Source organism: Apteryx mantelli, unplaced genomic scaffold (genome assembly GCF_036417845.1).
Source record: "Apteryx mantelli isolate bAptMan1 unplaced genomic scaffold, bAptMan1.hap1 HAP1_SCAFFOLD_105, whole genome shotgun sequence".
Classification (NCBI taxonomy): domain Eukaryota; kingdom Metazoa; phylum Chordata; class Aves; order Apterygiformes; family Apterygidae; genus Apteryx; species Apteryx mantelli.
Genome location: NW_027118463.1, coordinates 154,350 through 226,043, shown reverse-complemented (window position 1 = coordinate 226,043; position 71,694 = coordinate 154,350). Strand labels below are relative to the sequence as shown.

The window sequence follows — 71,694 nt, the reverse complement described above, 5'->3', positions numbered from 1 at the left end:
AGACGCAGCGGTCTGCTTGTTCGCCAGGCAGCGAAGAGACGAAGCTGTTTGCTTGTTCGCCAGGCTGTGGACAGATTAGGCAGTCTCCTTGTTTGTGAGACAGTGAACATCCACAGTGGTCACTCATTCTGCGAGGCAGCAAAGAGACGCAGTGGTTTGCTTGTTGGCAAGGCAGTGAACAGATGCTGCGGTTTGTATGCTCGCAAGGCGGTGAGCAGATATAGCGGTTTGCTTGTTTGCCAGGGAGGGAACAGCCGCCGTGGTTTGCTTTCTGCAAGTCAGTGAATAGACACAGTGGTCTGCTTTTTTGCGAGGCAGCAGAGAGAAACAGCGGGTTGCTTGTTGGCGAGGAGAGGAAGAAACGCAGCGGTTCCTTAGTTTGCGAGGCAGCGAACAGACACAGTCGTTGATTAGTTTGCAAGGCAGCGAAGAGACGCATTGGTTGGCTTGTTCGCGATGCAGTGAAGAGGCGCATTGTTTTGCTTGTTCGCCATGCACTGAACAGACGCAGCGGTTTTCTTGTTCACCAGGCAGCGAACAGATGCAGCGGTTTGTATGCTTGCGAGGCAGTCAACAGATATAGCGGTGTGATTGTTTGCGAGGCAGCGAACAGATGCAGCCGTTGTTTAGTTTGCAAGGCAGCGAACAGGCGCTTTGGTAGGCTTTTTCGCGATGCAGTGAACAGACGAAGCGGTTTGCTTGTTCGTGAGGCAGTGAACAGACGCAGCGTATTATTTGTTTGGCAGGCAGCGAACAGATTCAGCAGTCTCCTTGTTTGTGACTCAGCCAGCATCCACAGTGGTTGCTCATTCTGCGAGGCAGCGAACAGATGCAGCACTTTGCTTGTGCACCAGGTGGCGCAGTGGCATCACGGATTGCTTTTTCACATGGAAGCGAAGCGAGGCAGCACTTTGCTAGCTGGCGAGGCAGCAGAGAGACGCAGCGGTGTGCTTGTTTGCCAGGCGGCCAAGAGATGCTGCAGTTTGCTTGTTGGCGAAGCGGTGAACAGAGTGTGCCGACTGCTTGTTCTCAACACCTCGAATAGATGCAGTGGACTGCTTGTTCACAAGGCGAGAAGAGATGCAGCAGTTACTTACTTTGCCAGGCATGGAACAGATGCAGCAGTTTACTTCTTTGCGAGGCAGCGAGCAGACGCAGCGGTGTGCTTGTTTGCGAGTAGGCAAAGAATCACAGCGGTTATGTAGTTTGTGAGGTAGCAAACAGATGCTGTGGTTAGTTAGTTTGTGAGGCAGTAAATGGACGCAGCACTTTGCTTGTCCATGAGGTGGTGTAGCGGCATCACAGTTTGCTTTTTGGCGCAGAAGCAAACATACGCAGCACTTTGCTAGTTTGCAAAGCGGCGAACAGATGCAGCAGTTACTTAGTTTGCGAGGCTGTGAACAGACGTAGCGGTTAGCTTTTTTGTGAGGCAACGAACAGACACAGCAGTTAGTTAGTTTGTGAGCAGCAAGCAGACGCAGCCATTTGCTTGTTTACGAGGTGGAATAGCGGCGCCTCGGTTTGCTTTACCATGCCAAAGCAAAGAGATGCAGCGGTTTGCTTGTTCGTGAGGAAGCGAACGGAGGCAGAGTTTACTTAGTTTGTGAGGCAGCGAAGAGATGCAGCAGTGTGCTTCTTTGTGAGGCGGCGAACAGATGCAGCAGTTAGTTTGCGAGGCAGCGAAGAGATGCAGCGATTAGTTTGCAAGCAGAGAACAGATGCAGCGGTCTGCTTGTTTGCGAGGCAACGAAGAGGCACCGCACTTGACTTGTTCATGAGGTAGCGAACAGACACAGCGGTGTGCTTGTTCGCGATGCAGTGAAGAGGCACCGCGGTTGGCTTGCTCACGAGGCAGCGAACATGCAGCGGATTGCTTGTTTGTGAGGCAGCGAACAGACGCAGCGGTTAGTTAGATTGCGAGCAGCGAACAGATGCAGCTGTCTTCTTGTTCGCGAGTAGGCGAAGAATTGCAATGGTTACTTAGTTTGTGAGGCAGCGAACAGACTCAGTGGTTCGTTAGCTTGTGTGGCAGTGAACAGACGCAGTGGTTTGCCTGTTTGCGAGCAGTGAACAGAAGCACGGTTTGCTTGTTCGTGAGGCTTCAAAGAGTGCCGTGGTTTGCTTGATCGTGAAGCAGCGAACAGATGCAGCAGTTTTGCTTGTTCGTGAGGCAGCGAAGAGGCGACGTGGTTGGCTTGTTCGTGAGGCAGGGAACACACACAGCGGTCTGCTTGTTTGTGAGGTAACAAACAGATGCAGCGGTTAGTTAGTTTGCAAGTCAGCAAAGAGATGCAGCGGTCAGTTCGCTTGCGAGGCAGTGAACAGACGCAGCGGTCAGTTAGTTTGTGAGGCACCAAACAGACGCCTGGTTAGTTACTTTGTGAGGGAGCCACCAGACGCAGCGCTTAGTTAGTTTGTGAGGCAGCAAATAGATGCAGTGGTTATTTTGCAAGGCAGCAAAGAGACGCAACGGTTTGCTTGTTTGCAAGGCAGTGAAAAGATGCAGTGTTTTGCTTCTTTGCAATGGAACGAAGAGTTGCAGTGGTTAGGTAGTGTCCAAGCCAGCGAACAGAGGCAGCGCTTAGTTAGTTTGCGAGGCAGCAAACAGACACAGCGGTTAGTTAGTTTGCGAGGCAGCGAAGAGATGCAGCCGTTTTCCAATTTTCGAAATAGCGACCAGACGCAGCCGTTAGTTCGTTTGCGAGGCAGCGAAGAGACTTAGCGGTTTGTTAGTTTGCGAGGCAGCAACCAAACGTAGCGGTTACTTAGCTTGCGAGGCAGCGAACAGTGGCAGTGGTTTGCTTGTTTGCGAGGCAGTGAAGAGCTGCAGCGGTTAATTAGTTTGCGAGGCAGCAAACAGACAGAGTGGTTAGTTAGTTTGCAAAGCAGTGAACAGAAGCAGCGATGTGCTTGTTTGCTAGGCAGTGAATAGACGCTGCAGTTAGTTTAGTTTGCGAGTTAGCGAAGAGACGCAATGGTGTTATTGTTTTCCAGGCAGCGAACAGATGCAGCGGTTAGTTAATTTGTGAGGCAGTGAACATATGCAGTGGTTTGTTTGTTTGTGAGGCAGCAAAGAGACTCAGCGGTTATTTATTTTGTGAGGCAGCGGAATTACAGAGCAGTTTGCTAGTTTGCGAGGCAGCTAACAGAGGCAGAGGCTTGCTTATTTGCAAGACAGTGAACAGAGACAACGGTTAGTTAGTTTGCAAGGCAGTGAAGAGATGCAGCGGATTGCTTGTTTGCGAGTCAGGGAACAGAGGCAGCGGTTGGCTTCTTTGCAAGGCAGCGAACATGCACAGGGGTTTGTTTGTGAGGCAGCGACCAGATGCGACAGTTAGTTTGTGAGTCAGCAAACAGATGCAGCGATGTGCTTTTTCACGAGGCAGCAATGAGATGCAGTAGTTAAGTTTGTGAGGTAGCGACCAGACCCAGCAGTTATTTAGTTTCTGGGGGAGCGAACAGACGCAGCGGTTTGCTTGTTTGTGAGGCAGTGAACATACACAACGGTGTGATTATTTGTGAGGCAGTGAAGAGATGCAGCAGTGTGCTTTTTTGCAAGGCATCACAGAGACGCAGCGGTTAGTTCGTTTGCAAGGTCGGGAAGAGTCAGAGCGGTTAGGTAGTTTGGCAGGCAGCGAACCACATGTGGATGCCCATCCCTCAGGGACAACCACCCCACAGCCCACCTGGGACAGGGGCACACACGCTTCCTCTGCAACATCTCCCAGCCCCACCAAAGCCCGGGAAAATCTCACACTGGCCATTGCACAATCCACAGAGTTGCCACTCAAGAGCACAGCTCAGCAGAAACGGCTCAGACATCACAAGTCACAACAACAAGAGCAGCTTGCTGCCAGCCGCAAAACTGGAACTGCTCAGGCATCCACACACACACGGCAATTGCCAGTTCCACAAGAAAGGCAAATTTGGACAGGCCATTAGCAACCTCTGGGCCAGAGTCACAGGACACAAGGGCAAGCATACATACACTCTTGCGTCTTGCGTGCTCTGACAAGCACCCATCCCTGCTAGTTCTAATATTTCCCCCTGCCTCACTCAAGAGAGCAGCGCCATTTCACGCACTTCAGGGGACAAGCTCAGCATGTTCTCTACAGCTTCAGCAAGAGAATCCAACTTTGCAGTTGCTGCTGCCAGTTCAACTCTACCTTTTAGGAAGAGACAGCTGCTCCTCATCGGGAAAGGGCAAAGGAGGGAAATGCCAGCACACTTCACACCTTCTTCCAAGGGAGACTCATCTCTCGCTTACAAACTCACATCTCTCGGAGGGTCTTTTTTGCTACAGCTCCCAGCCACAGGCTTGGTCTAGCAGTCAAAGAGCCGCCTGCTAGCAGAAACCTTTTTCGAGATCTTTCCTTCAACTCTCACCCTCCTCTGGGATACACAAACACAGCTAACAGGTGTCAGCTCCCACAGAGCTAACCAGGTCCTTTTCAAGGAATACTCTTACAAACACAGTAAAAGCTTCATTTGAGCACAGCTGAAAGAGGATTCATTATATTGGTACACTAATATAAGGTACCACTGAAGAACCTTCTTTGATATGTTACCAGTCTCCACCGTCACAAGGTCAGGCGTCTCCTGCCACAGGAAGGGAATATGGGCATTCAGGCCACCTCAGATCCCTCACACCCCTTCCAACCTTTGGGCCATCCTGCATCTTTAAAGACCACCAATACACCACCTCCCAGGGGGGTCTCTCACTTGCCCAGGCCTTGCAAAACTCCTACCCTGCCACACACAAAAGCAACTTGTTATGAATAAAACACTTTCAAGGTTGCTGATGCATCAACATGATTAGTCCCTCTGACTCCACCAGGAGGGCTCTCTGGTTCTCCCGTGTTACTGGAATAAACCAGCCTGGTGGCCCTGCACACACACATTCTCAGGAGAACAGCACAGCTCCCTCCTTCACAGGGGCTCAGCGTGGGAAAGGCTAGGGAGCCATCACACCTGCGGCAGCAGAAGAGTCACTGGGGGGGGGGGGCCTGCTTCAGCAGTCAGGCTCCCTGCAGCCCTTACACTTCAAAGTTACAGTCACAAAAATCACCCTGCAGGTAGCTCTGTGGAGTTCAGACCACCACACTGAGCTCAGCACCAACACAGCAAACAGCCATTTGCCCTCAGACACATGGACGGGGCAGTGATGCTGCTGCCCAACCAGACCATGCTCAGCCCCGGACACATGTGCCAGGGCAATGAGCAGAGCTCTATTAATGCAGCAGAGCCAGGTTCAACACTGCACAGCAGGGACCTTCATCTCCCACTTTGTTGTTGTTATTCTTTTTGCTGTTGATAACTGCATTGTTTAGCAAGAAAAACACACATTTCCTTGTGATCATGGACAGGATCATGACATTCCCGGAGGCATGCCAGGCGGGCACGAAGGCAGCAAACGCATTTGGCAACCAACCCTCAGTCATCACAGTGTCAGTGTCCTCTCTCCTGTCTTCCTCACATGGGTAAGAACTCAGAAGAGAACTGGGGAAACTTCCAGGGAAAAATGTAACGTGAAGCATAGCAATTTATGAATTGTCCCAAACACTTTTTGCTAATATTCTGGAGAAACATATTATTATATTTTTTGCCAATTTCATTACCAATGAAACAAGGAGATTTGCTTGCCAAAAACAGACAGACAACACATGCCAATCAGCAGACAAGATTCAACATCCTCATATCATGAAGTACCATAATTTGGACCTTTACAGTCACCAAAGACAAACTTGAAAGACAGCACAGAGACAAACTGAGAGAGAGCAAAGCATCAATCAGGCTGCCAGAGGCATTAATAGTACACTATGAGAGCAAAACAAATATTTTTTTCAAAAAAATGCAGCAGCCCCGCTCCCCCCCGAGCCGTGCTCCCTCCCCGCCTGGCTGAGGGGCGGAGGTGCCGAGCAGTGGCTGAGCTGGGGCCAATACAGCGCCATGGGGCTGAAGGGAGCCTCCCGCCTCCTGCCCCGCCATGGGGCCACCAGCGCCTCAGCCCGATCCCGGGTCCAGCACACAAGCCTTGTCCTGGCACCTCTGCTCCTCCGTGTCAGGGCCAGCAGAGCCCTCCTGGCAGAGTGGCCCCTGGTGGGGTGCTCCCCAGTACAAGAGAGACATGGCATTACTGGAGCGAGTCCAGCGGAGGGCTACAGAGATGATTAGGGGATTGGAGCATCTCTCTTATTGTTAAGAAATTTAATAGTAGTGTTAACACTACTGATTAGAGAATGGTCAAGCATGTTTGTACTGGAAAATTCTAGAAACCATTAGGCTATCATCACATGGCTTGTTTATCTGTAACCGCAAGGTGAGAAGAAAGCTAACCCTGCCCAGAGACAGTGAAGATACCAATGGAGAGTGAGAAGACCTCAGACCTGATATTTCTATTGGATGGGACGATCGCAGGAGGGATGGGTAACTGAGACTGTAGGGGTATAAATACCCAGGGAATTTCCCGTTCGGGATCCCTCTTCTGATGAGGCACCCAGCTCGAGCTGTTCACTTTACTGAAATAAAGAGTTAAACAGAGAATTCTCAACTCAGCCTGTTAAGACTCTCAGAGACCCAGTGAGCATACGATATTTTCGTAACACTTATGAGGAAAGGCTGAGAGAGCTGGGCCTGCTTAGCCTGGAGAAGAGAAGACTGAGAGGGGATCTTATCATTGTATACAAATATCTAAACGGGGAGATGGAGCCAGACTCTTTTCAGTGGTGCCCAGCAACAGCACAAGAGTTGATGGGCACAAACTGAAACACAGGAAGTTCCATCTGAATATGAGGAAAAACTTCTTTATTGTGAGGGTGACAGAGCACTGGAACAGGTTGCCCAGAGAGGTTGTGGAGTCTCCTTCTCTGGAGATATTCCAAACCCACCTGGACACGATCCTGTGCAACATGCTCCAGGTGACCCTGCTTGAGCAGGGGGGTTGGACTTAGATGATCTCCCGAGGTTCCCTCCAACCTCAACCATTCTGTGAATCTGTGATTCTGTGAGACATGCCACGCGCTAGTGTGCCTGGGTACACAGTGTGTAAGTAACAGGCAGAGGCCAGGGGAGCGGCCAGGGCGCATGTGCCACATGTGTGGCAGGGGGAAGGTCCCAGTGTGTGCCTGCCACCCACAGGATGGAGTGTGGAGGGGAGCTCCTGTGTTGGCAGAGTTGGCTTCTGTGCGTCTGCGTCCTCCAGGAATGGCAGTGCCCTGCCTGATGCAGACCTCCACGTGGGCTTAGAGCCCAGAGCCTGGACACTGCTCATTGCGTCCTGGGCTTCAGAGGTGGCTGCCCCAAAAGCTCCCACTGCAGACAATACATGTGGGAAAATGTGGAGTCATTTCCAGGTGCTGAAGGGGGTCCCGTGCCCCTAGAGGAGAGGGCTTAGGAAAGAAGAGTTGGAAAGTGTGTGTCAGGGTGGTCTCAGCCCTCCAGTCAAGGCCCCTGGTGGCCCTTAGGCCTGGATGATGGCGTCAGAGCCAGAGATCCAGTCATGCTGAAGACAGTCCCAGTTGCCAGGGCCACGGCCATGGCCTCTCTGGCAGCCCCCAGTTCTATGCCAGCACCAGCTGAGGGAGTGCTGGGGAGACCAAGGGGAGCTGTCTCCAAAGCCTCCTGCCTAGGGACTGACTGAGGAGAGCTGCAGCAGTGGCTGCAGCAGTCAGCTGTCTGTGCCTCTGGGGCCAGCTCCTGCCATGCAAGAGCCTGGCCGGGTGCAGCAGAGAGATGGTGGGGCTGCCATTTGTATGTGCTGCATATGCCCCCTGAGAAAGTGCCCAGCCCTCAGCAGCAGAGGTCTGAAGGGGGCAACCATGTGCAGGTGGGAGAAGAAGGAGATCATCACTGGGTCAGCTGTGTGCTGGAAAGCTTCCTGCTCAGAGGCAGGAAACAGTTGGACAGGAAAGGCCCACGTGTCACATGGTGTTTTGAAGAACACTGATTGTGATTTAGCTAGCCCTCTCTGAGCCTTACATGTCTCCCAGCAGCTATTAGGAAAAGGGGGGCCAGGCAGAGCCCTGTGGAAAGAGCTCTTCTCAACTCCTTTTCTCGTGTGTTTTCAGCCTTCTCCTCTCTCCCTGTTGTGATTCTGCTCTCCTGTTGAAGTGGCACTGTGATGGCCAGACAGGGAAGTGAGTCTGTGGTAGAGGGAAACCTCTGCATTTCATTCTCCAGCAACAGCAGCAGCAGCAACAGCAGCAGCACTTGAAGCATTGAAAACACAAGGAGGGAAATGGTGGGAATCTGAGTACACCTGGAGGTGCCTGGTAGACATTGCTCTGAGGGCAATGGAGGATAACAGTGGGTGTTTATATGCCTATAGAAATAAAAGGTAGATAAATATATGCTTTTATATATGTGCTCTCCCATATATATATATATATATATATATATATATATACACACACACCTCTATAATGTACATCTATAAGGAAGATAATAAATGAGGTATCTCTCCCTTATTTATACATGTACAAATGCGTACATGCATACGGAGAGATTTATACTTATAGTTGTTTATGTGGAGCCTTGACATAGTTCCAAGAGAAACCTTTCTCTTTAGCGTGGAAGCATGCTAATGGCCCCTAAGGCCAGGATGTCCTCCCTTAGCCCAGGTTCTGTCCTAGAGGTCCCAGGTACCCCGGTGACCTCAGAACTCCTTGTTGCCACTGGCTGGGCATTCCAGGGAGCATCAGGTAACACCAACGCCCTTCAGCTGGAAAGCTGTCTAACTCATCTCTCGCAAGCAGGAAACACTTGAATGAGAAAGGACAAAGGATAACATGCTCTTTCTTTGAATGCTGCTTCCATTTTATATTGCTTTCCGCCTCTTTTGCCATCTCGTTCTTTCTTCCTTTTCTTTCCTTCATATATCTGCAGCCACAGAAGCCCAGAATTTTCTTTGCTCCTCCTGCAGGCAGTGGAAGCACATTTCCTGGAGGGTCACAAAAAGGCAATAGCACGCAGTATTAGTCTCAGCGTTTTTTCTTTCTGTTTTTTCTTTTTTTTTTCTTTTTAGAGGGGTAGCTAGTGCTCGTTCTCTCTCCTACCCCTTCTCTGTACGCCTTTCTGTCAGCAGTGTTTTGCTCTCAAGGCACAACTGAGAGGCCCCTCTACTTTGACCAGAGATCTAAATGATCAGTGATCTACAAGGAAACTGCACATTTTCTGTCCCATAAAAGCCTCACAATTAACATGTCTAGGATAAACAATGCCCAAAGAAAGTGTTCTAAAGTGTTGTCTGAGACTATAGGCATGAAGAATACTCTGTGAAAACGTGGAGCAACTGGCATCTTTGAAAGTAAGAGCCAAAAGAAGTGACCGCATATTACAATGAACATGTAGGAAGGGCTCACTCCTCAATACCCATTCAAGTGTGTTCATAGAGCTGTGTCCAGTCTGACACAAGAATCATACCAAACCTTACAATGTACCTGTCCTGCTGTCGGACATCCTTCACAGACAGGGTGTGCTGCCTGGTGCTGGGCTTCAGGGGTTTCCTGCCCTTGGGAGCCACTGGGATACGGCGGCAATCTGAAAGCACACAAGCAGAGGAGTTCATGAGAGTATGGGATGAGTTTGTTCTTCCCCTTGTGCTCACAAGCTGCGCACCTGCTTCTGCAGCAGGAGGTGCTTCTGCAGGAGTGTTTTACTGAGCATGATCAACCAAAAGAGGAAGGAAAAAACCTGAGCTGTAACACTCAGATGTGCCCCAACACTCCCCAAGTATAGTGCAGGTAGCTCAGGCCTGGGCCCTCTCTTTAAGAGAGAACAAGAATAGGAGCAGGGTCATTGCTCAGGCAACTGCCCTGTTGAGAAGCTATCTAGAGAGCATTTTGACTTCTTGCCTTGTCATGAGGTGCTTATAGATCCTGAAGACAGCGCTCGTGAATCAAAAGGATCAAGTTCCTTTAAATGCAGAAGGAATGAGGAAAAGATCCTAAGCCTCTAGAATGGTTACTTGCACTTACTTCCCAAAGAGATCCGTTCACTGGAAGCACAGTCAGCAGAAAAACGAGCTCAACATGGGAGTCTCATGACAACCTGTGACACACTTCCCACCCAACAAGAAAATGCAGCTATGCCCACCACTTGTGACAGGTGCTAAAGGCCTTCCAGAGTTAATACGGACTCTGTGTGCTGGGGAAACATCTCCCTCACACAATACAAAAACACAGGGCCACCCCACACCACTTCTCCAAGAGTCTCACCTGACAGAAGACACTGCTCTGTTGGCTACCTCCCTTGCTTCTTCCTTGAGGGTGGGCAGTACGTGAACTTGGGACTGCTTGTGAAGACGAAGCCTCTTTAGGGTAAGGAGGCACTTTGCGGGACTCCCTGAAAGGATGAAGCAGGAGAAACTGCCCGCTGGGTAGCTGAAGACAGCAGTACAGTGCTCCCTGCACCGCCAAGGCCCTCTCTTCTCAAGCTTGAACAAACCCACATCTCCCAGCATCTCCTTGAACATCATGTGTGCCTGTCCCCTAGGGACCTTAGTGGCCATGGTCCCTTCTTCCTGCAGCTTACTACCTTGGGCGGGTGTAGTGTGGAGGATGGTAGATGTGGAGCCTGCTCTTTTAGGTGCCATCTCAAGCTCAGACCTGGAAAGTAGAAGCAGATCAACATGGACCAGACAGGAGAGTCTCACGGAAACCTGCTCTGCACTTTCTTGCCATGCAGCAGGAAAACACAGGTCGTTGTGACAAGTGGTAATAACCTTCCAGAGTTCAGGGAGACTTTGTGTCCAAGGGAAACATCTCTGCCCATGTACAAGTACAGTATTGTCCAAGGCCCTCACCTCACAGGAGACTCTTCTCTATAGGCATTCTTCCTCATTTCTTCCTTAACATTGTTAGCGCTATCTGCCAATTTCTGAGGCGTTATCCTCTTTCGAGCAAGGAGTCACTTGCAGGCAGGGGTTAGAGGAAGGCTCCCTGACAGGGTGAAACAAGAAAACTCTTCAGAAAGCAGGGCCAACTTGGATCAGGGTCCTCAGATTCATGTCCAGCCAAGTGTGGAGTATCACCAAGGATGGCCATTCCACTGCCTCTCCTGGCAACCTCTTCTAATGTTTGGATGACCTCTCCATGAATTTCTTTCCTTTGTGCATTTCTCCTCCTGCAACTTCTCTCTGTTGCCTCTTGACCCGTTCCTGAGTACCCCTGAGAAATCTCTGACTCTGTCTTCTCTATAACAAACCAGTGGGTGTGAGTAAGTGGGTGTCAGTGGGTGTCAAAGAAAGCAATAAAGCCAGCTTCCCTTAGCCTTCCCTTCCCAACATGGAACAAACCTAGTTCCTTTAGTGTCTCCCAGTAAGTCAGGCACTTCCTCCTGCTAATCCTTGTGGCCACACTCCGCCTTTCTGCCGTGCTCTTCACATGGGAGGACTTGGTGAGAAGAGTGGAACTTTTCAAAGCTGATCTTCTAGGTGCCATCCAAAGGCCTGACCTGGAAACAAGGAGACAAGGGTGAGCACGGCATGAGAGTCTCACAAGATGCTGCTAAACACTTGCCACGCAGCAAGAGAGCACAGGGATGGTGGCAGGAGGTAACAACCTTGCGACACATGCCCCTCCCACAAGTAGCAGAGCACAGCATCAGCCCAATTGCCTTCTACAAGGCTCTCACCTCACAGGGGACTTGCTCTTCTCCTGCCCTTCTGCTGGCACCATGAGCCCAGTTATGGTCCAGGAAGAATGGCTCTGATGGTGAAATGGGCACTTCCCAGGAAGATTCCCTGAAAGGAGGATAGGAGAGAGCTCATCAGCTGGACTAGTCTCTGCATTGCATTTGTGTCTTGGCCATCGTTCCATAGCAAGAAGAACACAGCAAAGGCCTACAAATCTTTATGAAAGCTCCTATCGGTCCTTACATTACCTTTCTATCTACTGTCATCGTCAAGCTCTTCTTCCCTGTTCCTTTTTGGGCTGGGGCTAACAGGTGCACAGGCCACTCTAGTTGGTGGAGGTCTTGATAAGAGCTTGCATTCGGACCTGGAAACAAGAAGAAGAGAAAAATGAGCCTGGCGGGAGAGTCTCACAAAAACCTGCTACCTGCTTGCCGTGCAGCCCAGAAAGCACAGGGCATGGTGGGAGGAGGTAACAACCTTTCCGCGTTCAGAAGGACTTTGTGTCGCAGTGACACATCCCCCTCCCCCAAGTAGCAGAGCACAGCATCAGCCCAGTTGCCTTCTCCAAGGCTCTCACCTCCCAGGAGACTTGCTCTTCTCCCTCCCTTCTGTCGGCATCATGAGCCCACTTATGGTTTGGGAAGAATGGCTCTGTTGGGGAGAGGGGCACTTCCCAGGAAGACTCCCTGAAAGGGGGACAGGAGAGAGCTCATCAGAACAGGAGCTCAGGGTTAATTTGAACAAAAAACACCATTCTGCTCCAGCCTCTTAGAAAATTGAGGCAGCAGACTCCATTCCCTCCCAGCCATGCTTCTGAAGAGGTCCCTGGGCTCTTTTACATGTTGTGGCTAGTGCACCTGCCTCATTTCCTCTTCACGTCCACAGTGTAGCATTATTCCCTGGGGCAGTACCCTTGGCCTGCTTTTTCTAGTGCCTGTTCTGCAACGGGTGGATAGCATGGAGCTTTTCAGGAGCTGACATATTCTCTTTTAGGGGAACAACTGCACACTAGGGGAGCACATTTTGGCATGTCTGTATCACGCTCATATACACAATCTTGCTAGCAGCATATTCAGTCCTAGCCCCCTCTTCTCATGAAAGGAATACCACCAGTTTTCATGTCATGGGGTCCACCCTTTCCATAGCTTTCCACTCAAGTTAGAATTTGTCCCCCAGAAGGCTGATGGGACCTGTCTACAGGTTTACTCTTCTCTACTGCAAACCAAAGGGCAGTTTGCAATGTCTGTGACTGTGAGGGAAGAAAGCCCAGCAGAAAGTGTCCTTCAGCCTTGGCAACTGCAGTTTGGAGTGCTGGGCTGTCCTCAGAGCTTGATTTGTATTGCGTTTCTTGAGATTTGTCGTGATGGCTAGGCAGTCTCACCACAGGTGCATTGTCCAAGCACATGCACTGCATTCACAAGGTGTCTTGAATCCCATAGCAAGAAGGCCAAGATGAAAATGTACAAAGCCTGATCATGTGTCTGCTCTTGCGTTACCTGGTTTGCTGTTGTGACCATCAATCTCTTCTTCTGCAGCCTTTTCTGCTCTGGGCTTTATGGACACCGTGGCCAATTTTGTGCCTCTTCTCTTTGGGGGTAGCTCGAGCTCGAACCTGGAACCAAGCGGACAACATCAGTGTGAACACAGGGCTCCAGTTCCCTTTGTACCTTGCGCTAGCAATCCGGTTACATAGGTATTTCAGGGCTGTTGGGAAGTCCATAGTTTTCCAAAGCAAAATATGCAATGTCTTGGGGGGCTATATTCAGAAACTGAGTTGCACAATAAAGATCTCCAGTGCCTGGAGAGGCAGAAGCATCTTTGTGAGTAAACTCGGGGGCTTTGGGGGCCTTACTGTGAGAAAGCATATTCTAACACCAGTGCACTTTCTTGAACTTTTAGCCCAACTCTCGCCTGCTGTTCATGAAGTTTGTAGAGAACAGGCTCTTTTTCTCCCATTTGCCATGTTGGAATTGAATTCTGATCTTGCACTTGAGTTCACCTCCAGACCCTGCCAGAGTAATGCCATGGCATTGCGTTTGGGTAGAGTAATGTCAGTCACCGAGGTCAGTAATGGAACTTCTTAGTGGCACTGATTCAGTTTGCACGCATCTCTGCAGAGACCCCCCTGGAGGTTTTGCCAAGAAATCTCTCCTCCTGTACACTTGTGGCCCAAGATGAAGGCATTATGGTAACTTTTATTTACTAGAGTCTCACAAAAGATGTGGACACATTACAAACAGCTGACTTGTATGGAGCTGCTCTTTGAGCCACCTTCTAAGAGAGCAATGGAGTGAAACTGTGTGGGAAAGATTGCCTTAGCTCCTTAGAAAGAGTTAGCTTTAAATTACTTCACTAGTAGACAAGCCTTGGAAATGCACCGCTACCATTCAGGAGTCATGAAGCTGCTAGCTTGGTCAGCCACAGGCTACGGAAGGCAACCCACTTGCTTTGGAAACATGAAGACACCAACGGAACGCATCTGAAATACAGTGGCTTCGCTGCTTCGTATGACTGAATCCATGGCCCACGGAGTCTGCAACAGTGACAGAGATGGATCACCATGTTTTATTACCACAAAGGGTCTCTAAGCCATGGCTTTCTGGAAGGTGTGCATGGGGAAGAGAAAGGAATTGAGCGCTACTCTGATCTTCGGTCTGACCCAAGACACCTCTTCTATGTTGCAAAGACCGCCAAATGCTGGAGAGTGAATCTACAGAGAGCTTGCAATATTGCAGAACATGCCGAGCCCAGGTGGCTTGTTGGGTCCTGGCAGGCCAATGGCAATCAGATCAATGGAGCTTTGACAGGATTTGACAGGATTGACAGGCAAGGAGCACTGCGGAAACGACCAACTTACACGGAGAAGAGATTCCAGCAGGTATCCAGTCTTATCCATGGTCTGAAGAAAGTCCTTGTAAAACCTCATTTTTGCTTTCTTTTCTCTGATAACCAGAATGCCAATATTTTTGAAAACAAAGTCAGCATCCTTCCCGTTTGCTAAGACCTGAGAGAAAAAACGCAGGGTCTCTCAGATACAGGCTTCCACTATGTGCTGAGGGTAGCGGGTGGCCAAGGTTATCAGAGCAGAGTTGAGAGGAACTGTTTGCATAAAACTTAGAAAAGAGCAGAAGAGGGTTGCAGGACAAGTCAGGGAGAATGGGTCCAGTTCCCTGAGCAAGGTGGATGGCCGTGGAGAGCACCAGTTTCCTCTAAATTCACAGCCACTTGTTAAAGCTGCTCCAAGACAGAGAGTCTAACTTTGTGCTACTTGGTGGCTATCTGTTTTTCAAAAGCTGAGGCTGTTTTCAGGACCTTCTGAAGGACCTCTGTACATCAATCAGCCACGGCTAGAGCACAGGCAGTGCACGCTCCACATATGCTACAAGGCAAAGCAAAGGGTTTAATCTGTCTGCCTGCCAGAAATATCCTTGAAGACAGGTCTAAGCCCTAATGACTGTGCATAAGATGCAGACAGAGCAAACACTGGCCTCCGAACAGTCAAATGGGCGTGGTTTTTCATGTAGACGTCTTGATCAAGAAGACAGAATGTCCTTATTTCCATTCTGACAGCCTGAGAACAGAAGAGAAGGGCGGGAAGAAAACATATTTGTTTAGGCAGGCAAACTGACTGGTGGCTTGTCAGAGCATGGCCATGGTGCATGGTGCCTTGCCCACTCCAGAGGTACAAAGGGGCTCTCTCACTTGGGAGAGCTTTGGAGAAGATGTGGAGTCTTGTCCTCTCTTGCCTCTCCCCCCGATTAGAACAGGCAGATGGTGAAGCAGAAGCAGAGCAACTTCTCTATGCTAGCTCAGATCCACGGGGTGTCCAACAACTGGGACAGACACTGGAAAGTGTCCAAGGCTGTCTGGACTTGGTCCTTCCACTCTGGCAGTGGGGCCTCAAGAAGTCCCAGAAAGTGTCCAGCACTTTCTTCTGCTAGAGCTGGGCTTTCTTCTTTCTCTCAGCTGACAGAGAAGCTGCTCTGGGCCACACTGGTCAAGAGCAGGGCACTGCTGGGCTGTCTTTTCTGCCTTAAAAGGAGGGGAAGCATTATGGCACTTGATGGCACAGGGATGTCAGGGCTACACACATCATCAGAACTTGAGGGGAGAAAGAGGATACCTTGTTGAGAATAAGTTCTTGGAAAATGTAGTCTGACACACCACCTCAGATAGCAACGATATCTGGAAAGCAAGCAAGAGATGTACGTGCTCTAAGTCAGCACAATCATCCTGCTTGCTCCTAACCAGGGAGGCAACGGATGCAAGTGGAATCAGACAGCCTCGACCCTCCCATGCCCTCCCAAATAAAAAGCACCTGAGATGGGGGCTGCAGAGCCAAGATTTTGACTGATGTTACACTATCAGCCTCCCTCTGACCCCAGGAGAGGTTGCAAGTGGAAACAGAGAGCTCAAAGTGCTCTTGAGATCAGCCTGTCAAAAGTGCAATGTTTCACTTCACAGACATGCCCTTCAGGCAGCCACTCTAGAGTCCGGCCAGAGCTGCAAAAGAGTTCAGCCTTCTGGAAAGGAGACTCCTTTCCCTCTGGTGCAGCTCTCCAAGTGTGAGCCATTCCCTAGGGAAACTCACCAACGGACTTCCGCCCCAGCAGGAGGATGCTGCTGTGCCCACAGTAGTCTCAGAGGCTTTTGTTCGTGGCAGGGGCCAGTTTCACCCATATTTGAGCCCTGCACACACAGACTTGGCACTTCCAGCAGGGCAGCTCCAATTCTTTCTTCCAGCAGGGAGCTCAGGGTGGCCAGTGCCTTCTCCGAGGCAACAGAACCCAGGAATCCTGGCTGCCAAATTGTCACCCAAGTGAGGGGCAGAATCTCTTGGGGCTCTCTTTGCAGCTCCCAGTCCTGGCCAGACCACCCCCACAGGCTCCAGGATCTTCATAGCAGTTCTTACACTTGCTGCTCTCTTCACATAGACACATGAAATCGCTCCTGAAGGCCTTACCATCGGTGGTGAGATTGCAGAGTGTTGGAAACATGTTAGGCTCCATGCCTTCCATCTTTTCACACCCTCTCTCTAGGTTAACACCAGCAGAGGGAGAGGGAAAAGGAACTTCCTCCTCTCCAGTCTCCTCCTCCTTCTCCCCTTCTACACTTCACCAAACAGCCCTGCACCTCTAGTCCACTGCCTCCCTTTGCCTTCTCCGTCTCCGGTAAAGCAGCTCCTGAGGAGGAGGAAAGCAGCACAGAGAGCAGCAGCTAGTGATGGGGATCCCGCAGGCGTTGCAGTGAAGTGTGGGCAGGGGCCAGGGGCACCGTGGGGAGAGGGGAGCTGTGGCTATGATGCGTGAGTGCCCCACTGTGACCCCAGACCTTGTCACACAGAGAGGGGCTGCAGGGCCCTGACTGGCCTCAGGGAGACCCTGCCAGATCATGCCCTACAATGGACAGGGAGGTGGCACTGGCTATTTTAGGGAGCTGCCCTCCTCCTGCTCTGCCCACTTGCCAGGGGAGGGAATAAATAGAGGCCTGCATTGTCAGCTACGCTCCTGCAGCCGCTGGGAAGGAAGGGCTGGTGCTGGTTGGTATTTCATTAGGCCATAAGCATGGAAATAGCACAGCCTGGCGAAGGAGCAGAGAGATTTTCTCTGTCACCCTGAGGAACGGTTACTTCCTTTCACCACAGGGATTGTCAAAAACTTTGAAGCAACTCTTATCCTGAATGCCTCCGGCTGGTGCCAAGGCCTGTGAAAAATCTCAAATAGGACACCGGACAGTTTGCTTCCGCTCCCTCTGCACAAAACTCCCCCTGCACTGAGGAATGCTGAGAAGGCTGGGAGTGGGGGGGCTGTTTTCGTTTGGCATTGTTGTTTTTTTTTAAGAAGTCCTCAAAATCACATGGGATGAGACCGAGGAAAGCATGGGCACAGGCTGAGATTACTATGGGAGGCTGAACACCCACTTCAGCTGCAAATTGCTCATTTTGTGCAAGCAGGACACGAAACTCACTTGCAGCCTCCAACACTCCAGTCCTCTAGAGGACTTTTAGACCCACTCCTAATCCAGACCATGGCAACACAACAACAGAGACCCCAACGATGCATGGAAATAATGCACGCGTGCAACATAATCTGATGATTTACAGCTCTCTCTGGGTCCTTCTCAGTCACACACAAGCCTTTGAAAAGCACCAGGGCTCTAGCCCCTGCTGTAGTAAACAATCCTGCAGAAAGGACAATTTCCCTCTTGGATGCCTCTGCAATGGAAGAGTCAGGGCAGGGAGCAGTGTGTCCAGAAGAACAAAGCTTTCCTCCCATTTTCTGTCTCACCAAGTTCCTTCCTGTGCGGCTGCCCCACATCTACTTGCAGGAAAACAATGCGCAGGGGGGGTGGCATTCAGGCTTGAAGCACAGAACCACTGTTCCTTTATAAGCAGCCATCCAAAGGTGTCCAGCTTATTGTTCAGCCTTGAGACATAAGCAATAGATGATACGCAAAAGAAATCCAAACACAAACTTTCCAGACCCCCTCCCCCAGACAGAAGCAAGGCGAGTCGTAAGCGCAAAGGAGGACGCAGGCAAGCATTCAGGTTTAACCTCTATTTATCTGCTTGTGAACCAAAGCCATTCTGACAACTTTGCCCAAGAGAGTACCCTGTGGCAGGGAGGAGGAAGGGGAGGTATGACGGGGGAAAGAGCTGGTTTTCAGAAGTGTTCAGTTATTTGAACGTGCCACAAGTTTTGCGGCCTGTATTTGAATGATGACAGCCTGGAGAAGCCGAGTTTCCCAGGCGGTGCTTAGTCTGGTCTTTGAATCCTGATGCATTAGAGGTTGGCACCGTTGGTTGGTACTTAAGAGACTGGTCCCCTTGACAGCAGTCATTTAAACTGTCTGAAGTCACATCACAACCCTGGCCCAATCAGGGACCTGGATCTGTGGATCACCTGGATTGCTCCTGGATCGCAGCCCTGTTTCTTCATCAGAATCATTCAGAGATGTGACTGTCTGGAAGGAAAGCTTTAAAAAGTAGCTGACACCACAAAGAACTGAAGCCTGTTACAATCATCTCCATCTCAGGTGTAAGAAGCAGCTTCCACGCTCAGTTTAGCAATCACAGTCATGTTCACGTAGCCTTCCTAGAAATCAAGCTGGTGTTGGAGCTGAACAGGTAGTTTCTGCTTGCAGCACAGAAATGGTCTCAGTGCTGGAAAAGCCAGCTGCCATTAACACAGAGAAGCCCTAAATCAAGCTGCCCACTCTTTATGGAAAACTGATTTACTTTCTAAGCTGGCAACCACTGTTTGGGAAGTCGGTGTAAGCATAAGCAGAGCCCCCAAACTATGCACGAATAGCTAGGACAAAAGCTGCATGCTTGTTCCACATGCCAGGAAAGAAGTACTAGCTGATCTTGATCTCTCTGGGGACTCTTTTGGGCCTTGCCACTCCTGCGGGGCACCTCACTGTAACCATGCGCATGACCTCCAGGAGACAGAAAAGGGATTTGATGGCAACATGTCTGCAAAAATTGAAAACCAGAACAAAATGTCAACTTCAGAAGAACATGTGCATGGGGACAATAAGAAAAAGGTTGTAAGGGATTCCCAGAAAAGACCATGTGAACCAGAAGAACCGGCTAATGGGTCCATGCATTGCCAACTATAATTTGAGGCAAGTGTCACACAGAGAGGGGGAGTGGTGGTAAGGGAGCTCCCTTTGCCTGGTGCAGTATCTGTTTCCTTATCCTTAGATTAATGACCATATAGAACGTTTCAAAATGTTCTGGCTGACTGACTGAGAAGGGAGAAGTCAGAAGTGTGCTGTGATCTGCTTGCATTCCTGTTCCAGCCTGCAGCCACCAAAGAAAAGAAAACGGGCCTAGAAGTGACAGCGGTGTTCATGGCAAAAGGCCAGAGAAGCCTATCTGGCAACCCTGACAATAAAATTTCTCTGTATTTGAGTTAAATTCATTCTCCAGTGTTCCATTTCATACATGTGTGTAGCAGTGGTGTGTCAGTAGACATGTCTGCGCTGCCACTTCTGTTAAAAGATATTTACTGTGCCCCTGGGGAGGTGGGGAGGTTTGGGGATATAAATGCCCTTTTAGAAGCTGCTAAAAGGCCAATCGCCAGTCTGAACAGAAGCCAAGTGGCAACCTGGCTTGCAAACCAGGATACTTACAGCCTACAAGGCAGCAAGAAATCACTTGAAAAGAAACCAGGTGATTGTGGCAGAGCTGGATGCACAATGGCAGTCAGTCTTGGTGGATAGGCACCAATTTTTCAAATACAACGATGGTGTTAAGTGCATCTTAACAGTGATAGACATATTGTCCAAGCATGCCTGGTCCATTGGTCTAAAAGGCAAAACAGATTCTGAAGTAGCTGGGGCTTTTAAAACAATTTTTAGCAGAAGGTGTAAGTGCCAGAAATTACAGACTGACTGGGGAAAACAATTTTTAAACCAGCTTTTAAACAAGCTGTTAAAGCAGTATAATGTTCACTGCTTTGTTACTAATAATGAAGTAAAAACCTCTGTCACAGAGCATTTTAACAGGATGATCAAAACCAAAATGTGGAGATATTTTATAGCACCTAACACTTTTTGCTACATTGATGTATTGTTGGAGTTTATAAAGAGCTACAACCACAGCTTCCACAGAGCTATCATAACCAGGCCTGCGGACATGAACCCTTTAAACTCTGTGAGAGTCTGGAAAACCATATTTGGGATGTGTTTAAAATTAAAGAATCTGCGCCTCTGCTCAAAAAGGGAGACCATGTCAGGGTGTCTAGAGCAAAAGAGAGATCTGAGAAAGTTTGTGAGCAGAAGTTCACATTTGAAATTTTCATAGTAGCTGAAAATGTGTGAAGGGGACACACACCTGTGTACTGCTTAATAGACTAGGATTACAAAGCAATACTGGGGACATTTTACCCTGCAGAGCTTCAAGAAGTCAATCCTGACAAGGAGAGAATCTACAAAATCTTCCCAGTCCACAAAATTTAGTGATTTGTAGTTGAGTGTGGGGGGAAAAGGAGGATGGCAGATGGGGGTTTCTACATCACACTGCCCAGCCATGCCAGCACCAGAAGCTTCCCACAAAACACCAGCTTGAACATGGCTGGAGAGGGCCCCAGAGCTCTCAGGCAAGTGGGAGGTGCAGCTGGCAGAAATGCAGCACCTCCACAGCTGTACATCAATGAAATGCTGCTGCAGGGTAAAGCATGGCAGTATACTTTGCAGAACAAATATTATCCATCCCTCTCCATGTTGAACAGAATGTGTGAACCATCTTATTAACCCCCACAACAAAGCTTCAGCTCTCAACTCACCAGCAGTAGGTCTGGTCTATGGCCCCCTCATAAGGAAAACATAGCTTAAAATGGATGAGAATCCTTCTACAACTGGGGATTTAGCACATATTTTGCGAGCTTCTCCAGGGGCTGCTGCTATGAGATTTCCCTTTGTGGCGGACATTGCTGGAGGATTTAACTTGCTCTACCTATACACAGATCTTGTAGAGCACCAGCTTGACAGGGACTTTGTAGTTCCATTATTGCATTGTTCTGACTGGTGCTAATAACAATGAGATCATTACAGTGACATATGATAAACCACACTACGTGCCAGTAAATCACCAGCACATCGACACGATCAGCATTGAAGTAAAGACTGTGATTGTGAAGCTGCATCTTTGGCCTCGGAAGTCTCTGATATTTTAAGAAACCACACCAAAATGGTAGCAGTAAAGAATTACGGGACCCATCCTTGTATGTGAATTATGACAGAGCCCAGGCTAGCAATAGTGTTGCCAGTTTTCAAGGCATTCCTGTGATGCATGGTGTGGGCGTTGGGGGTAAATTCCATAGACTGTTTTGGAAGGTTATCCTGCTTTTGAAACAGTGCTTGGAAATTGTCAAGCCATACATTGAAAGTGCCACTCAAGATAATGGAAGAATGTGTTTGGACGTGTTTTCAAAGTTGTCCTGGACAAGTTAGAAATGCCAGCAAATCAGGAGGGCTCAAGGTTTGTTTATATTCAAAGAAAAAGCCTTAAAAGAAAGAGAGCCACGTCATGCCCCTGGAAGGAAGGCCTGCCCCAGCCCTTTAAAAGAAAAAGGATGGAGGGTGCCAGACAACAGTGTGACCAGGACAAGAAGAAAAAGAGAAACAAGCCAGTCTGAAAAGTGCAAAAGAAACAGAAAACCCAGAGCAAGACGGCCCATTTTACCACTAGAAAAGGAAATAAATTTTAAAAGGGACGGCTTTTGTTCATGTCTACTCAGAAGAACATATCAAATGTGAGCTGGATTTGTTTGAAGTGTCCCCCACGCAGACCAGCATTGAGAAAAGCCTGTTTATTGAGATGCTGCCACTTTCCACTATTGCAGAGTCTGCACCCCTGGACTTTTTCAAAGCAGGGAATGGGGAAGATTGCATTGATCTGAACAATGTTCTTCTGTATCTTTGCTGAAAGATTTAAAAGCTGATGGGCCCAACCTTGGTGTTGGTGAGGCCATGGGCCTTGTGAATTACTTGCTGGACATTACGCTGGGGGACCAACTGATAAGCCAGAGCAAGAATGGCTACCCCTACTGCACCTTCATTCAGTTGCTTCTCAGTTACAGCCATGACACACTGTCCGTGCACTGCTCCATGGGGCTGTCCTACAAAGACACAGCTGGGCAGCAAGAAGTGGTCAGTCTGGATGGTGTCAGTAATCAGAGGTTTCGGCCATGCTCAGCTTTGATGGCTCAGAATAGGAAGATGGAACTATTGGGACCCCCTCCACAGTGATCTGTTCTTTTAAGCTTTTGTTGAATGGTGTGGATATAAAAATTGAGCTGATGTGCAGCAAAGACAGCCTTTGTTTGATGAGCTCCACAGTGGCAGGAGCCTTCAAACTGGTTATCATATGCCTCGCTGCTTGTGAAGCAAGTGTGGGTGGTGTCCAGAGTGCAGTGGGACACCCTGAGGCATTACTTATGGCCAGCGCTAAATACCTGGTAGACTGGGGAGGTATGAAAGAATTCAGCGTACTGTCTGGCAGTCATGTCAGCAACCAGGAAAATTTGTTTCTGGGGCACCTGCCCAAGCTTGTTGTTCTTGGGTTCATAGATGCTTTTAGTGACAATTATGCTAAGAACCCTTTCAACTCTAAACATTATGATGTAAATTTTGTGGCCCTGTATGTGGCTGGTGAACAAATGCCAGTGAAACCACTGCAGTCTGATTTTAAGAATGGCTGCTCTGTGAGAGAATACATGCAGCTCATTGAGACAATTGGCAGCCATATGAAAGATCATTCCCTGCCTGTTGACAGGGAAGAGTTTGCCTGTGGCTATGCCCTGTTCACCTTTGACCTGTGACCAGACCAAGAATGTGCTGATCACTATTCCCTGATTAAAACAGGAAACCTGAGAGCAGAAGTATGCCTTGCAGGGGCCTTGACCACTGCCATTAATACGATTGTGGACAGTGTATTTGACAATGTGATAGAAATAAACTGGATGAGATGTGTTCTTTGACTATATGTGAGGATAGACACCAAGCAACTCTCCTATTTTTTTTCAGCAGACCCCTACACCAGGGAACATTTCTAGTCTTGTAACCAAGTGACTGGCTCCCTAGGGCCTGTGTTTCTCCAAGACCAGCGAGCATGGCTGTTAATATGCATCCACATAATCAACCTGGAGAGCACTGGCTGGCGATTTTCCGGGCAGATCAGAACCACGCATTTTTTTGACTTGTATACGCACTCCCCAAACAGCGCTCTCTTCTCTGAAAGCATCATGTCCCTTTTAAACCACAACGTTACAGATATTGCTTTCCAGAGGAAGCAACTGCAACATCCCCTCTCCATGGCCTGTGGATATCACTGCATCTTTTTCCTACATCATCGTAACAAAGGACTACCTTTTGACAGCTTTTAAAACTGTATTCTAACAATCTAGTACAAAATATCCAGATGGTGATGCATTTTGTTAAAAATGAATATGGAGCTTTCCCCATGACTGGAACTCACCAACTCACCTAAAGAGTCACCAAGTGGGGGTTTCCGATCCCCTGGACACCTCACAAATGTCACAGAGTCCATGTCACGATAAAGGCAATGATCTTGCAGGGCATCTAAGAGACTGTAAAGCTCTAGGTGTACATATGCTGTGGTGAAGCAAGCTGTAAAAATGTTACTGTTGCACTCCAGGGTCACACATCCTTTGGCATGCTTCCATGAGACAGTGGCTGCACCCTCCTCTATAAAATCACAGGAGGACAAATCATAAGCCAAAGAAAAGAGGTAACTGTACAACTCTGCTGGTTCTCTTACAATGGCATTGGGTGGGTTGGATCCCCATCCACGTTTTCCCCACAGAATTTAAGAACAGTTTTGCAATTTGGCATGTGGCAGGGTTTTTCTTAATATGTTCAGGCTGCAAAACAACATCTTCTTTCTGCCTGTAATCTTCAACATATTTTGCTTCTCTGTCATCATCCATGCACTAGCCTGGATAGCCTAAAGCTTCCGGCTTCTGGTGGAGGTATAGTTTTATATAATCTGAGAAAAGGCTGTTACCCTTCTGTTCAAAAGTTCAGACCTCATAGATTTCACAAACCTCTCCTCCAGAGCCTTGTTCAGTTCTGGGGCACGCCAGGTGCCCACAAGGGCTCTTTCTTCATCACTGTGGATGCAGAGGGCTTGGCAGGTTTCAGCACAAGTGTGGCACAAAGGAAACAATAGCTTGCCATGTACCCTTACAGGAAGCACAGGGGAAAAGTGCCCACAAGGTGGGTACACCTTTACTTTGACCATCCCAAAGTAGGCCTCTGGGGTGTCAAGAATTCTCAGAAATAACTTTGGGGTGCCCAAGAGGGTATTCTGTTTTGTTGGTGAAGGAATAGAGACTAGTAAAATCACAGAAATGTATCTTTTCATCAGAGGTTGCTTTGTAATACAGAAAAATGGCATTTGTCCTGCTGCTGACAAGTGCATCCCTGGGGATCAGCAGTGTAGGCAGTTTGGTCCTGGCTAAGATCTCTGCAAGCTCCCCACCTGATTCTGTCATAGCAACCCACTTATGCTCCCATATAGATCTGATGTTAAAACCCTCTCTCTTTAGGTGGGCCATCTTTTGTTGTGCTGTGGAATATAAATATCCAAAGGTGGCCCGTGCCAGAACGTTCCAGTCATTTTCATGGTAGCATTTTAAGCCATGGGAAAAGCACCCATTAAATTCAAAAGCTGTCAGCACTCCATCAACGACTCCATAGCCATCCAAGAAGTAGGATCCTACTTGATATTCGCCACCTTGCAATGCATGATGGTTTTGAATATTTTTCTTTTCGGCCATGTACATAAGCCATTGACTACAGGGGTCAAATATCTCTTTTTCCTCTGACGATAGCTATCTGGAGGAAGGAGTGTTACCGTGTTAGGTTTAAGAAACATAAACCAGTACATGGACATGCAAGTAGAGGCCAGCATAATATACTGAAAGGGATCTGTACAGTGATAAGCCTTCCCCTTTTCATTGCCCTCTTTTTCATAGAGTGTGTGATGGGTCATCTCAATAATCTCATTCCTGTATGATCTGCAGACATCCCTCAAAATCTTTACATTGTGCTGGCAGCAGTAACTCAGTTCCTTTTGCAAGTCAGAAATCTTCTCCTGATTAGCTATGCGCCATACCAAGAATTGCTTTTCCTCTTCAAGCATCATGCTCTCTCCCCCATAATATTCCAGTGGTGGAAGAGGGCCCACATAACTTTGATTTTCAGCAGTGTTGAAAAAATGGGGGGAAAAAACTTTGCAGCCCTTGACACCCAAAGCTTGGGGAAGGCTGCCTAGTTTCATAGGTAAAAAATTTAAAAAGTCTATGAAATGTATGCCCAGGCTGGGTGCCACTATGCACATGAGTTTACCACCTTGGGAGATTAATTGCACATCCAATTCTTCTTTCAGAAGCTGACTAACAACGAAGTAGACATCACAGCTTTTGGCATTATGGGCTAGGAAAGTGTAGCTCCAAAATTTTGTGTCCATAAACAACTGACTAAAGCCCAGGAGAGTCCCCTTTAAACTCTCATTGTCCTTCAGTTTTCCTTTCTGCCCCTTCTTCTTCATCTCAAGGGAAATCCAGAGCTAACTTCATGGCAAAAATGCAGTTCAGGGATATGTGTCCCAGTTTCTTGCACATATTGCCTGTCATAGATAACATAGCCCTGCCCTGCTTCTGGATTTTTGACCATGGGTGTATGGGAAAATGCAGAAGAATGTTGAGGAGATAGGTGATGGAAGCTAGCCAGACCATTCTGTGGAAAAGGAGCATCAACAGGGCATGTTGACCCATAGTCACGTGACTGAGCCTGTGCCAGTGTGGCACTAACACCTGGGCTTTGACTCGAGATAAAGCACAGGCAACACGCTCTGTTTACAATTATGTGCCACCACCCCCGGGATCTCAACTAGGCTTAACAATAGGCCTAAGGCTTCTGCATGAGAAAATAAACTTATATGGGGGTGCAAGTGGCATCTAGGATATGCCGCAGGGTCCTTTGCCGCTCTGTCATAAAGGGAAGGATGCTTAAAGTAACATGAACTACAGTGCATGGGCCACCTGTGGCGTTGGCTGGCACATATGTATATGCTGCAGTGCCACACAGAAGGAACCATCCGAATGGTAGTATAAGGTGAGCAGACGCATAGGTAATATTCATAGTGGCATTACGAATTAACTGCGTATTGGTTCCATTCCGCAGAACAGGGGTAGCATTTACAAAGCAAAAGCAAATATCTGCTTTAGATATGTTAGTTATATGAAAAGAGTAAGTCCAAGGTGTCATCTTTTGGGAAACAATACCCAAATCATATAAATTCATAGGAGTAGCAGAAATATCAATTTTTTATTTTTTTATTTTTTGAAAAGTATAACTCTGCAATACCACGAGTGGAGCTGGTACACCTATGTAACATGTAGTTAAGACATCATCCACTGGTCGTCCTCCTGCAATTCAGAAAGCAGAGAGGTTAGCTGATCTTTGTGCCAGCCAAATCCATGTATTTACATGGGAAGCTGGATGGTCTTGTAGATCACTGGCATCTGTCGTTGTCAGCAAGAGGCAACATTCCAACAGCAACTTAGAGATGCTGGCGTGATAACCTGTTGATGGAAAGATAGAAAGGCATGGTATCACCATCAGGAAGAACTAGAACAGTGGCTCTGGGACCATCTGCTAAGACAGTGCCAGGCCGTTTTTCCTTTTGGGGAGTTAGTATCCACACACTGGCTAGAGAGTGCATTGAGGGTGTTTGCTGAACTTGAGGCACTCTGGCACTGTGGATCAGAATTCCTCGCAGTATTGTTGCTCCCTGTGAGACATTACCAGTGTGGATGTGGATACCTGGAAAGATAAATCTTGAGAAGAGGTCAACAAGAGTGGGGCTATTTGAACAGGCATTAAAGGTGTAAACAGTCATACACACTGTGAAGGGCAGTCAAGTCTTAAATGTAAGCTTATAACTCTTTGTTCAGCAAACATCAGTTGCTCAGATGTAGAGAATTCTACCTCCCTGGAGGCGAGTATGCGGGGGGCAATCCTCCCTTCCATTACAGATATCTGAGCAGGGAATGCTAGGATTGGTTTGGTTTGTACTCGCTCATAGGGAGTAAGCATTCCAGCATGCCTTTTGTTAAGCATGGACAGCACTTGTGGGAGCATGCTCACCCACCCCCTGAACATTTGCATGGTGGTAAGTTTTTGAACTTGTTCTTTTAGCAGGCCATTCATTCTCTCTATTAATCCACCAGCTGGAGGGTGGTACAGTATATGCAAGACCCAGGTGATCCCCAAGTCCTTTGCCCATTCTTGTACTACATGGCCTGCAACATGGGTACCATGGTCACACTGTATTTCTTTTAGTATACCATAAGTATGCATGAGTTGCTCTAAGCCCCATACAGTAGAGAATTGATTCGCATGGGAGGTAGGATATGCATACATAAGGCCCGTGTAAGTGTCTGCAGCAGTTAATATATACTTTTGTCCCTGTGAGGGGGGCAATGGGCCTACATAATCTACTTGCCAGGTTGCAAAGGGTTGTTCACCTTGCCTGATGAAACCATATGTGCTGGTGAAAGGCACTTTTGTTGTCTTCATACAAATGGGACTGTTAGCATGTGCTGTCTTATACCAATGTAGCGCTAACATGGGAAGGCCTCGTGATAGATCCCAAGCCTGAGCTGTGATGGGGCCACGATGCCCTGATCGTTCATGCGCTTGCCAAGCTTGCTTTAACTCTGAGGGAATTGCCATCTCATTGACTGCTGTATCATGCTGAGTTTCGAGGGGTCCCCTGTTTCTGATGGGTGTCAACATGTCGCAAAGACACAGCTTTAGCTTGCACAGTGTCCCAAATCCTTCCCCACAAGGGGGTCCCCCAGAGTTCCTTATCATGTATGTTCCACTGTGCGGTGCCCCATGTTGGTAACCAGGTTCGCAGACCCTTGTATACTACCCAGCTATCTGTATAGAGGTAGTGTGCATCTCCCCTATTGAGAGCTATAGTTGCGGCCTTTAATTCCACCCACTGACTTGAGTATCCTATTTCTGAGGCAAAACAGATAGTATCCTTGGCAGGATTATATGCTACAGAGCGCCACACTCGCCCTCCTGCCCAGGAGAATGCTGCACTGCCATCAGAAAACCAGGCCCACTCTTATTGCTCGGGAGATAACATCTCAAAAGGAGGGGGCCTCTTGGACAGGTGACGGCTCTATTGGGAGAGTGAGAGGGGTCAGCATTCTTCCACATTTTCCCATACAGTATAACTTCACTTTCTTGCCCTGAGTTTTTTTATTCCAGGCAGAACCAAGATGGAAAGGCTCTGCTGTTCAGTGAGAAGGTGAACAGCTACAGCTGAGGTGGACGTTGGAGAAACCTCCAGAGCTGGTTTCATCTCATCAGATGCTGATGATTACAATGAAGTTATTGAGCTCTGAGCTTGTTGCCTGAATTAGTCACCACTGCTAGGCAGGGGCCCCTAAGTCTAGCTTGTCCACCCAATGGAAGTGAGAGCTGAATTCACCACCTCCAGAAGGAGTCTTTCCCTGTGACCAAGGGAAACCTGCCCTGAGATCACTTCTTTTTCTCAGTGGTCTCCTGTGAGGGAATCTCTGGTAGAGACATCAACACTATAGAGATCTGGAGTTAGGCAAGATGGATCATGACACAGGAGAGAAAGATGTACCACTGGCTTTTGAGGCAAAGCCTACGTCATCATCCCTTACAACCTTTGAAAAATCAAAGTATCTTAGAATGATATGGGTTGGAAGGAACTTCAGGAAGTATCTTGTCAATGCCCATTCAAAGCAAGTCCAGCTGGAGCAAACTGCTAAGGCCTTCTCTAGCTGAGTTGTGAATGTCTCCAACGATGGAGGTTCTACCACCTCTCTGAGCCCTTGTTCTGATATTAGACCATGCTCGTTTTAAAAAGACTTCCTAAAAACTAATTGGAATTTTCCAGTTTGTTGCCTCTTGTTCTTCCATTGTCCACCTCTGAGAAGAGTCTGGCCAGTTTTCTCTATGCTCTCCCATTAGGTAGTCGTAGATAGCACTAATAATCCCCTTGAGCATTTTCTCCTCCAGACAAAACAAACCCATCTCTTTCTGCCTCTCCTTGGATGTCATGTACTTCAGCCCCCTGGCCATAACTCTGCTGGATTCACTCCAGTCTGAGAATGTCTTTCTTGTACTGGGGAGCCCGGAACTGGACATAATATTCCGGATGTGGATTTACCAGTGTGGAAGAGAAGGGGGAATCACCTTGCTTGACCTGCTGGCTGCACTCCTGCCAATACAGCCCCAGATATGGTTGGCTTTCTTTGCAGCAATGGTACACTGGTAACTCTGCAGAAAAAAGTTGTTTTTCAGTTGTCCTGCAGTCTGTCTTGTTGCATGAGGTTATTTCAGCCCTGGAGTGGGGGAGAGCGTGCACTGTTGGCTCATATTCAGCCTGGCAACCACTATTATCCCCAAGTCTTTTTCAGCAGGGCTACAGCTATGCTAGCACCCTGCCCAGTCCATTTTTAATGATCCCTTTTCAACCATCATTCTGACAGTTTGTCCAATTCACCATAGACCTGCCAGCCTTGGGCTCAGTTTTTATATCTGCTGAAGCTCCACAATACATCTGTGTCTGAAGTTCTCAGGCATGGTGGTAGATGAATTTCAGGACATGGGAGGGAATCTTGTTGAAATTTTGCCTTGGGAGAAACCTGAAGTGGTTTATCCTCCTGCTGGAATAGGAGAAGGAGTAATGGCCTCCAACCTGCACAGCTGAGAGCTTCTAGATTTGGGGCAAAGAGGATATTTATCATTGTCTTAAGTTAGATCTTTTTACTAGTCCCTAAATAACAGGTGGATAATATGCAGTGGCACTTCTTTTTTTATGCAGGGAGCACTTATCACAGAGTCCTAAAAACTGCCTGAACATAGACTGTTTCCTAACTTGAGTAATTCAGTGATTTAGTCCCATGTTTGCAGTAAACACATAATATCACTGGGAGTTACACTTTTAGCACTTGGAGCAAAAGGCATTTTTTTTCTCTGAGTGAGCTTTTAATCCCAGCTCTGACTCAAGAGAGTGAAACATTTTGTTTTGCTTGTGGAAGACTTTTGGCAAAGTTAAGAGAGTAATGTCTGTGTATGAGGTGAGTAAGGTCTCCAGTGTTCACACTAGTGGGAATTCTTCATGTTTAACACTAGAAACTGTAAATAATATGGGAGGGATTAAGAAAAGCCATCAATAAGAATAGAATAGGACCAGAGTAGGACCAGATGCTCTTGATGTTCTGCAGAGAGAAGCAGGCACTCCTAGGATGTGATTCATCCCCCTCTGCTCCATCCTCGCAATAGATGCCTACACTTGGTCATGCCAGTAATGCCTGGGATGTGCCTATTTCTTTTCACAGCTACGTGGTTAGCTTCTATGGAGATACGGACATGAGAGTTTTGTACAACTAGGGGAGAGAATTCTCAGCATTGATGCATTCATCCCTTCTGCAGCAGGGATTTCCAAAGCTCATTTCACTTCTGATGGCATCCACAGTTAACCCTCAAGCTAGACTTCTTTTCTTGCATGTCCTCAGTGAATGGCCGGGAAGGGGTTGGCAATTCCTCCTTCCCCTCCATACACGTCTTTACACTTCTGACATACTACAGAGCAGCTGAGGGATGGCTGGTTGGAGGATGAAACAGGTACCTGGAGTGTCAGTGGATGTTTGGAGGGACAATACATTTTTCCCTCTCCTTCGTGCTGTACATATGTCAATCTATTTCAATTTTTCAATTGAATTTTTCCACTTACCATGGCCTCCCATCTCCACTCTTTGTCCTTCTCTCCTCCCCCAATGTTCCTCTTTGACTCAGTTCAAACTCCTCATCACTCTCCTCATCTCTCCCTATGATCAAACCCATTTTTTTCATTTTGATTACCTCAGGAAAACTCCAGGCCTTACCCAATGACTCCATCCAATCTTTTCCCACCCCAGTGTTCCTGTTACAGTTCCTGCTTGTGCATGTGTGCTGTCCTAGACCATTCACTGGGCTGACTGAGAACAGCACCACTATTTCGCTCTGACATGCTTAACCTGATGTCATGAGGTACAGTCTATTGTCTCTGTTGTCTTCCTCGCTTTCCACTTTTCCATCCTTCCAGACAACATTCCCATCTCATCACCATCTGCCAAGACCCCCGTGCAGCCCAAATACTTCCTGTTGGCTAACCCAGCTGTCTTGGACGTCTGGTACTTGCCCATCACAGCCCCTAAGATGCCGGTGGACAGACTATAAAGCCAGAAGGTAACCTCCTGTCTGAATTTTGTTTCCCAGCTCTTGTTCATGGATTTTTGGGGAACAGAAGAAATGTTCTGCCTCACCATTGTGGCCTATGACTGCTACATGGCCATCTGCAGACCTCTCCATTATATAAGTGCCATAAACTGGCAGCTGCATTCTGGTTTAGTGCTTGTTTCTTGGGTGAGGGGCTTCATCCACTCCTTCACTCAAGATTTCTCATCATATGTCTCTTACTAGGTGGCCCCAAACAGCTGGACAACTTCTGTAACATAGTTGAGGTCCTCAAAGTCTTCTCCCAAAAAGTGGGCAATGATCTTCTCCAGTGGCTTCACCTTGATGGTCTGCTTTGTTGACCATATTGGTATCCTAACCTGTCTTATTGGCTGTGCTCAAAAAGACCACTGGCGATATCTCAGCATAGCCCTGCCCACATATTACTTGGGAAGGGAGGGGAGAGGAAGAGAGGGGAGGGGAGGGGAGAGGAGGTGAGGGAAGGAGAAAGGCCAACTTTCTGCTAAGCCATATGAATTGCTAGGGAGCCAGGGAGCACTTGTGTGCTCGCAGATCCAGGCCTCAGGAGAGGAAGGGAAAAAAGACATGAAGGGTACAAAAGACAGGAAGATCCAAGAAGTTAAAAATTAGGAAAGCATTTATTGATATTTCATTAATTTCCTTCCACGTATTCAGTCTTACCTGTATGAAAGAAGTATAGGTAATGATGGGTGGGAGGATCCTTCCTTGTAAGTGACAATATTTCATTTTCATTTAAGCATATATTGAGATTTAGCATGTCTTTGTTTTAATATTGTAAAAATGCTTCACCGTGTTCATTAGGTGGTCATACTCCAGAATGAAGTTGTAGCATGATCCATGGGATGGATCACCTGGCATGATGAATAGTTGAAGCTTGAGAATATTTGCAGGTGCAAAATTTTCTCAAGTAGTACTGAAAGGGAATTTGATATAGTTTATATCCACATACATCTCCATCTGTAAGAGATTTGGACTGAATTATCCTGTCAGCTACACGTTTTAAGAGAACCATTTGTTCAGCTGGAAAGAAGCCTGGAAATGAATTACCATGCATGCAATATGAATGACCAGGGGACCAAGGTCTTCCAGTGTAGTGACAGACAAAAGTGAGACAGCGATTCGATGTTTATGTATCAGCATGCAGAAAGAATTTTTGCTTTGGAAAAACTGATAAAGGGACTATTTTCCTGAAATGAAGCATCTGGTCCCATCTGAGATGCTATAGGATGTCTGCTGCATTTGCCTGAGGCCTGAAAACATGGCATGGGATCTGTGGGAAACCTGTGCTCTTCTGGATCTGCAGCTGAAGGCCAGGCAGGAGACACTAGAGCATCTCAAATGATATTGGACAGCTGTATTTAGGCAACTGAATCCCATCCATGGCATCAATATTTCAGAAGAATCTTTAAAGAAGTGGAGACAATGTAGAAAGATAAGTAAAATAATGAGCACCTACACACATGATTATGAGATAACTGAAGACAGATAAAGCCAAAGCCACTCTGAAAGGTAGCCGTATATATACAATGCATAAGCAACTGCATGTGGGGGGAAAAAGGAAATAAAGTATGTTTACTTAAATGCAGGCTGGCATGTAATAACATCTTTGTAAAGAGTAAATTTGCAACCTCTAAAGGTCCCTTCCAACCTCAATCATTCTGTGATTCTGTATTTACGGTGGTCAGTAATGCTTGGAGGGGTCATACTGGGGTTGATATCATTCAATAGTTTCGCCAATAACCTGCATGATGAGACAGGGTGCATTCTCATCAACTATGCAGAAGAGACTGATTTAGGGGTAGTGGCTTAGGTTAGGAAGTTCTGATGCTTGGTCCATCCCTCTGGGTGCTCCCTTGCTGACAATAAGGTAAACATCCAGGTTCTCCCTGACCATGGAAGTAAGTTAGAGGTGGAACAATTACAGTTTTATTGTCCTGCTCCACACTTCATTCATCAGGTGTAGGGTTGCTCACCCCTGAACAGCACCAATCACAGGATTTGCTTACCCTTATATTTCCTTTTTTTTCCTGTTATCCCTTCCCCGTTGGTCTGGGTTTGCTGACTTTATACATTTATTTGGTATTTATGATATGGCTGCCCTGGTAATTGCTACCATGATCAGCAATTCTGTTATACTAGCACTCCCTTTTTTATCTGCAATATCCTGAATTTTCATGTTGTTAATTTGTTAGAGGAGTCGCAAGTCAGGAAAAGCCATCTGCACGCATATGTTAACAGTGGGCATACTGAGATTCAGACTAGAGGGACCCTAAAGAACATGAGTATTTGGCCAAAAAAAAAAAAAAGAAAAAAAAACCTCATTCAGTTTTACAAGAAGTGCAAAGTTCTGCACCTGGGGGAGAATAACCCTATGCATCAGTACAGTGTGGAAGTTGAATGGCTGAGTAGTGGCCAGAAGAAGAACATGGAACTTCTGATGGATGCCATATGAGCCAATGGTGCATGCTTATTTCAAGAAAGGCAAACTGCATACTGGTATATGTTAGAAGTGTGGCCAGCCGGTCAAGGGAAGTTATCCCCCTTTTACTCACCATAGTAGATGCTCTGGTCACATCTGGAATATTGTACCCAGCTGCAGGCCCTCCTGTCCAAGAGGGATTTCAAAAAAACAGAGAGGGTCCAGACAAGGTCTACCAAGATGGTCAGAAGCCTACAGCATGTGATCTGCATGGACAGTTTGAGAGAACTGGGCTGCTTTAGTCTGGTGAAGTAGAGGCTAAGGGAAATATAACAGCCTGCAATTACCTGAAGTTGATGGAGCCAAACTCTGGCAACACATTAGAGGTCTTTGATTTTTCCAGTCCAAGTATACTTTCATTGGAGAATGGGTGCAAAGGTTCCTGGATGAGAAAAAAGGGTATGTTGCCCCCACTGAAAAAGGTATGAGCTACACGTACAGAAATGTCTCCTTTTCAGAGCAGATGAGGTAGAAGAGAGAGGTAAGAGATAGTCTGATCAGCCCTTGTGAGACCACTTTATCTCTGCTTCCTCAAGGCTGGAACTGAACAGGAACAGGGCTGTGAATGGATGTTCCAAGTCCAAGCCCATGTTCCAAACCCTTGGAGGAATAGACCAGAATTCAAGGGATGGACAACTGGCATTTCTGTGTTCTTGGGCCCTTGGGGTCTGCTGGCTGCTGCCAGGTCCTGTGCCCTCTGTGTTCCTCATTCACAGCTGCGTGTTGGCTGGCAACCCTGTGTGAGGCGTGGGGTCCCGTGTGTCACAGTGGCTGGGTCCCCTGTTGTGGGGATTGGCAGTGGCCCCAATGTCTTGCTGCTCCCCTGGGGAGTCCCACAAGGATGGAGGGATTGGGAGACCTTTGAGGTAAAGCCATGACTCTGCTCCCAGGGCCCACGCTGCCATCACAGTGTCCTTCTGGGGGACTTTGGGTGGGGACCAGTGAGGACTGTTCCCTGCTTGGAGCATCCTGGTGTGAGCCACAGATGCTCACAGTCTGCTGGTTTCTGTCCCCTGAGCTTCACACCTGCAGTTTCTGAAGTCCTTGATGCTTCCCTGAGTCTTTGAGATTGTACTGACTCTTTTTAGAAAGTCATCTTCTCACTCGTTAATGGCTTTCTGTTGAACCTCAATATTCATGGCATCTTCTCATCCAAACAGTAATCCATTCCAGTCCCTCAGAGAGATGGGTAGTTAATCAAAGCAGTCAGAGCCATTTTTCCACTTTGTGCCTGCCCAGAACCTTATAAACAGCTGAGACACCACGTCACAAGACACTTGGTTTCTTGGTGCGATGGGTGGTTCTGAGACACCTGTCCTTGGTCAGCTGTGGAGGTGGCAGCTCCAAAGATGCAGGTCCCTTGCGAATGTAATCTCAGAATAACAGATTTATTGAGCTTGCAATGTGGAGGGACAACTCCCTTCTTGATGCAGGGCCCAGCAGATGCGGTTGCTCCAGGCCTTGTCCAGTCAAGTTTTGCATAGCTCCAAGGATGGAGAGCCTAGAACTTCTCCACACCCTAGTGTCACAGTTTGGCCACCCTCATGATGAAAAAGGTTTGTTCTTAACATCTGATCATAATTTCCCATGCTCCAAGGTGTCTCTGTTTCCTCTCATGTTGTTACCTTACACTTCCGAGAAGAGTCTGTCTCTGTCTTCTCTATGCCCTCCATAAGGTAGCTGTGCACAGTGGGAAGATTCCCCCTTGGCCTTCTCTTGTGTAGGCTGAACAAATCCAGCTCTTATATCCAGCTCTCCTTATATGCCACATACTCCAGCCCTCTACCATCTTGGTGGCCTGTGTGTCAGTGCCTTTCTGGAACAGGGGAGCCAAAATGGGATCTGGTATCCTGACGTGGTCTCACTCGTGCCAGAAAGAGTGGCAGAATGTCTCCAGTGGCCCAGCTGTCTGTACTCTTGTGAATACAGCTCAGCATAGAGGGGAGATATTTGCCCCTGGTTGTTGCGACTATCTAAGGCCAGCAGAACTGATAATAACCCTCCAGTTCTTTCCTTCCAGGTTTCTCCACTCATGTAAGATCCCAATCCAGTCCTGGAGATCCTGTGGATGGAAGGTAGATGACAAGGCACAGGTCTGGATGCCATCTCCATGCATGTGAAGGATAAGAAGGTGATCAGGAGTAGTCAGCATGGATTGACCAAGGGAAAATCATGCTTAGCCAACCTGATAGCCTTCTGTGGTGAGATGACTGACTGGGTAGATGAGGGGAGAGCAGTGGATGTTGTCTACTGTGACTTCAGTAAGGCTTTCAACACTGTCTCCCATAACATCCTCGTAGGCAAGCTCAGGAAGTATGGGCTAGATGAGCAGACAGTGAGGTGGACTGAGAACCGGCTGAATGGCAGAGTTCAGAGGGTTGTGATTGGTGGTGCAGAGTCTAGTTGGAGGCCTGTAGCTAGTGGTGTTCCCCAGGGGTCAGTACTGGGTCCAATCCTGTTCAACTCATTCCTATGACCTGGATGAAGGGACAGAGCGCACCCTCAGCAAGTTTGCTGAGGATACGAAACTGGGGGGAGCGGCTGGTACCTCAGAGGGCTGTGCAGCCATTCAGAGAGACCTGGACAGGCTGGAGAGCTGGGCGGAGAGGAACCTCACGAAGTTCAACAAAGGCAAGTGCAGAGTCTTGCACCTTGGGAGGAATGACCCCACGCACCAGTACAGGCTGGGGGCAGACCTGCTGGAAAGCAGCTCTGCGGAGAAGGATCTGGGGGTCCTGGTGGACACCAAGTTGACCATGAGCCAGCAATGTGCCCCTGTGGCCAAGAAGGCCAATGGTATCCTGGGCTGCATGAGCAAAAGTGTTGCCAGCAGGTTGAGGGAGGTGATCCTCCCCCTCTCCTCAGCCCTGGTGAGGCCGCATCTGGAGTACTGTGTCCAGTTCTGGGCACCCCAATACAAGAGAGATAGGGAGCTCCTGGAGCAAGTCCAGCGGAGGGCTACTAAGATGCTTAAGGGACTGGGGCATCTCTCATATGAGGAAAGATTGAGAGACATGAGCCTCTTCAGCCTGGAGAAGAGAAGACTGAGGGGAGGGGGAGCTTATCAATGTGTATAAGCGTCTGAAGGGAGGGTGTCAAGAGGATGGGGCCAGACTCGTTAGAGTGGTGCCCAGCGATAGGATGAGAGGCAACAGGCACAAACTGAAACACAGGAAGTTCCGTCTGAACATGAGGAAAATCTTCTTTACTGTGAGGGTGACTGAGCACTGGAAGAGGTTGCCCAGAACCTCCTTCTCTGGAGATATTTAAAAGCCATCTGGACACAATCCTGTGCAACATGCTCTAGGTGACCCTGCCTGAGCAGGGGGATTGGACTAGATGATCTCTAAAGGACCCTTCCAACCTCAACCATTCTGTGATTCTGTGATTCACCCTTGAGGAGTTTTGATTGTACCTCTGGTTCGCATCAGAGATCTGAGATAGTTTTGAGGCCTAATAACTCCAGCAGGACCTCTTGCTCACAAGTCACCCCTTGGTCTGAGTGACCTCCTCCAAGGCGCACAGACCTTCAAGGGTGCACAGATCACTCTGGATACTCATGAGCTCAATCCCTTCCAGCTAGAATTCATCACAATCTCCAAGATACCAGCGTGCATAAGATGTTCATTTGGGCATGTAGGCCTGTTCTCTTTTTCCATACTAAGGAAACATGTACAAAAGGATAAAGAATAGCACTACTTGCATTCCTATTAACACAACTATAGGTTGTAGCATTAATATAGCACAGCAGTAGCTTTTGGTGACCATCCCATGAATATGTCATACCAGTGATGTAGAGTTAAGTGTTCACTCTCAGGTACTAATTTCAAAGGTTCTTATTTTTCCAAAATGATCATCAGGCTTGCAGCTTGTTGTCAGCTCTCCGGCTTTTCAACTTATGTGTGTCGTCATGCTGTTGGAATATGTCATCCCAGCAAGGCCAGTCAATTCCCAGACTCATGTCATTATTCCAGTGAAAGCACAGTCCATGGGGCAATTGAGTATACAACATTACCCGTGGTTACAAGCATGATGCCACATCTACATTCTTCTAGAGGAGACACAGAGATTGCATTATGCTCCCATATTGCTTCTGCTGGTGAGTCAACAACATATACCTCACACTGTTATCAAACAGCATTGGAGTTCCCACACTGACTTGTTTCCATCAACGTGTGGTGATACCTTCTTGTGGTCCACAAGGTTCTATAGATGGCACAGAGCTGGTACATGTAGGGGTGTGTGGAATGTGAGAGCACCTGCTTCATTAAGGCTATCTGATCAAGGACCTTCTCAGTGCAAAAGGGATAATAAGTAAAGGGCAAAGCTATAAATGAAACACACAGAGACACAAACCTGACAGACAAGGGATAATGGAGACAATGACAAAGACCAAAAGTCTCCACTCACAAATTCATGGGCCATTAAGAAACTAAAAGCATAGTTTTGGAGAGGGCCAACCTGACCTTTGTAACTGGTAAGAAGGGGGAAACAAGACATGATGATATTGGATATCCAAGGGATGCCTTTGGGACTATGCAAAGCTTACTAAGGAATGTTTGGGGAAGGTGGTCAGGGAGGAACAAAGAGGGAGATAGAGAGGAGGGGGTATAAAAAGGACTGGTCACGTGTAAGCAGTTGCCAGTCAGTACGCTTGTTTGACTGAGCCCTGTGCCAGCTCACTGCAGTCTATCCTATCTTCTTATTAAAGCTTTTCTTATCTTTTCATGTAATCTCAATCTCTATCCCATGTGTAGAAAGGTCTAGGTGCCAGCAACTGGGGAGACAAGAGTAAGTGAATTTGGACCAGCAGCTCGAGGCAGACCTCGGACAATGGTGATCCCCGTGCCTGTGGTTCCAGCAACTGAGGTGAGTGAGGAGTCCTAGCACCAGTAGCTGGCAGGACCACAGGGTTATGGGGCTGTACGTCAGGACTGCTAGCTACTGGAGGGGACAGGTGTGAGTGAATTTGGGGCCTGTAACTGGAGTCAGACCTTGGGTGATGGTGGCCCCACGTCTGTGGTGCCAGCACAGGAGCAAGTGATGGTCCTAGCATCAGCTGCTGGAGGAGGACTGGAGTCAGGCCTCATGTGTCCTGTGTGCCAGCTTTTGCTCTGGGCAGTGCATGAAAGTAAAGTGAGGGTCTCAGTGTCAGCATCTGGAGCTGGAAACACAGGTCGTAGTGCCCACGTGCCTGGGCAACAGCTGCTAGGAGTGGACGGGCAGGGGCAGAATGTTTGCATTTTGCCCTAAGCCAGCATAAGTGGGTATGTGTATATTTAATTTGCTAGAAAACTTCCAGCTGGGCTAGCCCATGAGTAGGAGGCCTGTATAGCAGGTAAGGGGTCCCAGGGTGTGGGCAGGGATATCACACAGACGAAGGGCCCATACTGATATTTGAGGGATCTGCAAGTGTAGGAATGCTTGTGAGATGAGTGTTTGAGTGCATGCATTTTTTTTCACTACCTAGCATCAAGCTGGACTAGCCAGCAAGTAAGAAGCTCACACAACAGGCAAGGGGGCTCAGGATCCGGGCAGGGTTATCAGATGGGTGGAGGAGCCATGCTGATACTTGAGGGATCCCCGAATGTGAGTGTGCTTGTGAACTAGAGAGTGAGGGCATGCATGCTTTCACGAGTGAACTTCAGTCCTTATTAACTGGAGAGGAGGAAGGGGACTGGCTATCTGTGTTTTATGTGGGTTTTGTTAGTGCCTTACCTGCAGCAGTCTGTGTAGTTGGCTGTGTTAGTGTCCTCTGTGTGTGTGCATGCATGTGTGTGTATATCTCCAGGATAAATGTTCAGCCTCGCTACTGGCTAAACCTGCAAACAGGAGAGCAGGAGCAGGAGATCTCCTGTTGTGTCCACCGTCCTGGGATGGAAAGAACTCTGGGTCTTCAGGCTCACTGGGCTGGACTCCAGCATCAGGGCAGGGGGAAACTCTGCGTCCCTGAGCTTGCCAGATATGATGGCCCTCATAGCATCCCTTAACAGTGTGGGTCCTCGTGAAATCACTTCTCCCTCTGCAGTTGATAGGCCAGAATGGGTTCATGGCTTCGGTGTTCATGGCTTCGGTGTTCATTGTGAGGCGAGCATCAAGCACAGGGCCAGCGAAGTGGCTGTGAGGTCACTTCTATCTGAGCAGATGACAAGCCAGCCACAGGAACATGGCTGTGATATTAATTGTGAGGTCACTCCTATCTCTGAAGATGATAGGCCAGAAAAAGGCTTATGGTTTCAATGCTGACTGTGCGGTTGCTCCTGTCTCAGCACCAGTTAGGCCAGCATGAGGCACAAGGCTTCGATCCTGACTGATAGATCACTTCTGCCAGAGAACCTGATAGGAGAGCAGCAGGCACACGGCTGCGGCTGGTGCTTCTGTGGTCATGTCTCCCTGAAGACGTGAAAGGAGGCACACTAGGCACACGGCTGCAGTTAGTGTTTATAAGGCTACAGTTGTCAAAGTACCTGGTAGGACAGCAGAGGGCATATGGACAAAGTTCTCATGGGCCCCTGCACTGGACCTGGCATGCTTCTTCCACCCCCATATATAATCTACCTCTGCGCTTCCTCTCCCTTCAGAAACCGACACGTGCCTACTGGCAGATTTGCAGCCCAAAAGTGATTTGGCAGAACAGCTTACTCACCAATAAGTGCTTGATGACAAGTTTTGTTGGGCCCCTACACAGGCCCTGACATGCCTAGTCCAGCCCCACAACAACTGCACCTCTGCGCTTCCTCTCTCTTCCCAAGCTGACACTTTGCCTTCTGCCAGATTAAGAGCACGAATGCACTTCTGGCAACAACACTCGGCCAACAATGTAGGCTTGCAGAAAAGTTATCTTGGACCTCCACACTGCAAAGTAAAGTTGACTTAGGTCCTTACCCTGGCCCTGGCATGCCTAGTTCAGCCCTACTACTGGAATGCTGCACTTCCTCTCTCTTCCCAAATGGACATCGTGCCTGCTGGCAGACTGGCAACACAAATGCAATACTGGCATACAAACTTACCCACCAACAAACAGCTTGTAGTCAGGTTCACAGCGGTCCCTACCCTGGCCCTGCTCTGCCTGTCCTAGTCCCACAACAACTGCCCTTCTTTGCTTTCTCTTGCTCCTCAAATTGACATTGTGCGTAGGGCAAGATTCATACCCCAAACATGTCTCACTCAGGAACACTCACCCACTGACAAAGGTGTTGCAGTCGTTCCCTTCCATCCCTACCATGGCAATGGCATGCCCGTTCCAGGCCCACTGCAACTGTGCCGCTGTGCTTCCACTCTCTTCATACACTGTCTCCATGCTTCCTGGTAGTGAGGAAGCCCAAATGCATTGCTGGAAAATCAGCTCACACGCCAGCAAGTGCTCACCGGCAAGTTCTCTTGGGTCCCTACCCTGGCCGTGGCATGCCTGTTCCAGTCCCAGAACAACTCCACCTCGTCCCTTCCTCTCTCTTCCCAAAACTGACATCGGGCCTGCAGGGAGATTCCGAACCCAAATGTGATACTGGCATATACACTTGACCACCTACAAAGGCCTCGCAGCCAAGTTTTCTTGGGTTCCTACCCTGGCCATGGCAGGCCCATTCCAGCCCCAAAGCAACTGAACTTCAGGGCTTCCTCTCTCTTCCTAGACTGACACAAAGCCTCCTGGCAAGTTGCCAGCCCAAATGAAATTCTGCCCAAAAACCTCACCCACCAACAAAAACTCACAGGCAGGTTCTCTTGGTGCTCTACACAGGCCCAGGCGTGCCTATTCTAGCCCCCCAACAACTGCAGTCCTGCACTTCCTCTGGCTTCCCAGGTTGAAACCTTGCCTTCTGGAGGCCTGGCAGAAAAAGCAGGCTTCTGGAAGAAACATTCCCCCAACTACAAAGACTCATAGACAAGTTCCGTTGAGGCTCTATCCTGGCCTTGGCATACTGACTGCTGTCCAACAACTGCACCTCTGTGCTTCCTCCCTCTTCCCAAACTTATACCGTGCTGATGGTATAACCTTGGACCCCTGGCCTCCAACTAGACTTTGCAGCACTGATCACAATCCTCTTAGCTCTGCCATTCATCCAGTTTTCAATCCACCTGACTATCTGCTCATTTAGCCCATACTTCATCAGATTGCCTGTGAGGATGTTATGAGAGACACTATCAAAAGCCTTACTGAAGTCAAGGTAGACAACATCCTCATCTACCCAGCTAGTCATTCCGTCAGAGAAAGCTGTCAGGTTGGTTAAGCGTGATTTCCCCTTGGTGAATCCATGCTGACAACTCCTGATCACCTTCTTGTCCTTCATGTGCCTGGAAATGGTACCCAGGATGAGCTGCTCTATCACTTTCCCGGGAAATGAGGTTAGGGTGACTGGCACCCCTGGCAGCTGGTCACACAGAAGATGCCAGCCAGACAGCTGGAGAGAAGGTGTCGATCAACCAATCTGCTGCTGAGGAACAGGTTCCACCTCAGATCACTTTTCAGTGAGATGAACCAGCTGCAGCAGAAGCCGAGGCTCTTGACATGGAGTTACAAGCAGACAGGACATTTAGTCATCAGGTACAAGGGGAAGAATAGCCTACCCAGAGGAAGAGCTGCTGACATGTAGTGTCCCCTGGCCATGCTTAAGGCTAGCCTAAACAAGTCTGGCTTTAAAGCATGTTCCAAATGCTGAATTTTCTGTTTTCACAGGGTAAGATTCAACAGAGGTTAGCAGCAAAGTGAAATACTGCAAAATTTGATGTCCTTGGACATAATCCATGCAAGCTGGTGTCCTTTACATTTGAGAAGTAATGCCTTCCCACACCCTGTGCTAGAAAGTTGTTAGAAAGACACTGAGTGCATCCTCATCATCTCTGTAAATACTTTGACCTTCTTCAGATCAAACCAAATATTTCCTTATTTTGCCTGTTTTGAAAGGGAATGACTGTTGCACTTTGATAATCCCAATCTGGTTTCTCTCCTCTCACATTAGGCTGTTGTTCCCAGAGCTCTTCAATTTTTCAGATAATATGTGTCCCTGGGAATGCCGGCAGGGGCACAGTCCACTTCTTCCACCTTGCCTCCACAGCACTGGTGGAGTTTAAGCCATGCTCTGAGTCCTGACTCAGTTTTCTTTCTAACGCTCCAGTACTGCTGATTCCTTGTGGGGGAAAAGTACCGGGTGCGCCTGGCAAAATGCACCTGCATAAGCACATGTACCTGGTTATACTCAAGCCAGCTCTCCAAAGGGAGCACGGCCGCTCGAAAGAATACCTCTGAGCACTCTGTCTTGACAAGACTGCTTCCTTGTTAACTGTGCTAGAGGAAAAATTCCCAGTCTTGTCAGAATTGCTTTCTGTGGGCTCCTCCTGGATGTCAGCCACTTGATGTCTCATTTCAGGGCCTGGGGCAGAGCACAGTGCATGGGTGTCAGCAAAGAACCCCGAGGCAGCAAGCCCTTATGCAGAAAGAGCTCAGTCCCCGCCTCTATACTTCACTGGATTGGAGGTGGGGGTTAATTGAGTGGTTAATTAAAAGCTTGTTGGGGGATGCTACTGCATTACAAGCAAAGAATTTCTGGATTACTGTCACAGTAGAAGAAAACAGTATCTACACCATTTATGTATACTGGCAGTATCCTCCAACTAGTCTTTGCTAACAGGAGAGAGAGGCAACTACTATGCCTCTAGTCTAATAAAACTTGCTGTTGAACAGATCTTGGAAGTGTTATCTTCAAGAATGTCCTCCAAGGAACCCTTTCTGAAAGATGATCTATTACAATCCAAATAATCTAAGCTGCATATTTATATGTATTTACCATTATATCTGGGATATCTTGCATCTGTGATTAAACATCAGTTCATGAGCCAGGAAAGCCCAAATGAAATAAGGTATGGAAATAAAGGAGAATAACAGACAAAAAGGCAAAGCGCTGAGTAGGCATTCAGATTTATTTCACTACTCTTTCTATTACCCTGCACCTGTCAATTATATACACGTCTCATATGTTTCATTTCCTAGTAAGAGCAGAGGAGGTTATTCCAGTCTTCTTGGCCAGGGTAAGTTTATTATAGACAGGGTAAGTCTATTAACTGACATGTTAAGACGTAACGAAAGCTTTTAAGCTAGAGCTGACAAACTAGAGTTCAATCAATTACAGCATCCCCTTGGCACTACCTTGACATAGTCATGTGCTTCAGGTGCTTTTGGGTGTCTCAGGCAGGGGGATGTGCCCATCGCTTGGACTATCTGACTGCCTGCTGCTACCCAGGACTTTGTTGGGGTGGGGGTGGGGGGCAATGCTGTGCCTGATGCACAGAGACAGCTCTGTTTATTTTTGAGTTGTTCTGCTATCAGGAATGAAACACTGCACTCACCAGACGGCAAGCTCCTCGAGGAATAAATAAAGGTGAAACTAAGTTCCTCCTTCTTCAGATGGGTTCTCTGGAAACCAAGATGACTTATTCTTTGCAGCTGCAGCTGGAATCTAAATCGGTAGCCCCAGTTGGCAAGAATTGAAATAGCAGTTTTTCCCAGCAAGAAGCACCTAGGAAAAGACAATGTGCATTTAAGTGGAGAAATAGCAGGAGAAATAGTAACTCCAGGCACTTTTCCTCTACCACTACTAGGGCTCAAAGTCCCTGTTTCCCCAGGAAAGCGTAGGCATGCAGCTCTACACATGGAGTCTGTGCCCACCAGCTCCATCAGCCCCAAATCCCAACCGCTGCCCAGTCCAGGGAATCACTTCCTAGACTGCTAGTGTCGCTGCTGATGGGTCCAGAGCAAACCTGCAGCTGCACAAGTCACACTGTCTGGCCAGATCTGGTGCTTGGGCCTCGACTGGACCAGCCAAAAGAGTTCCCAGCAGCACCACAAAGAACAGGACGCTGTCAGCAACCAGCCCCCCTCCCCAAGGGGGCTGCAGAGCATGTGAGGATGCCTGCTCTCACCAGGAAGTGTTTGTCTCCAGCTGGTAGAGCACCTCATACCTGTTGCAGTCCCAGCTGGGGTGGCCTCCAAGGCCCAGGCTGCCGGCATGCCACAAGGCTGTGAGGAGAGCAAGCGCCAGGGAGAGATGCCGGCTGAGCATGGTCCCGGTCCCTCCCAAGGACAAATCTCTGAAAGCGCTGGCTGTCACCCTCCACTGAGCTTGGCCAGTGGCTGCCAGGACCGAGGGGTGACCTTGAGCATCTGCGCAGCAGGCGGTGGATGACATCATCAGCTTCAAGTCACTGTCACCAAAGGCCCTGTGATGTCACCAGGCCTTTCCCCAGGCACTCGGCAGGCAGGGAAGGGGGAGGCAGCACGAGGGAGGGCTGCAGGAGCCAGATTTCGAGCCCTGCCGCTCCCACTGCTGTCCCCGTGGTGGGTCTGTCTCCCCACCAGCAGAGTGGGCCTGAGCCCCATGCGCGTTGCACCCTGCTCCAAATCTTCAGCGAGCAGGAGCTGGTCCAGCACGGTGCATTGTCCAGCGGCCCACAGCGCTGTGCCCGTGGGCAGCGGGGCAGCCGCGGCATTCCCGGCAGCCTGGCAGGGTAGTCTGATGCTATGCAGGGAGGACTAGGAGCTGGGCCCCAGCCCAGACGGAGTCAAAGGTGGCCCCAGATGGCTACTGGAGAGGCAGACAAGAAGCAAAACGCCACTTATCCCACAGCAACAAGGGCCTCGGAGAACAACAGGCATATTTCACCGCAGGAATAAAACCTCCAGGCACCTTCCCTCTAGAAACAGTAGGGTAAAACACCCTGTTTTCTCAAAAAAGCACAGGGCGCTGCTATTTCCTGCCTCAAACAAAGGGTAAGTGTATGTAGAGTTCTAGCGCTTTTTTGACAGCTTCCTTTTTTCCTGCAGTTGCTAAGGAAGAAAGTAAAAGGATGGCCACAAATGGGCGTCGTCCTCACTAGATGAAGGAGAAGGATGTGAACACAGCCTTTCATGGAGAGTGTTTTCAAACGATTTACAAGCCTAGGGCCCATGTTCTCAGTTTGTTTCCAATACTAGTCAACACCAGTGTCCTTATTCCTTTCTCCCAGGCTCTTCCTTAAACCTAATTTGTAAAGACAGAGCATACACCTCTCATCGTGGTGTGCATTGCTGTTAGAGACAGAAATGGCTAAGCACAGGTTAATTTTTCCTTGCTTCTGTGTTGTGTCCATCCATGCTTCCTGACTCTGGCTGCTTTAGAAAATCCAAGCTTTCCCCATTCATTTCTGAATTATGAAGAAAAAAGGGGTCTTCCTGTGTGATCAAACTGCTTCTAACCTCCCCCTTGCCAAGTGTTTGATAAAGAAGGACAGAACAAGAGTCTCACGGATGGTGAGTGCTCTCCTGCAACTGGAGCAGGATGTGCTTCTGTTCAAGAGGAGCTATTGTTGCTGTGGCCAGGTGTTTGAACTGTATTTATCGCTGAAGGTCACGCTGCCAAGGTTGCATTGTACTTTGTGCCTGCTGGAAGGCTGATGCTGGCAAGTTGTGGCTACAGACAGCTCAACTGAAACCTGTGTCTTGCTAAAAGTTGAACTGGAGGACACAGAAATGTCTTGCCTGCTTGAGGTTTCCCTTCTGAAATAGCAGACAAATGAGAATGTATTTGATAGGAATAGATTTGCATATATCCTCTACCCCCATTATTTTGTGCTTGACTTTAGTAGTACAATGATAGCAACTATTTCCTGTGTTGAGTGAAAGGTGCAGCTAAGGATATCAGTTCTGTTGTAGGAAGTTTTTGTGCACCTGACACAAAAGGGAGATTGTCCAGTGGTGATACTACCAGCTAGGTTTGGTAAGAGTTGAAAAGAAAGGATTTTGTTGAAGAAAGACTGAAGAAGCCTTCCAGTGTTGCCTAGCCTTTTTAAAAGTAACTAGAAGACAACTTAGAAACCGCTTTTAGTCTCTGTTCTGGAGGCAGAAGTACTTGCAAGACTCCATCTACATTGCAAGACTGGCAAAATATTTCACCTGACTGTTGCCTTCTGCCTGAAGTGTGCAGCTGAGACTTATTGAAAAGTTATTTAAGTGGGTGTCTGTGAGTTGCTTTTCTGTCTTTTATTTCCTGTCCTACGTGGACTGTTTTTTGGGGGGGAGCTCCCAGAAGGTAGTGATTTTCATGTTTGCTTATGCCCTTAGATGGTTAGTAATCTTTTGTCTGTTCCTTTGCTTGAGGAAGAAGGCAAGCTTTACATCTAGGCCGGGTAGTACGTTGTTGCTAGTAACGCCCAGAAACCTTGGGTGCTCAAAGGGAGTGTTACTGGAAGGCATGTGAGAAAGAGGCCGAAGACGCTGTGGTGGGAGAAGTAGCTGTGCGTGAGCGGTCCGTTGCCTGGTGGGAGAGGTGTGTGGGGTGTTGCTGAGATGCTGCAGCGGTGGCAGTAGCTGCCTGTGGAGAGACCTTCCTGTGTTTCTGTTGGAGATGATCCATGAGGTGCTTGGAGGGGAGAACTCTGGGACCTGAAATGTAATGTTGAGAGTCCGGGCCCTGTGCGGGGCACTCAGTCTGTGAGAGACTTCTCTGTGGCTGCCAACCTCTATTCTGCCTGTGCTTTGCTCAGTATTGTGCCACGTGTGGAAGACCCTGACCAGAATCAAGGAAGGAAGAGAAAATCAGGAGTTACACATTAGTCAAGTAATTAATGTGCCTTATTGTTCTTAGGTGTCATGCATCTTGGAAACCTCTGGTTCTTCTCCTAAATCCTTGTTACTGAAATTGTGTGGCTGTTCATCCTTTCTTTTCTTTTGGTGACCTGGACTCCAGGCATGGTTTTCTGGTTGTGCGCCTCTATGCAAGGGCAGCAGTGAGAGCATTTCAGCTGAAAGTCTACAATCTTTTGGTCGAGGAAGTTTAAACCAGCCAGAGCACTTATGCTAATATAGCTTCTGTCAGAAGCTATAGAATGAAACAAGCTCTCTCTGGAAAGAAAGGAAGGAAGGAAGGAAGGAAGAAAGGAAGGAAGGAAGGAAGGAAGGAAGGAAAAAAAGACTGGGAAGGAAAAACCCCTCATGGCTAGTTGTTGGCTGAAGTGGCTTTGTAAGGTGTTTGTGAAAGGGAAAACATATGTTAAAAGTGTATGAGAGAGGCTTTTGTGTGCCAGTGATTTTCTTAGGTGCAGACTTAACTCTGTTCTCATAGGGGTGACCTTTGTAGTTTCCTGCTGTTCACAGTAATGGTGGATGATAAATTCCTTGTGCACCCTTTACTTAACTTGCTGTTGAGTTTAGACAAGACTCTTAAATAATTCCTTTGTGACTGCAAGAAAGTGAATTGCACCTGTTCTGGATGAGCCCAGTTCCACTGTTTATATTATAATTATTTGGGGAAAACTTGTTTTGTGGTGCAAAATGAGAAGCTCTGTTTGTGAGGCAGGAGCAGCATCTGTTCTTGTAAAATGACTAAATTGGTCTAGTGTGGAGTCTCGGAATTAAACCACTAGCAGCTGCTCTGCTTCAGTTCTCATAAATTTTCACCTGATATTTGAAAGGCTTGTTTGTCAGAGCTCAGACTTCCTGCTCATCCAGTCAGTATTAGGAAATTGTCTGCATTATCGTTCCTAAACTGACAACCTCGAACTTGTAATTGTCCTTGAAAGTTGAATTGTGTTTTTTCCCCTGAGACTTTTCCATCTTTCAGTGCAGATGTCAAAGGTGGTGATACTTGGGGCCCAGAGTAGTCTCAGAGAAATGATGTGATTAGAGGCAGAGTGTCCATTACCATACTGAATTGAACGCGTGGATACCATGAGGGTCCGTTTGGGGCCCCCCCCCCCCCCCCGCAAAGGTGGATCTTTGGTGACAAGGAAAATACTCGTTTTTGGAGGAGAAGGGATGTATATATGAACACCGTCAATGTCTGTGTGTTTGTTTGGTCTTCAGAGTCTTTGTGGTTTTAATGGTAACTCCTTTCCAAATGGAGACAGTCACCCTCCTGACTAGCCTCTAAAATGCAAGGGAACATCTTTAAGATGTCCGTTTGTAACTCGGTGTGCTGGTCTTTAGTTTCAGTGAGCTAATTGTGCTTGGATGCCAGTATGGTGTCAAATGTTCCTGTTTTCCCCTGCAGGATAACACCTGGCTTGCAGTATTCCTCCCCAGCAGATCACCAAGCACTTTACAGAGGAGGTGCTGGTGGCTTCCCCATTTTCCAACTAGTGAAACTGATAGAGAGAAAGAAAAGGGCTCTTGCCACATGTTGATGGGAGAAAGTGGGAAAGGACCCCCGCTCTTCCTTCTCTCCCACTCTTGCTGCTCTGAAAGAACGGTGCTGCAAGCTGACATGATGTTTTCCCTTGTTTGTGTATGCAATGGAGGTTGCAGCCAGATTCAGCTCTGCAAAAAGCCTTTCTTAAGCGGGAGGCGGATTCTTCAGAACGGAATGTGACGACACAGAAGCAGTTCATTTCTGTCTTTCTCCACTTCTCTTGGGAGTTACAGACCGGCGGAAAATGCTCGTGACCAGGATGGATGCATGAAACAGGCCAGTGCAGGGGTAAGCTTGTGTTGTTTATTATTTCTTTTTTAGGGATTGAGTATTTTCAACCATCAGTGTTTACACTCTTATGTGTACGATGTTGAGTGAAGAATGCTCTCATGCCAGTTGTTTTTTCCCATGGGAAGGGGGAGCATTCTTCAACAAATGGCGCTTTCACAGAGGTTTCCCGCTGACACTTTTTTTTTGTTTTGTTTTTGCTGTTTCATTCTGAGCACTCTGCACTATGCTGTTTTAATCCTTTCCCTCTTATCTGTTGGGTAACCCTTGAAAGGCCACAGTACGCCAGCTTAGTTGCCTTGCAGTACAAGGTTGCAGTATGTGTTTAGTCTCCTCTCAGGTGTTTTGCGAGATATGTGGTGCATCTATTGGATTTTCAGCTGTGATGAGGACTGAGATCAGAAATACAAGCTTAGCCATGGCAATGAACATAATTAGTCTCAGTCTCAACTGAAGAGCTATATAGGGAGGCTTTGCTGAGCTTCTTAATGCTTGGTGCTTGCTTACTCAAAGCAAAGCAACTTTGTGGCTCTCTTGCTCTATTTAACTGTGGAAGCAGTAGCACATGGGTGCCCAGTTTGAAAGCGGCCATCCCTGAGAAGGAACTGGGGAGTTTGGAAAGGGAGGAATTTGCTGGTTCCTTGGTTGTGTGTACAGAATATTCTTCTTGCGCTTTAATGTGTGAGCAAGACTTCTGGCGTTGTCTGTTAGTCAAACAGTCTGTCCTTGCTTGCTAACATTTGGCTTGGAAAGGGCTAGCAAAAGGAGAGTTTCCTAAAGCCTGCTGAGTAAGGCTACAGTATGCAGGAAAAGGGTATTTTTTGTGTTTGGTTTACACTGCTTCGTCAAGAAGGAGATGCTATTGCAGATCACAGTGTTGTATCCTAACAGGCCCCATGGCTTATTTGCCTCCCTTAAGCAGACTTGGATGCCAATTTCCATATTGCAACCAGTCAAATACACAGCATGGAGCTCCTTCAAGACCTTCCAGGCTCCTGTCTTAGGTGCCATGGTGTGGAGAATGCCTGCTATGGTTGGCTTAAAGCTCAGTGTTGCGAGGGCTGCGTGTGATGTGGGAGAAGAGGCGTTTGCTGTCCTTGTGTTCATTCCTCAGCTGCTTTTTGTGTTTCTGTCAGCTTCCTCTCTTGCACTTGTTGCCACTTACATGAAAACAGATAGCAACAACCCTACCCTTCCAAATTAGGACTCTGAAAGAAAAAAAAAGACCAGGCTGCTGTTGCTAACTGAGCAGGAAACTGAGGAAGCCAGTGATCCTGTGCTCTGAAACACTATGAGCTGTTTCCAAGCTTTAACTTAACAGGCTTTGACAGGCCTTGTTTCAGCTGACTGCTGCGCACAGGTTGGTGTGCTCAGGACTTTGTCTTGTGAGCCCTTTCCCCTGTAACTGTGTTTTTTCCGGCCATGGTGAGAGGGGTCCTTGCTGCATTTGCGGAAGGCAAGCCAGAGGAGAGCATGAGCAATGCTTTCTAGCTCCATGTCACCCGTGAGGATGTCCACACACTAAAGGAGCTTGGCTGGCTCTGGGATGAGGTAAAACCTGCTGCAGCGCAGTGGTGTTCTCATGCAGTGTTTATGGAAAAATACCCCCTTGACGGTGTATGTGAGTTTTCTTTTCCAAGTTCTTTGCTGACCCCCTGCTTTAGATATCTGAAGTATCCGTGTCCGCGTTCTGATTTTCAGCCTTGAAGGGTGCAGTGTGTCTGAAAGCAGCTGTACTTCTTGTCTGGTGCTGCTTCCCAGAGTTAGTCACACTCAAGTCCAGATAAGTTGGAGTGGGTGACAAGCGTTTCTAGCAAACTCTGTAGAAGTAACCACGCACAAAAGTCCGGGAACAGAAGCTGCGACTAGAGTTCTCTCAGGCAGCTGCCTACTCTAGGGTGGCCAGCAGATAAGTGTTGCTGTACTTTTCCTTTGGTAAACCAGTGTCATGTTCTTCATCTCAAGCTCGCTCTTAATTGCACACACCACAGACTGCCACATGAATCTTGTGGTGTGAAGAAGGAAGGAAGGCTATGCAGTGGTTCATGCTTTCCATACTTTGTTCTATCCAAAACTAATTTCTGGAGGCTACACGGCAGTGAGAGGATGGACCAGAGGAGTGTATGTCTCCCAACAGGACCGCATCTTAGTGCCCATTGACTGGAGCAAGCAAGCAAGGCATTGACACAAGCAAGCAAGGCCAGTGACCTCACAACCACAAACTGCAGCCATATGACCAGCACTGGCCTATCAGGCACTGAGACACCAGTGACCTCACAAGCACAAACAGCAGACATGACCTGCACTGCCATATCAGGCCCTGAGGCACAAATGACCTCAAAATCTCAAACTGCTGCCACATGACCAGCACTGGCCTATCAAGCACTGAGGCTCAAGTGACCTCATAATCAGAAACTGCAGCCACATGACCAGCATGGGCCTATCAGGCACTGACGCACAAGTGACCTCACAACCATAGACAGCAGACAGATGACCAGCATGGGCCTATCAGGCACTGAGCCAAAAGTGACCTCATAATCACAAACTGCAGCCACATGACCTGCACTCACCTATCAGGCACTGAGACACAAGTGACCTCACAACCACAAACTGCAGCCACATGACCAGCACTGGCCTATCAGGCACTCAGGCACAAGTGACCTCACAACCACAAAAATCACCCTGTGACAAGCACTGGCCTATCAGGCACTGAGGCAGAAATGACCTCACAAACACAAACTGCAGCAACATGACCAGCACTGGCCTATCAGGTCCTGAGGCCCAACTGACCTCACAACCACAAAAATCACCCTATGACCAGCACTGGCCTATCAGGTGACTCAGAGCCCCAGGCTGAGCCAAAAGAGGGTCCTGGGCCCAGGGGCAGGGGTGGGTGCAGGCCCCAGGGGAGGCTGGCCAGGGCCACCAAGGCCTATTAGTGCCTGCAGGGCCGAATAGATTGCCAGATCATCTTTATCACCACATAGGCCATCAGTACTCACCCAGGATTTGTTGCTGTATTCCTCCATTGCAGCTTGTCCCTGCTTCTGCCTCCTGAATGCTGTTGTTTTTGTGTTGGAGATCTGCCATGAGTTACCTCTTTAGCCAAGGCAGTCTCATGACACGACTGCTTGTTTTCTGGAGTATCCAAGGCAGTCCATTCTGGCACTTGGGGCATGCTGTCCTTAAAGACCTGCCAGCTTTCTCGAGCTCCTTTGCCCTTCAGAGCTGCCTCCCATGGCATCCCCCTACCACATCCCTCAAGAAGGTGAAGCCTGCTCACCTGAAGTCCAGGCTCTGTCCTCTGCTACTCTCCTTCCTTGCTCCCTTCAGGATCTGCAGCTCCACTGTTTCATGGTCACTACAGCCAAGGTGGCCACGGACTCTCATGACCCCAACCCTCCTGGTTGTGAGCTTCCCATTCCAGCCCTTGGGACCCTTGTTATTCCCCTCGCACCCCCCCAAAAGCCCAGCACTCAAGTGCACCAAGCTCACACAAGACTTGGGAGTCCCCTCCCACTATGCAGCCGGGACTGGGCACCAGGAAGGGATGCCCAGGCTCAATCCCTTCTCTGCCGCAGAGGGCTAAACCAGCTCTTCCCTCTTCTCCCAAGTCTCCTTGGCACCAGGGCATGTGCTGGCCATGGCAGGGCCTTCTCCACGGCTCTCCCATGGACCAACAAGAAGCAGGAGATCCCAGGCCACAGCCACCACCACTGCAGCCAGATAGTTACAGCATGACCTTGGGAGAGAGCTGCCCTGGCAGCAGGGATTGACACCCAAGCCCTGACTCTTGAGCTGTCATCGTCAGGCCTCTCCAATGCTGACATGCTGCAAACAGCAGAGTTCACACTACACCCAGAAAGGATCCACGCCTGTTGGGAGATTTGGTTTAATTCAACAGAACAAAACTTCATGTGTGTCAGCACGGCTAACAGTCACCGCTGCTTCTTTTTCTTCTCTCTCCGGACATGGCTTTTCTTCCCAGTGCTAAGGAGTGAGAAAGGAAGAGGCTGTGTTACACACAGGGAGAAAGGCAGAGAAATACTGGAGACTAGTTCGGGCCATGCATGTTTGGATGTGCTTCTGGTGGCGTTTCCATGCTCACCGTCATGCAACACAGGCCCCTATGTCCAAACAAGATCCCACAGGCAGCTCATCAGCCTGGGGCTGAGTTCGCTGGGGCCAAGACTGGAGGTGAACCTGTGTCCTGGCTTCAGCATTCAGGGAGAGGTTTGAAAAGGTGCAGACAAACACTGGAGGAATCCCTTTGAGCTCAGCTGCTCAGGACTCCTAGGTCCCACAGCTGAAGCCTAGTCCCTTGGGTGGAAGGGAAGTCTGATCCAAGGCCAGTGTGGCTTGCTCATGGTGAAATGGGGCTGCAGCAGCACTGACACCTTCTCTCACTCTGGCAGAGACCCCTCCCGCTGCTCTCCTCCCCCAACCCTTCCAGCCCTGGGCCCATTTGCAGCCACAACCCTTCACCTCCAAAGGAGTGCTGGGCGTTTGCCTGGGGCTGCGGAGAGGCACTTGGTGTCAGGGTCAAACCCAGGTCAATCCTGTGTCATGAAAAGTCACAGGATGCTCTATCCAACCCAGTGGCTCTGGGATTGGGAGCATGACCCCTCGGTAGGTCACTGCCACTACACTGTCACAGGCTTTTCCTGGAGCTGGCACACACGTACCCTGTCTGTTGTATCCCCTGTTGCTCAGCCAGCCTTTTCACCTCCTCCTCTATGCGGGAGAAGTAATCCTTCATGGTCACCTCCCTATCTTGTCCAAAGCGGTACTTGACAACTTCCTGAATACTTGGCTTTTCTTCAGCCAGCTTCTCAACAGTTGTCTTCGCTTTCCTTCTTCGGGGCAGGAGTGAGCCTGCCTGAACCCTTGGCTGGGTTCCAGTTCCCTGCTGAACCTGCAAGACAATTCCACACAGGTTTGTGCCCCACTTCCAAGTCCACTCAGCTGCTCTCAACATGCACCTCTAAAGCAGCCAAAGACTGCAGGACCTGTGCAGTCACCATCCCCTTGGTCTGGCCTGGCCTCAGGCACCCCAAATGACAACTGCTGCTCCAGGCAGGGATGCTGCAGCACGAGCTGGAGAACAGCGAGAGGAGCTGTGACATGCCCCAGGCTATGTCACAGCCCGACCAGGCTTCACTGTCTTTCCCACTGGCACTTCTCGCTCAGTGTCAGATTTCTCCTGGTGTCATACAAGAGCGGAGGGAATTGTCACCTTCAGAGCAGGAAATCTGCAGTGCAGTCCTGCTATGGAGGGAGGGGGAGGATGGGTACAGCAGGTCCCTTTTCTTCTCTGAAGTGAAGGGTGTTTCTCATGCTCTCCTCTGACTCCTGCCCTGAGCCTGCCTGTCAGCACTGTTTTGCCCTTAAGGGAATCCTAGCAAGCCTGAACTTCCCTTTTTTGTGCTGACCAATCATCTAATTGATCACGGAGCTGAACAGAAGCTCTCCATCTTCTATCCCAGAAAGGTCCAGCAGTGACCTTTCCACCAGGAACAGGGCCCAAGTGGGTCTGCTGGTGTGATCGTGGAGAACGCAGCAGCAACAGATGTAGTGCAAAGACAGAGCACAACCGGCGTCTTTGAAAGCAAGCCCCACACAAAGGCACTAAGGGCTCAAAGGAACACATCAGAAGGGGTCTTGTACAGCCACTGCCAATAGGACAGTTTCCATAGGACTTTTCCATAATTCAGGCTGGCACAAGAAGGACCTCGATCAGGAGCACCTACCTGTCCTGAGCCCTGATGGCCTTCATTCACTGGCCACGCAGCTGTTCCTAGGTGATGTTCATCCTGCAGTGGAGGTGGAGGGGATCTCTGGGATGGATTTGCCCCAGCAGTCAGCCCTGTCTCCTACAGGCAGATCTTGGTGTGGGCCAGGAGGCAACACGTGGCCCGGCCCTCCTTGGCCTCCCCTGGTGCTTTTGGCCCTGCTCCTCCCAGCCAGGTACTGGCACCAGGTTGGGCTTCCTGGGGGGCCAATACCCCAGCTGGTGGGGAGCAGGGGGCCCTCTTCCAGGCTAGTGCCTCCTTTTTGGCCCCTCGGGCAGGGTGACAGAGTGTGGGGGTAGGCTGGCCCTCTGGCTCATCCACCCCCATGGGTTCTACCTCATCCAGGGGGATCCATCTCCATGGGCTCTGGGGTGGCTGCAGGGGTCTAGAGAAGGGCAGCATGTCAGTCCCAGATGGTTCTGCTCACCTTCCTCTTCATCCGTAGCGCTGCCTTCCTCTTCTCCCACAGTCACTCTGCATGGCTCACGGCTGGATCCCCCCATCATGGGCAGGAGTGGAGAGCTCGATCCTGGGCCCTCTCCCACTTCTGACCTGGTCTCTCAAACTTCTAATTTGAGATTCTGTTTTTTCTCAGAGGCCTCCTTGTATCAATCAAAAAAATGCATGCCACTGACTTGGGGGTACCTTAAGTCCTCTGGACTCCAAGGTGTCCCTTAAATGCACTATTTTGTCTAGGTTAAAGGCACTTTCTACAGGAAACTGCTTAGAGAGTTCATCCCTGCTCCAGAAATTTTGTTTATCTAAATACCTGCAGGTTTTAGGAGAATAACACATATACATATACATATAATATGCTGGAGTCCCTTTTGAGGGTACTGGGACTTCCTTTGACTGTCTGGCACCCATTTTCACTCACTCAGAGGGACAAAGTAAAGTCAGAAGGAACCTGAGCTGCCTGAACACCAGCCTACAATCTCCATTGCTGTGGTGATTATCCAACCCAACAATAAAACCAGAGACTAAAGGGAAGAAGACAGGACACACAAGGGGTCCTCCTGGTCAGGATATCCAGCCCGAGCCCACCATGTTGGTCAAGGTCGAGGTCATTAACAACGGAGCCTGAGGAGGCTCCTGCTGGAGCCGACGACAGGGGAGGGAAGGGAGAAACTGGCAGTCGAGGACTAAATTGCCACCGCATGCCCTCACGTTCGAGTTGTGCCACTCATCACCAGTGCGGCTCAGGAGCAGCTGGGGGGCTGCGTGCGGTTCCAAAGTTGTCCTGAACCCACTTCATTCATTCCACATTCATGCTGTATTTATAACTGCAACCCTGACTTCCCTCACCTGCCTGTCCTTAATCTCACCAGAATCACCAAAATTACAAGAAATACAAATAACCTTCCTCCTTTTAGCCGGCAATCAGGTTCTAGACTGACCTGTATTCAAGGTTCGGATACGGCAGTCCAAGTGCGCCGTGGGAGCCTGCAGATGACCCTTGGCCGAAGCCCCAGGAGGGATTTCAAAAGGTCCCTCCCCTCTCTGAATGGTGCAGGGGGGTTTGGCAGGGAGCAGTCTGTGTCCTCGCAGGTGAAGCAGGATGTGCAAATCCAAGTCACGGCACCAGACTCTGTCGTGGAGTAACCGGAATACAATTGAAGTTTGGGTCAGAGCAGCAGCAGTTTATTGCTGTAGCTCCAGGGCAGAACACGGAGCAGCAGTGACAGCCTCTGCGGATATGAAGTCCACTAACAAGGCCATTAGAGAGTTAATAGACCTCTGGATTATATAACTTGTCCTTCACAGGACTACAGGTGTGGGGATAAACAGGAAAAGGGAGGGCAGTCCACCCTGCGCACCATTGCCCTGCCCGAGGGGCCGAAGAGGAGGAGGCGCTAGCCTTGCAGCGGGTCTCCCACTCCCCGTCAGCCAGAGCATGGCTCCCCCAGGAAGATCAAGGCGGTGCCGGCGCCTGGCCGGGGGAGAGTTGAGCTGAAGGCGCTGGGGGAGGCCAAGGCTCGCCAGGTCACATATTGCCTCCTGGCCTGCACCTGGCCACCGGGCACCCAGAGCTGCCACCAGAGACAGGGCTGACTGCGGGGGGAATGTGCTTCCCAGGGCTCCCCTTTGCCTCCACTGTGGCACACAGAACATCACCCAGGAAATGCTCTCACCCCTGCTGCCAAGGCTTCTTTAAGGATACGGCAGTTAATTTTATAGGATAAGATATTTAGGATTATTGTTATTATAGGATTTAGTATTATATTATTATTATAGGGTTATTAGGATTAACAGTATTAGGATACTTAGCATAGGGTTGGTTATCGTATTCTTTGTGTGCAGTCAGCTACAGTTAGTTACTGTATTCTTAGGGCAGTTTGAGTGTTCTTAATTCAGAGTTAGCTACAGTATTCTTAGGGTACAGTAGCTGATGTTATAATGTAGTATTAGGATAAGTAGCTTAGAGTTGCTTACAGTAGTCTTAGTGTGTAGTTATAGTTACAGCATTCTTAGTGCATTTACAGTAGTCTTAGTTCATAGTTAGTTCTATTATTCCTAGAGTAGAGTTAGTGTCTTTGTATGCACAGTGATAGAGGAGCCCAGAATAATGGAGGGGCAAAAAGGGCTAGACCTTTACAAAGTCTGTCCTCTCAAAAGATCCTCTAGCACAGAGGCAGCAGCACTGCCACCAATGACCATAACGCACACACAAGCATGGAGTCCTGGGGCAACTGGGCTAAGTCAGCTGGGCTACAAGTAGAGGCAAGAGTGCATCTGTGCACAGCTGATTGTAGCTCTGGGCCCCTAAAACCATATTCTTTCCCTCTACAAAAAGCAGCAGGACTATGACATATATTTCACAGAGACTTGAGATGAGGAAGTTTCATCACATATGTGTCTAACGCCAGGATTTAGGCACAGGAGAACGTTTAATGCAAAGCAATTGTGGCCACAATCGTGGGGTTCATATCGGCCTTCCTGAGAAACCTTCGGAGGAGCCTTGACAAGGCGCAAACAGCAGGAACTTTACTTCATGTCTCTCCTCAAAAGCTTGCATCTCCTGAACTGCTGTGGAGTTCCGCATCGTGCAGGAATACGACAAAACCGCATTGCTGCAGACAGATAATTCCAGCTGATGCAATCCCCAGTGCCACCACCTGCTGCTCTTGCAAATTCATTCAGATGCTAACAGTACAGTCACAAATGTCTTTTCTCCCCCTTCTCTGCTAGAGCGCCTCCTCCCAAGTGTTGGAGTTCCCCTATTTTTACAGCATGTCCTGATTATTTCTGCATTGGACACTCAAGGACTTCCCCTTCTAGTCGAGACCTTGCCAACAGTTTTAGAGTTGATGAGTCAGCAGGGCATGAGAGGAAGCTAGCAGGAGTCACAGGCTCTCAGGTCTCCAGGCAGCAAGGGGGAAAGAAGCAGCGACACAGGATCCCTGAACCTTCCCACTCTCTGCAGGCAGCTGGGAAACAAGCCTGCTGCTCAGCCATCACTGCCCATGATGCTGCATCCCAGACAGCTTGACTACAGCCAGAATCCCCTGAGACACACAGGGGATTCAGGCCACAAATGTCCCAGAAATAGAATTGGATAGGCACATCTGAATGCCTCAAAAAGGAGAAACAGGGGAAACACGGGAATATTTTTCTCCCGTTAGCTTTTGCTTGCATTTTAAATGCCATTTCCTGTTTTACCAGCTATTTAAGAAACCAAGGTTGCATCTTCAGTGGTCAAATCTGACAGAGCTCCATGAACTGGAAGGAGGCAACTCCCTTGATTTACGCTGCTTGTGGCTCTGGCCCTTGAAAGCGATCCTTCACGCATCAGAGACACCTTGAGCGTATCCCAAGGCAAGAAGAAATATGTATTTGGGACTCTTGATCGAACTCTGCATTTATGATACTGGAACTCACATTGCTTTCAGCTCCCCTGATACCTCTTCTCTAACAATGGCTACCTTGCTTCCCTTTAGCCCATCTCTGCTTGTTCCATTGCAATAGTTTGTGTGCCGTGATGCTACCTGAAAGGGCACAAGTGATGGCTTCCCCTCTGGTGTTATTCCTGTCTTTCACACCCTGTATGTGAAACCTGCATATTCCAAGTGACAGCCAGGAACAAAAGAAGCTGAGCACAAGAAAGAGGTTTTCTGCCTTGCTTGGTCTTCTTCCTGGCAGTGGTCTGCTTCAGGCTGGGTTGCCTCTTGCAAAATGTTGTCATGTGAAAAGGATGCAAAGGAAAGAGATAAGTGGGGGTGGGGGGGGAGAATTACAAAGGTGCAGAAAACAGAGAATGGAAGAAAGGGAGCCAGAATAAAAAGAGCTATCCATTTTCTGCTCTCCTGCTCTACAAAAAGCAGGAAATGGAGAGGAAGAACAGAAAAGACACTCTTCCCTTCTCTTCCAAAGTCTTCAGGCAATAATTTGTCTATCCTCTGTAACTAATTCATGGCATTAGCTGCTGTCTCACAGACATGCAACTCATGCATCCCTTCATTCAGACTTTGACAGAGGCACGATGGAGAGGGCAGCATGAAGAGGCTACAGTGTGGCTCTGCAGTACAGTCACAGGGCAGGGGTCTCAGGGGGTCTTCAAGGAGTGTGCTGAGAAACAAGGCAACCTGCCATCTTCAGCAATGGAGTGAAGCTTTTCTTCCCTTTCGGGAGGTCGGAAAGGGAGATGAGGGGGTGGTGTCACAGTCAGTTGAGGGGGATGGAAAAACCCTGCTGCCATAGCATGCGGCCCTTTCTCTACAGCCCTTTGTAAACCTGCTCCAGGAGAGCACCTGCTGTGCTGAGAGGGATTTCTGGCTGAAAATGAGCCCTGGGAGGATGAAGAGGGGCACAGGGGAGGGGAACTCCTGCTTCCAGGGCTCCCCTGGAGCTACAGCAGCTGAACAACATCCTGAAGCTGTGCCTGCGGGGATGGGAGAAATCTCTCCTTGACACAGCAGCAAAGCATGGTGTCCTTTGAAAGAAGGCATCAGAAACATGATTCAAAGGAGAGTTCCTCACCAGGAGGTGATCACTGCGCTACTCTAGCAGGGCATGTCCCACAGCAGCTGCTGACGTATTGTTCCCTACACCATCTCTTGCACAAGAAAGGTATGTGATTCTGAACAGAAAAACATGACACTAATCATGACATCCTACTAGAAAGAGGCAGAACTAGGCTTAAATATCCAGCTGCCAGTTCTTTCAGGTAACAAAGTTCATCTGAAAAACACTCGACACCTGCCGCTGTGGGGGCAGCATGGCTTGGCCCACCCCACTCCTAAACGCACGCAAGACATGACAACCCAGCAAAAACACATTTACTTCAGTAACAACAGCTTGTAAGCCCTTTACTGAAAGCTGTTCCTGAAAACAACTAGTGTTTTAATGGGTCAAAAGGTTAAACACATTTCTCCACGGAAGACACCAAGACCAGATACATCATAAAGCCATTGGCTGCAGTACCTTGCCCAAGACGAACTGCACAGCTTCTGCTGGGAAGCAGGTACTGCAAATCCGGACACACCACACAGCTCAGCCCTGTGGAGGCCTCTTGGAAGTTCCAGCCCTGCTCCTGTGCACCAAAGATGGAGAAGCTACAAAACCCCAGCCCCGGCCCCAGAGGCTTCACGCTTAACAGCTACAGAACTTCCCCACTTCTCTCATTTGGGCAAGACATCTGCAACTGTTGAGAAGCTTGACTCACCTCTGTGAGTCTCTGGTTTCTCTCACCTGGTTTGTCTCTGGACACATAAGCTGCCTACTTCACAGAAAAAACACACTTGCTTCCATTCAGGTGTTGTGACATTTCCTAACTCAGAGGGAGAATATTCCTCTGTCTTGGTTTCTTGGCCCACTTGCCCTCTCAGGTTTTACACTAAGAACAGGACGAGATGCTTATGGGCTTTCTCTGACAGCTTAGGCTCATTAGTACGGGTTAAACCCTTTATGATAAGGAGTTCCAGTTCCCTTTTCAAATCCAAGTAGTGCTCACATAGGCGTGACTCCAAGCTGTGAAGAAGAACCCACTCTGGTTTTTTAAAACAAAACAGCTTTAAAAAAACCCACCACCACCACCACCACCACAACAACAAGAAACAAAAAGCCCCACTCATTCATGTCCAGATTTTAGGCCAACAAAAAAAGAGCTGCAGAAAGATCAAAGGACACTGAATGGCTGGGCAATAAAGTGTCAGACGATACTCACTGCAGGGCAAGTAAAGCGCCCTGGGGAATAAAAAAAACCCAAATATTCACTTTACATGCACAGTGACAGGCTGTGACCTAATGGCTATTGATCAGGAAGGAGACTCAACCAGTCCAATGGAGACATCTGTGAAAGCATAAGCTCCTTGCTCAGCAGAGGTCAAAAGAAGCAAAGCAAATGTTATTAGAAAAAGAACAGGAAATCCAAGCAAGGTACCCCATTAGGCCCTTCCATAGATTCATGGTGTGCTTTCAGCCCATAGACTGGGTGCACCTCTGAAAGAACACATACAGCAAAGGCTATCTAAGGCTGCTACCTCTGGCTGAGGAGCAGGGACTCAGCCGGCCTCTTTGACTGCCCCATGGCACTGCACCCTCCCTTCTCCCCATTCAGTAATGAGATGTATAGACACGACCACCCGGCACAGACACACGCTGTTCCTTCTTCTGTCTTTCCCATCATGGATGGGTGATGGCACAGCCATCTCAGCTCAGGCTCAACAGAACACACGTGCATCCTCTGTGCTGCTCTCCAGTTTCTCTGGCCATTGCACGTGGTCCAGAAAGGATGTCCCACAGCAACGTGCACATCCCAGCCACCAGCAGATCTGTTGTCCCAGAGCTGGCTCCCCAGGTATGCACCTCTGGAGAAGTTTGGCTTTTGGTGTGACTGAGCTCAAGTGAGAGGAGAAGGGAGAGGAATGGACTGTCCACCCAAACAAGGTGATTGTCTTGCCAGCTTTGAACATGAGCTTGAAAATGCTTTTCTGTAGAGACAGTGACTGCAGGACTGTCACTGCCCCAAAAGACTCCTTCCAGGTTGGTCTTGAGCCAGAAACAGGAGTGTCTTTGATGAGGATGGGGTTTGAGCCCATGTTCACAGTGCAGAACAGATTAGCAGTGCATCACTGTAACCTCTTGGCCCCCTCTTTTCCATGCTGTTGTTGCCAGTTTGTATTTTTCAATTTTGCATAAAAGAAACCCAGCTATAGCAGGTGCCTGTGGGCTTCTAGTTTTGTTTTTGATCAGGGCTTTGTTTTGATCAGGTTTTTGTTTTTCATCAGGGCTGTCCAGAAGGGAGAAGTCTGAACAGCGTGTCCTGCGTTCTTGTAGGTAGCACTGAATTGAACAGCCCTGCATACTCCCTGTGTCTGGTGTGGGGAGGGGAATTTTCCCTTTTCCCTCGGGTTTCCAAGGTCAGTTCCTGGGAGCAGAAAAGAGCATTCCCTGCGAGCAGGGAAGGTACAGGAAGGTTCCCAGCATATCTAGGGGCTGGTGAAGACACAGCCATAAGATGCTTTGGGAAAGCACTTGGGATTTGTTTGTGGCTGTTCATGTTTCCTTCTCTTCTTTGGAGGATGGCACAGGGCAGAGTGGACAGCATTCACTAAACCCGGATTTATTGTATTTTAGCTGTGGCACAGCCTTGTGCTTGGTGCTGATCCTTGCCCTGTTGATCCCCCTCCCTGTTCCCTCCCAATGTAACACCCCTTGGCAAGACCCATCTCTGCACACACACAGGTGTGAACAGGAAGGTCAGTGGCACCAGCCTCGCCAGCCATGACCCCTCTTTTGGCACAGCAGCCCCAGTTCAGGAGATGGGTCCTTCCTTGTGCAATTGCCCTGGCTGAGTCACCATTGGTGTCACCCTGGAAGGACAGGCAGTGTAAGAGAAGCTCAGGGTTTCTGCAGGTTTTTTTCCACCAGTTCATGGTGCCTGGGAGCAAAACCAGAGTGCCTGGCAGCACAATCCTCCAGGCACCCCACCAAGGGGGTACCATCCCTGGGTGGGCTTAGAACCACCAGCTTTTGGGTTAACAGCCAAATGCACTGGCCCACTGCACCACATAGACTTCACCCTGGGCCTGTCCCAGGGCAGCTCTGGCATCAGGACAGTCCCTGGTGCTGTGGGAATGGGAGCATCCCTGAGCCCAGCCACATCCCCAGCCCCAGGGAAGGGGATGCTGCCCTTTGCCCACTGCTGGCTACTGGTGGGCAGAGCAGTGCAGGGGGAGGCCTGGTGCCTGGATGAGGATCTGTGGGCAGCTCCCTGCCCACGACCAGCTTTGCCTGCTCCCGTAGCCCCTCCACCACACACCCTGAGGGAGTAGTTGGAGCTGTGGGCACCTCACCCTTAGGAGGGCCTTTCCCTCACCCTGTTTGCTCCTGCTGCTGCTTTTGGGGGCAGATGTGACACACGCAGGAGTGCTGCATGGGATGGCAGAGGTGGCTCCGGGAAGGGGTTTGCTCCTCTCCATCAACCCTCCCTGGGAGGGCTGGAGCATGGGAGCAGTGCCTGCAGTGAGAGTCTCCTCCCGCCCCTGTCAACAGCAGAGATGTTGAAGGGGCAGCGCTCCGTGGCACAGCCGTGGTCCAGGACCATCCCAGCTGAGAGGCAATCCCAACTTCCCCCACCCCAGCCTGCGGCCCAGCAGAAGGGTTTAAATCCTGCTTTCTGATGAGGATCTAATGGCACCAGGAACAACAGGGCTGTGCTTATCAGGGGCACATCATGGGATGAGAGTATGTCCCACTCCTCAGCAGGTTGTAAGGGGATATAGCTCAGTGGAAAAGCATCTGCTTTGCGTTCAGGAGGTTCTGGGTTCAATCCTCAGCATTTCCAGCAATGCTTTTGTCCTGAATCTCCATCTACCCTCAGGGGTGAGGGCTGGAAAGTGGACACATTGCTTGGTAGGCTTGCACTCTGATGGGATGTCATGTGGGAAGAGTCCAGCTGTGCCCAGCCCCACACATCAGAAAACCTGCTCAGTCAAAATGACATGACTGTGCAAGGTCTGAGGGAGTTTACTGACACTGTTGGGACATGGGTTTTTATTTTATGTTGCCACTATTGCAACAACCTGATTGACCAGAAATAGACAAACAGGCAGAAGCTGAGAGGCCCTCAAGTGCATCCAGATGCCCTCTCAGGAGAGATCACAACCTTGTGGGACGGGAGGGGAGGCATGTATAAAGATGACATGGCTGGATGCTGGCTGGTGGGTTATTTTAGTTGCAGTGGCAGCATTGCCCTGGGCAGGCAGGCAGGCACTGTGAGGGCATCAGGCACATCAGATGCACCCAGCCATGGGAGGTGACAGCTCAGTAGAGGGGAGAGGGGAGGCAGGTGGAGGTGGCTGCTAGGACATTGCTGGTGAATCACTCCTGTCCCAGCAGCATCCACCAGCATCAGGCAAGCAGGCACAGGGGTCACCGTGGGTGACAGAAGCCGATTCAGCAGCTGGGGAGGTGGGAGCAGGAGCTGGAGTGGGAGAGGCCAGTGAAAGTACAGTGGCTGGTGTGTTGGTTGCGAGGTCACTTCTATTACACTTACCCAATCGGCCAGCAGTGGGCAGGAAGGCATTATGAGGCCATCGATGGCATCACAGAGGCTGCCCATCAGCAAGGAGAGCTTGGGAAAAGGTGAGAGGGAGGGACAGGTGAAGGTGACATTGGTGGGTTTGATTGTGAGGTCTCTCCTTTCACAGTAGGTTGGGGTTCACGAGGGCCAGGAGCAGCCAGGAGCAGCCCTGGAAATGGGAGTCCCTGTGGAGTCAGAGGAGGGGAAATCCCAGCCCCGGGCACCCAAACAAGCTGCTCTGCACCATGTACTGGGGCAGTGGGAAGCAGAGCTGCCTCTGAGCTGCTATGGGAAGGTGATCCCTGGGTGATGGTGTTCAGGGCCCTGCTGTCAACTCCAGGCTTACTTCTGTGGGGCCACAGTCCAGCTAACCCTGTCACTGCAGCTCTGTGGTGGCCTCTATGCCTTGGGACCAAGGTGACTCGGCAGAGCCCCTGGGAAAAGAGTAAGTGGGGGCACTCCCAGGGTAAGGAAACTGGCCCTCCCTGCCCAGAGGGGCATTACGGGACCCTACAGAGACCCATTTGGGCTGGAAATTGTGTGGTTTGCAGGTCTCTGCCAGCACGGATGTACTGCAGCTGGGCTGCTCACTATTCCCATGCTCCAGGGACCACAGGCACTTGCAGGTGTCCTGAGACATGCCACTTCCCCACTGCTGTTTCTTGCTGCTTTGTTCTCCGTGATCAGCCTCAGAGAGACACCCCGACACCTGGGGAGGGAAGCACCAGCTCTGGATCAAACCCCCAAAGGATTTTAATGGGAACAAATACCAATGGATGGTGTAAAAGTAGAGGAATAAAAATAAAGAGCCCAGCTATTCCTGCTACTGGTGGAGTAAGGGAGACTGGTCTCTGGCACTCACAGCTCTCCCAGCTGCACAGACCTCTCTTCTGTCCCAGGTGCACCCAACCGCATGGCAGGGGTGGACTCTCCTGGTCATGGCCTTAGGGACTGTTTGGCACCAAGGTCCAGTCTTACAGCCTTGGTGTCTTCATGGGGATGTGCCAGAGATGCTTCTTCAGCCTCATTGTACCTCGTGTCTGCAGGGGGCAGGGATAGGGTGGCTCTCTTGGCTCTGGGGGCCCTGTGACTTCCCCAGCAGTGCAGGCCTCTCCCTTTAAGTAGCAAGGCTGGTGCATTGCAGTTTACCTCATGTGCAGCCCCTCCTGGGCTGCAAATTCCCTTCTTCCCCCTCCTCTTGCTGAGACCTGAGACCTTCAGCCCATTATCCCACCCCAGTTTCCCCACCAGGAAATCTCCTGGGGCAGGTTTCCTCCACATCCCGGGAGGTCGGGCTCTCAGTACACAGCGACTCTCCTGGCACTGGGGATGGTACCCCAGGAGTCGGCAGCACTGCATTCCCCCTCACCTCTCTGGGCCCGTCTCCCTCCTCTGCTTCCCTGGGCACTTCCCAGTCTTGCTGCCCAGGAACAAGATCCTCCTCGGGGTCAGAGGTTTCTCTGGCATCATCATAGTTATCTGCTGCGTCACCTCTGAGCAAGATGAAGACATCTGAAAGGAGAGGGGAGTTGGTGGCAATGAGAAGAGCTCTCCCGCAGAGCAGAGGAAAAAAGGATGTGCAGGAACAAGGGGCAGAGACACGTGTTGGCAGGGCCACAGGAGACCAAGTGCCCTGCATACCTCCACAGGGTTGCAGGAGTGTGTGTGTGGCAGTGGGGATCCCTCTTGCCCAGCCGCACAGTCGGCAGTGCTGGGATCTGCACTGGAGCTGGCTGTGGAGACTCCCTGTGTGCTCGGGGAGATGGCGGTGCCTTGAGGCACACCTCCTCGGGGTGAGCTCGGGGCCTGCTGGAGGACCTGACCTCTTCATGGCAGAGAGCCAGTTCCTGACCACTGCTTTTTTTAGGTTGATGTTTGAAGGGCAGGAGCCTCACCAGGGGAACCAGCAACAGTCATGTTGGTCTTGCGCCACTCCTGCTCTCAGCACAGGTGATGCTGTGGGGTTGCAACGAAGCATTGGAAGGACCTGGCAAGACACAGCTCTGCAGATACAGGAAGCGAGGGAGGATGAAGGCATGAGAGGAGATGTCAGGTAAGTGCCCCAAAGCAGTGAGTGACCAAAGGAAAACCCCAAGGTGGCTTTGGGGCCCTGAGGACTCAGTTCCTGGGGGGGGGGAGGAGTCCAATGTGCCTCACATGTCCACACAGGAGGGCCCCACAGAGATCCATTGCTGCCTGCCAGAGGCACGGTGATCCCAGGAGCATCTGCAAGGTTCCATGACCGAGGTGGTCACTGCGGGGCTTTTGCGGGGCAGTATACTGGGCACATGGTGCTGCGCTGCAGAGGCAGCAGCTGGAGCGTGGTCTTCCCATGAGAAAGGGCACCAGACTCAAAGAAACAGCAGCACAGTTAAAACTGAGCTCCACTGAGGGGCAGCCTCAGGGAAATCTCATCTTGTCCATCCTGCCTGAGATGTTTTGCAAAACTTCCTACTTTGCAGAAGAGGATGCTTCATTGCAATGATACAGCAACACTTTTGCTTGAAGAGAAAATCCCCTTGTAGGTAAATGAGAGAATTGGAGTGAGACCAACACGGTTCTCACTGGTGCCTGCCTTTCGAAGTCTAACCTAAAAAAATGCTGGAAGGGAACTGGCTTGCTAACGGTCAGGAGACAGGAATCACAGCACCTCTTGAAAGTGACCTGCATGGCAGCAGTCAGAAGGTAAAAGGAAGCGATAGGGTCAAATGAAAGCAGGCAATGGGGCTTGTCCTACAGCCTCTGTTTGAGGCAGGAGATGCACTTACAGGTCCATGGCAAGTAAACAGTTAGCATGAAATATTGCTATGGCTTACATACTAACTCATATGTTTTGGGTGGTGGAACACAGGTTATGTGTCTCATTATGTACCAGACCCTTATACACAATATAAGTGATAGACATAATAGCATTAGAATCAGTAAAAGCACAATTGGATGAAGCATTAGGTTAAACATTTCCATCGCTGTTGGTGACCACCCAAGAAGAGTTTCCCACCAATGATGTTCTGCATCCTTTTTCACTCTTTCCAGAACATGGTGCATGTCTTCTGTATCATGATGAACCGTAATTAGAGTCTTTTGTCCGTTGTCTTGAGTGCGTTTCAGCAGTCGACGCAGGTCATCGTGTCATAGCAGGTTTTTCACCAACATAAGATTCATGCCTATGGGGGTAGGCAATAAGTCTTGATTTAGTGTATAATTAGATCGTAACAATTGCTAAGACATAACAGGACCTGAATAATTAAAGTCGCATCCCATAATTTCAGTGAAATTACAAACAGAAATATTGGAATGATTGCTCGTATCTATAGGGATGTTGTCTGCAAGTATAGAATCATAAAGGGTTCTCATGCAAACACATCCTTTTTCAAGGTAGACAAGTACAGTTTCAGGGGTTTCATCAGGATGTATTTCAAAATGACAAACATTCTGTTCAGTGTCAAGACAAACACCTTGGACTCTGATAGTATTGCTCTCAAATAAATCCTTGTTGTTCCCATACAACGCATGTGTTAACAGTTTGCCATTTGTTTCCGTTTCACTGGGCCCACACACTATGACCTATTGAATAGAGTATAGTGCCATTGTGATTTAATCCCAGCGTAATGATTGGGTATATGGTGTATACCGAAGCATTGCGTATTGTTAAGACAAAAGCTATAGCCTTATTGTTGATGGGATCGTAAGTGAAATTGACTAAATACTACCAAGATTGGAATTCCCTTTCAAATTTAGTTGCATTATCCCAAATTACCTTTCAAATTTCAGTGGGTAAGGTGCTATCCTCACCCTCTCTTATAATTGCTGCTACCATAGATTGCATCCACAGTTGAGCTTGGATACAACTAAGAGCTAGAGAAACATTATATTGGGCTACCCCAAGTGCATTTACAATTAATTGGTACCTAAGCTCAGTAATGCTAATCTTGAATTCAAATGATAGCCCCACCCCGTGATGGGCCCAGAGACAAACCACGAAAACTGGTTGGACTATTGTAAAATTGAACCAACAGTCCGATTTTTCCATGGCACAGTTTTCCCTCTGGTTTGTCTCTGTTTTTACTTCAGTTACAGAGGTTTGAATAGCCTGCTCATGAGTGGGTCCATCAGTCATTCTGCATCCTATTTTTATTTCTTGTCCTATCTTTCCCAGCAATTGAGGAAGTCGGTTTGTGCTATCCCACTTCCATTCATTTTCCGAGTAAACTTCAGTTCCATGCATAACCACTGTTGCCAAGTTTAGGCCTGTGTTAGAATTCAGTCCCATGCTCCCTGTGTGTTTCACATGAGTGTGAGACCAAGGCCAATCAGTGATTTCTTTGTGGATAGTTAGGTTGAGTAGCATCAGCAAAATTTTCAACAGCAGTAGACTTATGTGTCTTCTTTTCATCTTGATCTTGTCAGATGCTGCAAAGCAAAAGTAGAATAGATCCATCTCGGCAGGGTCATCCGGACAGGTTACCACATTAAAAAGAAGGAAAAATCCATTGTGCACTAATTCTATGTTTTGCACCATTGTTATTGGTAGCTTCCCATCTACATATTGGTATAGTTTCACATCTTGAGGGAATGAGACTGTCTGTAAAATTTCAGCAAGTGCAGCATGAGCAGTCATGGGTGAATGTTTATACCCCTGTGCGATTCTGTGAAAGGTATATTGTATTCCCTCCCAGGTGAAAGAAAACTTCTCTTTATCCTGTTGCTGCAAGGGAACCATAAAGAGCATATCTTTTATCTGTAGCACCACCATCCATGGGTGTGCAGCTGCTTGCAAAATAGCTGTTAAGTTTGCAATATTTGGTACGGCAGCTGTTAGCGGAGCTGTATTAGTATTCAGGCACCGATAATCAATTGTTAAACTCCACCTCCCGTCTGGTTTCCAAACCGGCCAGACAGGCAAGTTATATGGGGAGTAGGTCCTGAAGATAATTTGTCGTTTCTCCAAATCAGCTATGACTGCAGAAATTCCATTTCGTGCTGCTGCAGAAATCGGGTATTGTGGTATGTTAGCGATTTTTGAATCAGGGAGTGCAGGGGCCATGCGAAGTACACGCACTGCAGCCTCCCTATTTCTCCCGGGGGTGGGGTTGATGTTTGAGCCGAAGGACCGTACGCTGCCATCCGGCAGGCACCAAGTTCGTCTGCTCAAAACATCAAAACCTAAAATATTTTCGTGACGAACTTTAATTGCAAAGCGAGAAGTTGACATATGCTTCTCGCCCGGGAGCCGTAAATTGGCCTTGGCAGTTTGGCACAGAACACTTGCTCCGTGTGCCCCAAGTGCCAGAATGGACTGCCTTGGATACTCCAGAAAACAAGCAGTCGTGTCATGAGACTGCCTTGGCTAAAGAGGTAACTCATGGCAGATCTCCAACACAAAAACAACAGCATTCAGGAGGCAGAAGCAGGGACAAGCTGCAATGGAGGAATACAGCAACAAATCCTGGGTGAGTACTGATGGCCTATGTGGTGATAAAGATGATCTGGCAATCTATTCGGCCCTGCAGGCACTAATAGGCCTTGGTGGCCCTGGCCAGCCTCCCCTGGGGCCTGCACCCACCCCTGCCCCTGGGCCCAGGACCCTCTTTTGGCTCAGCCTGGGGCTCTGAGTCACCTGATAGGCCAGTGCTGGTCATAGGGTGATTTTTGTGGTTGTGAGGTCAGTTGGGCCTCAGGACCTGATAGGCCAGTGCTGGTCATGTTGCTGCAGTTTGTGTTTGTGAGGTCATTTCTGCCTCAGTGCCTGATAGGCCAGTGCTTGTCACAGGGTGATTTTTGTGGTTGTGAGGTCACTTGTGCCTGAGTGCCTGATAGGCCAGTGCTGGTCATGTGGCTGCAGTTTGTGGTTGTGAGGTCACTTGTGTCTCAGTGCCTGATAGGTGAGTGCAGGTCATGTGGCTGCAGTTTGTGATTATGAGGTCACTTTTGGCTCAGTGCCTGATAGGCCCATGCTGGTCATCTGTCTGCTGTCTATGGTTGTGAGGTCACTTGTGCGTCAGTGCCTGATAGGCCCATGCTGGTCATGTGGCTGCAGTTTCTGATTATGAGGTCACTTGAGCCTCAGTGCTTGATAGGCCAGTGCTGGTCATGTGGCAGCAGTTTGAGATTTTGAGGTCATTTGTGCCTCAGGGCCTGATATGGCAGTGCAGGTCATGTCTGCTGTTTGTGCTTGTGAGGTCACTGGTGTCTCAGTGCCTGATAGGCCAGTGCTGGTCATATGGCTGCAGTTTGTGGTTGTGAGGTCACTGGCCTTGCTTGCTTGTGTCAATGCCTTGCTTGCTTGCTCCAGTCAATGGGCACTAAGATGCGGTCCTGTTGGGAGACATACACTCCTCTGGTCCATCCTCTCACTGCCGTGTAGCCTCCAGAAATTAGTTTTGGATAGAACAAAGTATGGAAAGCATGAACCACTGCATAGCCTTCCTTCCTTCTTCACACCACAAGATTCATGTGGCAGTCTGTGGTGTGTGCAATTAAGAGCGAGCTTGAGATGAAGAACATGACACTGGTTTACCAAAGGAAAAGTACAGCAACACTTATCTGCTGGCCACCCTAGAGTAGGCAGCTGCCTGAGAGAACTCTAGTCGCAGCTTCTGTTCCCGGACTTTTGTGCGTGGTTACTTCTACAGAGTTTGCTAGAAACGCTTGTCACCCACTCCAACTTATCTGGACTTGAGTGTGACTAACTCTGGGAAGCAGCACCAGACAAGAAGTACAGCTGCTTTCAGACACACTGCACCCTTCAAGGCTGAAAATCAGAACGCGGACACGGATACTTCAGATATCTAAAGCAGGGGGTCAGCAAAGAACTTGGAAAAGAAAACTCACATACACCGTCAAGGGGGTATTTTTCCATAAACACTGCATGAGAACACCACTGCGCTGCAGCAGGTTTTACCTCATCCCAGAGCCAGCCAAGCTCCTTTAGTGTGTGGACATCCTCACGGGTGACATGGAGCTAGAAAGCATTGCTCATG

At 49.0% G+C, this 71,694-nt stretch overlaps 1 pseudogene; it reads right to left on the bottom strand.

Moving 5' to 3' along the window:
* Positions 1-41,926: 41,926 nt before the first annotated feature.
* Positions 41,927-68,831, bottom strand: LOC136995487 (uncharacterized; annotated as a pseudogene).
* Between the last annotated feature and the right edge of the window lie 2,863 nt (positions 68,832-71,694).